Consider the following 72,089-nt stretch of genomic DNA (forward strand, 5'->3'; position numbering starts at 1 on the left):
TTCATCTTTTAATTTTCAGCTGTTCGCCCTTAGTGTTTGTTGAAGTTGCTATCTTATTTTGTCACAGTTGAAATCAGACGAATGTTGCTTTCTTGATTGTTTTTCACTTTTGCTGTAATTTAATGTATGTTTTTGTGCCATTATACGGTAATTATTTATTTAGTAAAGTGTTTACATTAGATAGTTTGTTTTAAATGGTATTTTTCTGTTTAGTTTTTATTTGGTGAACTCTAATTAGTGTTCACCAAATTTGGGATACCTTCCTGCACAAAAACAATCCCAAAAGGCATTTTCTTTTTTCTATGTGTGCTGCAAAATGCAACATACAGGTAAAGAGTAAAAACAGGGAGAAATAAAAATATTTCTCCTCACTGCGCCTCCCTGGGGAGGCGTGAGGGTTTGGTGCTTCCCCAGGTTTACATGGTTAAATGAATCTGGGACAGATTCAAAACCCATGGTTGTTGCATGGGAAAACCCACTGCAATGGCCATGAAACATCTCCTTGGCACAGAGTAAGGCAACACAGCGATGTGCGCTGCTTTGTCTTACTCCATATCTATGAGGCCATTCAAAGCCATTCAAGTGGCTTTGCATGGTCTCCTAGATATGGTTGAGAGGTTTGCACCATTGGAGTGTCAGAAAAATTGACTCTCTGGCAGCGCAAGCCTCTCATAAATAAGCTACACCATTTTTTGTGTTGTGTGTTCATTTTGTATGTATTTTATTGCAGTGTGTTTGATTTTATGTACTTATTACCTTTTGAATCTGTATCTTTGGTAACATTATTTTATTTTGTTTGATTTAAAAAGAAACATTTCATGTTTTAATAATGTGGAAAAGTAATGTATATATTTTTTTAGGGATGTTAGGTTTTCAGGGGATAACTGAGGGAAGATTGTTTTTAAAGTGGGTATTTTAATTTAAATGCAGTTTTAATCTTATAAATGAAATGCACACTAATATTGAAACATTAGAAAATGTGTTGTTTTAAAAAAAAAATCTATTAATCATTTTATCATTTCTACACAAATATTTTAACACATTTATTACTTTTAACGTATTGCTAAATCATATTACATTTTATTTTCAATTGGAAATATTACTTTAATTATAGAAATTGTAGAAAACATTACAAATTATTAAATTTAAATTTATTAATGTACCAGTTTTGCAAATGTAGTTTTATTACATATTTTGAATTAAATAAATTTTCGATTGTTACTTTTTTGGCGACTTTATATCTTTATTCTTTTTAAATGCCAAATTTTATATTTCATTGTTAATACATTCTTGTAAATGTTTTACATTTTCAAAATTACTCAAAAATATTCAAAATTAGGCAAAATTAAATTATGAAAATAGAATACATATTTCATATTTATGTTGTATTAATTAAGATATAGTCATATTTGTGTATGTTTATATGTTATTTATATGGTATTGATTTATTTATTTACATTTTATTTAAAAAATAATTATATCTTATTTTATTATTTATTTGAATATGTTCTGTTCTTGGGAGTATATAGTCTAATAGTGATTAATTTAATTGTAATATAATTTATATTTACTAATAATTAGAAAATCTGTTTTTTTAATATATACTATGATTTTTATATTTGATTACAAATTTGTATGTTACATTTCAAATGTAGGATTAGTAATAAATAATAATAAAAATCAAACAGTGATTAGCATATTATTTTATATGTTAATATTACATTTTAAATATATAAAGGTTTTGAGCTGGGGTTCTTGTGTGTAACAAGCACTTTTTATTTTATTTTCATACATATTTATGTGCAAGTATGAAATATTGATTGTGTATAAAAACCTTTTAGTATCCAATTTCTTCCCTAAAATAGTTTATATTGGAGTGGAATAGTGGGCATAGTAAGTGTCATCCTTTTAGCGTCTAACATCTTCGCCAAAATGGTTTAAAGTGGAGTAGGAATAGATTATGTCATCCCTTTAGTGACCAACACCTCCCCCAAAATGGATTAGACTAGAATGGGGATAGTGAATGTCACCTCTTTAGTGTCCAACACTTTCCCCAAAATGATTTATATTGGAATGGAAATAGTAAATGTTGCCCTTTTAGTGTCCATACCTTTCCCAATGCCCTGGGTACCTAGGTACCGTATACTAGGGACTTATAAGGGGGTGCCAGTATGCCAAATTATAAGTGGAATACGGTGTTAACATTATCCAACAACCACATTTAAGGTGAGAGAGCATAACTACTGGGGTCCTGGTTAGCAGGATCCCAGTAGACAGTAAAACACACTGACAAACAGGCAAAAAATGGGGGCAACCATATTAGAAAGAGGCTACTTTCCTACAGATGCTAGGCTGACAGTTGGAAACCTCGGTTTCTGCCTGTTAGCCTAGCAGGGACCTAATAGGTCCTGCAGGGTGGTCGTCACCACAGCATACGCCACCCTGTCAGGAGTTTGGTAAACGTGTTATCCCCGTTGTGAGGAGACTGCAGACAAGGTGGCTGACTCCCCACCGGCCCAATTATGACTTTCCCAGTGGGCTGATGGGTGGGAGCAAAGGTTCCCGCTCATCAGCCCAGTGGGAAATGTGCAGCAGCATGGTCGTCGGTTCATAATAGAGCCAGCGGTAATGCTGCCACACGTTGGGGGCACCAACACCCTTGAAATGCACACTGTCTGTACTGTGTGTATTCCCCAGGCTGCTGGGCAGGGGGCCCCCTCTACTTTATGGTGGTGGAACCACCATGAAAAGGCTGACAGAGAACAAGGTTGTAATCAGCAGGGTGGCGCTGAGTTCAGCGCCGCCCTTGCTGATTACAACCTACACCGCTGTCATCCTGTTGGGATCAGAGATCCTGGTGGGGACAGCAGTAGGTTGGCAGGTCTGACTGCCAACTTAGTAATGTGGTGGTCAGATCTCCACAACCGCGGCAGTCCAACCCCCCCCTCCGAGTCTGACAGTCTGTTGACCGTCAAACTCGTAATAAGGCCCCCCAGAGAAAGTGGAATGACCTGAGGGGCAAGGTGGGTTCTCTGACCTCCAGACAACAGATGGAGGCCAACAGGACTAGAGGTAGCCCTCCCAGTGCCCCATCAATACTCTTTTCCTGGGAGGAGGTCTTGGCCATCCTGCATCCTGGGTGCTTGACAGGAATACCTGGGGGAGTGAAGTCTGGTAAGTTACCACACAATAAGTGCTGCAAAAGTGCAATGTCCTGCATGCTCACAGCTCAACCTTTACCACTGTGTTATTCAGGTACTTCACCACCATTGAATATCCAGAGTAGCTGAGATGTAACACTGTCAATGTGTATTGTTGGACCCAACAGCACAGCTATCAAGGCCCATCACATGCCATGAGTCACAATGTTGTCAATAACAAAATAAAATATCAGGACTCATGGTATGTCTCAATATGTAAATGTATGTTCAAACCTAAATGCATTCAGACTACAAATATGTAATACCCAATATTTGTCTAGTGTGTGAAGTAAAGGGAGTCACCTGACTGGAACTCCTAGAAGGTCTTGTTTCAGTAACTCCAACCACCAGCCCAGTGGTCACTTGACCATATACCCCTGTTTGTTAACTCTCAATTGAAGTGTACTCACCTGGGAGGATACCATTTTACAGTTTGTCAAGTGTGGGAAGTGGAGAGAGTGACCTGACTGTACTGCCCAGGAGGCCCTGTGTCTGTAATTCTAACCATCAGCCGAGTTGTCACTTGCCCATATGCCCGTGTTTGTTAACTCTCAACTGAAGTCTACTCCCCTGGAGGATACCATTTGTCAAGTGTGGGAAGTAGAGGGAGTGGCCTGAGTGCAACTCCCGGGAGGCCTGTTTCAGTAACTCCAGCCACCAGCCCATTGTGTCCTTGCCCAAATAACTGTGTTTGTTAACTCGCAATTGAAGTGTAATCACCTGGGAGGATACCATTTGTCAAGTGTGGGAAGTAGAGGAAGTGACGTGGCTGCAACTCCCAGGAGGCCCTGTGTCTTTAATTCCAGTCACCAACCCAATGGTCACTTGCCCCCATAACTCTATTTTTTAACTCTTAATTGAATTGTACTCACATGTGAGTGAGCAATATACAGATCATGCTCAACTTAGAGACATGTCTGTCTATCTAGCTCCATCTTGACCTGCTATCCCAAGATTAAACTATTGAGGACAGGAATGACACCTTAACAAGGGCATCATTACGAGTTTGGCAATCTGATGGTAAGACCACGCCGCGGCAGCCCACAAAATACCGCCATGTTTGCATTCATACAGAATGCCGTAGTACAAGTTACACAGGCAGGACTGCCTAAACCCAGCCAAAATTCCAATACCACTAGGACTCTGGAGGGCAGGGAAGAGGAAGTTTCACCACCAGCATGGCCAGCCCATCAAAAATCCTCTGAACCAATTACGACCCACAAATCAAGATAAAGGGTCTTCCATGGCTGAAAACCAATGGCAGCGCGAACCGTGGCGGTCTACACAATAATACACTACACCACATTGGATAGTTTGAATTTCACACACCTGACACACATTCGCACACCCAATACACCTACAAATAGGACTATTAAACCCATCCCTTCATGCCCCACCATCCTTTAGATCAAAAACTCCATACACAGCAAGATGAAGGCCGCACACAGAAATTAGGAACCATAGAATAGGCACCACTCACCACTTCAAATACCACTCATACCACACCAGCACATTTTTTTGCCACACATCAGACACCACCCGTCACCCACTCACAACACAGCACCCACACTTCATCACCCATTTTCTTTATCATGCCACCCACCAGTACCATGTACCCACAAAAGCATCCCTGCTTCACAGACAATGAGGATCATGGTGGACAAAATCATCAGAGTAGAGCCACCCCTATTTGGTGCACAAGTCCAACAAACCTCTATTGCCAGGAAAATGGAGATGTAGCAAAAACGTCTACAGGGTAAATTCTGTAGGCAGCTATCCATGCACAAAGCAGGATCTCAGAAAGAGTTGGAACGACCTGAGGGGGAAGGTAAGTTCCATGATCACCGGGCCCCAACGTCCTCCCCCAACGTTCACATCATGGGAAGAGAAGATCTTGGATATCATGTATACTAAGGGCTTGACAGGAATACCTAGGGGAGTGGAGTCGGGTAAGTCACAACACTGAAAATATCACCCTAAAGTCCTGTCTTGCATGCTCACTGATCACCTTTTGACATCTAAACAGCCAACACACTCACCACACGTGTCCAGCTGTCCAAATACCTCTCTCTGGCATATAACATGTTAACTTAACTCACCTGTAGGTACAGTGTTTGTGTATGATGTGGGTAGTACAGGAACTGATAGCCCTACAACTCCCTGCAGGCACTGTTCACCCATTAAGAAAATCAGAACAGCGTACCATAATTTTTACCATAATGAAAATAGTCTTGCATGTCAACTACACAGTCGACTCAACCCACCTGAATGAACCACAATTTTAAAGTCTAGGGCTGTGACAGCAATGCTATGGGCATATTCTACTACAATACCACCAAAACACAGCTACAGGTGTGTCCTGTCCTAAAATGACCCTTTTACCTTCCATCACCCATTCAAAGATACTCACCTGGGGGGAACACAGATATCTGCAGTGTGCTGTACTCTGTGTAATCTGATACATATGGCCAGGCAGAATGGTTATTCCTAAGCTGATGGACAAGTTAGTTTCCACTTTACATTCTGCAGCGGTCTGGTGACTCAATACTGAACTACTGCTAACAGGGAGGTAACATGAGCAATATAAAGCTACACAACAGACAAGATATGAATCTATCAATAAACACCCAATTGCCAAGCTAATCTGAAATCCTGCAGCAAGGATATAGGAATTACCTGGATCCCACATTGCTGTACCCCAGATTTGAAAGCAGATCTCACTGTCATATCAGGGGATCAAGCAAAGCCTTACTGTACATGACACAAAGCATATCTACCTGTCAAAGTTTGACACCACATGTTGAATTGCAATCTATAACAGTCTGTTCCACTTCTTCAATAGGTCACCTATCCATTGTGACCATGGAGAGGACTCCTTAGAATGCCACTTCCCCCGGATGAAGCCTTCAGTGAGGAGAACATCCCTGGATGTGAGGACATTGAGGACAACCCTGGACAATCTGGGACACCTGATCAGACTACAACTGTCAGTCTCGCCTGCCTACATCAAGCCCTCTCAGCCCTGTTGCTGCTAAATCCCAAGCAACCATTCTCCCCCAAACATGTGTTTCAAGGACAGTTACAACCATCATGTGCCCCCAGCATAGGTACCAGAGTTACCACTAGAAAATGCAGACAATGAAGGACCTGACACCAGTAGGAGTCAGCAAACTGTGCCAACGGCACAGGTACATGGGGTAGGGAGTATGGGAGGGATGGTGTGGGCCAGCAAATTGAGGTTCCTAGGGATTCAACTGGCCAGGACACCACTTCCCAAGTCTTGGGAGCCTGCCAAAAGTCCCAAGGCATGATGGGCCAGGTACTTGCCATGATGGGGGAGATAAAGCAGCTACAGAGGGACAAGCACCAGGAAGTCATGCAAAAGTGGGAGGCCCACAATGACAACAGGGCCTCCCTATCAAGGGTGCTGGGAGACATTAATACCACCCTGAGTAGGTTATGTTCACAACAGCATACCCCATTTATTGGCCATGTAAAACCAGCCCCTTCTACATCTGAGACAGCCAGTGGAAAGGAGGCTTTGTAAGGGCAATGACATGCCTCAGACACATCAGACTCTGTAGCTGAACCCCCCCCAGAAACGTGTACATCCACCAAAGCATCCAGGAGGATCAAATGCCAAGACTTCAACCATTGCCAGGAAGTGATCCTCTACTCATTGGTTCCCCTTATGTTTCACATATACACTCTGTTGACTGTTTTACCAACACTCCTGATTTTCTAATGGCACAAGGACACAGGATTTGAGACTCCAAATGTTGTAGCAGCTACCCTGATGATTACATCCACCATGACTGAACCCTTCACTGTTTGCACTTTATGATTTGATCCCTTTCATTTCATTTTCCTGTGCACTTGTGAATAAACACAACTAAACCACATATTTCATAATTCAGCTATATTGAACAGTCAACAATGAAATCTGTTGCTTGCACATGATATTCGCATATGTACCAATTCTGTTAAGTACCATCTCACATGTACTGTTGAATCTGGGTCAGATATATGTACAATTATACAAACATACACACTCTTATTTCCATTTATTGTACTTACCTGCACATGGTTGACAACATGTCAAATATCACACAGTGCAGTACAGCTTCACAATGTAATTCTTTAGCATAGGTGTGAATAACAAGAACCCTACAGACTAATGAAGTTAGGGACATGTCAGTCTTTGTCTATCCAAATAGGCAAGCAGATTGGTTTAATTTTTCATCAGCTAAAGCTTTGTCACATACCCATACCATTCCTCCCAAATGACCATACCCCATGATAGAGACAGAGGCCAGTGCAACTGTCCCCAGTCATAGAACCTTCCACTTACCATGGTCAGAAATCTGTAGGCATGTTACTCACCTATGTCAATCTTAACACACATGCCCCATGGCCTGCAATGAGGAAACACAGTGACAGCTACATGCAAGTTAAATATTATCATCATCAACCCAATGAGAAGGTTGAGGTTATGGATTTCACAGGATGACATGTGTCAGAGACTCAAGACCACACATATGACTCAATTGAACCCAGAGAACATTACACACAGGTCTATTGTGTGGAACAGTACACTACCATCCCACTGTCATGACAGACTGAGCATAGAACTCAGACACCACCAATATGATGCCACACAGTACCGTGATCTGTCCCTGTTCACTTCACAAGTCAGACCTGCAAATTCCACTTGCATGTGACACAATTCAGAACTGACCACATGAGGATGACCTTGTGAAGAAATAAAAAGTAAAAATATAATACAAAAGGTATAGGCAGGTAATGGTAATGAAGACCTATAAAGATATGCCCTAAATTCAATAGTAATACTGATTGTGCAGTGTGACAAACATTAACAAAGGAGGTCATCACAATAGTCACAACTCCATGTAAAGGTTTGCATGCACAGTTAAGCTATGTACTGCTACGCAACTAATGAGCCGTCTGATGGTCATACAAAGGCCCTTTTCAAACATCTCTAAGCCTCCCAATAACCAACTGAGGCAAATATTTTACAGAACATCACATGCCTACAGTCAGTTGAAGGACTGATTGATGAGATATGCCCAGCTGTCTCCACCTTTAACCTCATCACGGTCATTCTCATCTGGGATCTTATATGGGATCTAACGTCTCAGGATGAGGTTGTGGAGCATGCAACAGGCAACAATGACTTGTTACATGTTGGCAGGTGTGTAGAGGAGGGCTCCACCAGACTTATCAATTCAATGAAATCTAGCCTTAAGAAGTTCAACAGTCCACTCCACAAAACACCTTGTTCTTCCGTGGGCCTCATTGAAGCAAACGTCCCCTGGCGTGTTAGGGTACCTCACTGGTCTCAACAATCAGGGGCGGTCTGGGTAGCCTGGATCCCCTGTAAGGAATTGTTACATGTGTGCAAACATAAATCTTGGACATACTTACATTTGGCAGCAGACATAAGATACTGACACACATCACATATATGACTTACCAACCATCCAGGCCCTCTCTGTGTACTGTTGTGTCATCAGCATAGGGATATTGCATTATGAAGGCATTGTGAACTGAACCGGGTACTTTGCACATACTTGGGAAATGTAGAGGTCCACCACACTACTTGGACATTTATAGAGTGGAAGTTCTTCCTGTTCCAATGCTACATGAGTACCACCAATGGCTTCCTACACATGTGTGATGTGTGCCAAAGCATAAAAATCAGCCTTCACATGGGCCAAATCTTCACGTTGTGGAAATTGGATGTAGCTGTCCAGGTGTTTCAACAGTGATGAGAGGACATCCTTCAAGACCAAACTGAATATAGGCTGTGACATCCCTGTGGTTAGGGCCACGGTATTTTGAAAGGAGTCTGTGGCCAGGAAGTGCAGCACTGACATGACTTGCACAATGGGTGGAATGCACGGGGAGCGCCCACTGTCAGAAGAGGTAGGAGGACCTGAGGCACAGTGCACAGAAGACCACAGAGGCCAAGCTGGGGATGCCCTCCCAACGAGGACAGGGTGCCGTCAGACCATGAGACCCCTAATGGCCCACATTTTGGCAGTGGCATACCCTGAGTTGGATAGGTGTTTGAAGGCAGCACAGCAGGCACAAGGCGGTAAGTACAGACCTAACTCATGTTTGTCCCTTTACCAGGTGACTGAGAGATGGAACAGGATGTTGGCTTTGACAATGTGGTAAATGCAAAGTGTCACAGATCTCCTGTGTACACATTGATGTACCGTAGCATCTATAGCACGCTGGTGTGCACATACAAATGTATTTAGAGGTGTGTTACTCAATTATGTTGTCACCTCAGTACAATAGCATATTATGGTACACATACAACTGTCATATGTGTAAAATTATACAGCATTTTCTAGTCTGGTGTATGTTAATACCCACCAACAGGTCAATGTCATGGTGGTAAGGTATGTAGGTCTTTGATCTCTGTCCTCTGCAATGTCTCAATATTCCTGTCTATGTGCAACATAGAGTGAGACATAATCAAGTCATCTCTAGTTTTCCAATGCTTTCTGATAAGTGACAGCAGCATGTCAAGCTGTGATGTCCATATGACATGTGATATGCCACATGACATACAAGGTTAACATCTTCACACCTGTTACAAGGTAATCCCCCTTGGTAAGTGAGGGATGTACATAGACATTTGTGAAGTCTCATCAGAGTAGACAACAAGCTTGTTGGATACCATTGACGTATTGCAACATTTCAATGGGCACATATATATTTGTATCAGAGGCTCGGAATGTTACCACCTTGCTAATGTTCTGTTACTGGAAAGTGGCCACACAGCATTGTCCTTGGGCATATTGTTCCTGACAAATATGTATCAACATCATGTAACAATTGAAAGGTCCAGTAATAAATCCACATTGGAAATAGTTATGTCTACTTGCCGTTGCCCTGAAGGAGGTGGCAAATGAGTCCTGGCTGTTTGGGAACCTAATGTTGGCAATTACACCAATGTGATGCAAGTGTGGCAGTTCACATACACATGTGTGTAGTATTGTAAATATATCTAGACTTGTGGCTTGCATCATGGTGGGTGTACCTGTCATGTTAGCAACACATGTGCTTTGGCCTGAGAATCCTCCACAGACAGATGTAAGGCTTACCATGTGAGATGTGTGTATAGTGACGTATGCACTCAGTCAGTGGCCCAATTGCATGATTAGGTAGGTCTGATTATCATCTCTGTTCACAGTATAGTAGTCCATATGTAAGATACACTCTTTTTGACATCTTGTGGTTGTGTGTGGGAGATAGGTCTGAGCTTACTTGGCCCTTAGCTGGCTGATAAAGTTTGTTTTAGAAAACTAATGACCCAGATGACTTGGTCCACATTGTATTTTCAGTCCTTTTTACATCACTATTGGTACAGGTGTGTGTGACATGTGTTCTGACTCCTTAACCTTAAATTGAACTACATGACAATTTGAGTTGTTACAGGTTTGCATATGTCCATTGTGTATGGTTGTAAGTATGTGAAATGAAGAAGGCATGGCTTGTCTACACTAGGCTTGATTGCCTTTGCTTTACAACTTGTGTCATAGCCTGGTACATGACATCAGAGTGAATTATTTGCATGTGTTGTGTATGTAATTTTTGATTGGCGATAAGCAATACCACATTCCTAATCTATTGCTTGATTGGTGCTTGACTATGTTGTTGTAGATAGAGAACCTGTATCATGTGGCAAAGTCACCTTGTCATAGTATGGTCAGTGTGATTGGACAACTTCATTCATGGTATTGTAGGTATTAGTTGAGTAGCTTAGATGGTGTTTAACAAAGTTCATATTGAGGGACATACATCATATTTTATTGTGACATGATGTTGCCACTTTACTGGCACTACCGGGGAGTGTTGGTGAACATGATGATGTATGATGGAAGTGTCATCTTGTGAATGTGATTACCATACCTGACTTTCTGTTTTTCAGCATCAGCACCGGCAGGAGAAAGATAGGGGGCACAGCTGAGTGGGGAAGCTTCTGGCAACGGGACCTCCAATCACGAAAACACCCACAGTGAGGGACCCAGTGGGCCAGAGGATGAGGGGAGTGCCACTTGGGAGACCAGATCCACTACATCTTCTTAGGAATCCTCCTCCAGTGGCCCCTACTCAGTAGGGGCAGACCCATCTGGGACCACCCCAGTACCATATGTGTCCGCCACCACCAGTTCTATCACCACCCTCCCTGTAGCTCCCCACCCAGTTCACCATGCCTGCCCAACCAAGAAGGTGGGTGTCTCCTTCGCCACAGGCACCTCTGCCCCAGCCTGTTAGCCCTTGTCTACCATCCCCGCTCCACCTTCCTCTTCCCAGTGTGAATCCCCCCTTCCCCGACCCATCCAAAGCACACAGACAGGCATGCATTCACCTCAACATCCAAGGGTAGCGCTGACAAACATAAGCACCACAAGACACACCAGTGGCATGCACACAGATAACGTCTACCTGCAGACACAACAACAGTCACAACCTGCCCTGACACCCCCACCTCCCTCAGCATCACAGACACAACACCTGACACACCTGCAGACACCAGACCAAAATTCACTAATCCAGCCACCACACCTACTCTACGCACAGACAGCACCCCAGCAGACACTCAGACATCAACCTAGTCACCACAACCGCAGACACAACTACTGACATGCCTATATGCAGCACATCCACCATCCTTGCAGTCACAAACCCAACAGACAGCCACCTTCCCACCACAGCATCACCTAGTACCTCCACCCCCTCAGTCCCGTGACACATAAAAAGCCTTTACTCACCCACCAATCACAAGCGTACCTTCCACAAACATGTACCCATGACATCCACATCTAAACATCAGGCAGCCACTCCCTCACCCTCCACACCCAAGTCCCCTTTGGATGACCATCCCTATGTGTCTAAAAAATGTTTCCTTTCCGAGTATGACCTTTTCCCAACTCCTCCCCCTTGACACGCTTAAGATAATTTTTTCCCTCCCCAAGGACATCCCTTCCACCTCCAAGGTGTCCCGTACCCCCTGCCAGCACCCATGCCCCTCTATGAGAAAGTAGCCTCTTTCTAGCATGGTTAACCCCACTTTTGGCCTGTTTGTGATTGTGTGTCAGTGTGTTTTTACTGTGTCACTGGGATCCTGCTAGCCAGGAGCCCATTGCTCATAGAGGAAAAGCTATATGTCAGTGTGTTTTGCCTGTCTCACTGGGATCCTGCTTGCCAGGACCCCAGTGCTCATACTTTGTGGCCTAATGTGTGTGTTGTCAGTAGTGCTTGACTGTGTCACTGAGGCTCTGCTAACCAGAACCTCAGTGCTTATGCTCTCTCTGCTTTTACATTTGTCACTGTAGGCTATTGACTTCATTAACCAATTTCAATTGGCACACTGGATCCCCCTTATAAGTCCCTAGTATATGGTACCTAGGTATCCAGGGCATTGGGGCTCCAGGAGATCCTTATGGGTTGCAGCATTTCTTTTGCCACCAAGAAGGAGCTCAGACAAATCCTTCCACAGGCCTGCAATTGCAGCCTGTGTGAAATAGTGCACACACTATATCACAGCCATTTTCACTGCACTTAAGTAACTTATAAGTCACCTACATGTCTAACCTTCACTTGCTGAAGGTTAGGTGCAAAGTTACTAAGTGTGAGGGCACCCTTGCACTAGCAAAGGTGCCCCCACATAGTTCAGGGCCATTTCCTGGGATTTTGTGAGTGCGGCGACGCCATTACATGCATGCACTACACATAGATCAATACGTATGTGTAGCTTCACAATGGTAACTCCGAATATGGCCCTGTACGGTGTCTAAGATCATGGAATTGTCCCCTATTCCAAATCTGGTATTGGGGAGCCAATTCCATGCATCTTGGGGGCTCCACTATGTACCCCCAGTACTGCCAAACCAGCTCTCTGAGCCTTGCACTGCAGCTACAGCTGTTGTCACCTCACAGACAGGGTTCTTCCCTCCTGGGGTCTGAGCAGCTCAGTCCCAGGAAGGCAGAACAAAGCATTTCCTCTGAGAGCAGGGTGTAACCACCCTCTCCCTTTGGAAATAGGTGTTACAGGCTGGGGAGGGGTAGCCTCCTCCAGCCTCCGGAAATGCTTTGAAGGGCACAGATGGTGCTCTCCTTGCATACACCATACTACACTGGTTCAGGGACCCCTTGTCCCCTGCTCTGGTCGTGAAACTAGACAAATGAAAGGAGAGTGCCCACTCCCCTGTCGATATCCACCCTACGGTGGTGTCCAGAGCTCCTCCAGTGTGTCCCAGACATCAGACATCTTGCTTTGAAAGTTGTGGGGGCACTCTGGAGGGCTCTGAGTGGCCAGTGCCAGCAGGTGACCTCAGAGACCCCTCCTGATAGGTCCTTACCTGGTAAGGTAGCCAATCTCCCTTTCAGGGCTCTTTAGGGTCTCTCCTGTGGGTTCTCTTCAGATTCTACTTGCAAGTTTCTAGCAGGAATCCTCTGGAACTACTACTTCATCCTCTGACCTCGAATCAACTGCAGCCTGCTCCAGGAACCGAAGGTAGCAGCTACAAAGTATCCACAAGGGATACTCCTCCTGGGTCCAGCCAGTGCCATTTTGATGCAAAACACAACTTTGTTGTAACCAAGGCTTGTTGGGGACTTTCAACATGAAATCACGTCTGCATCCATCTTCACGTCGTGGGACATCCATTGCATCATGCAGGAACCCGCTGGCATCTTCCTAGGGTGTATTTCTGCAGTCTTCGTACAACCAGGGACTCTTCTTTTGCACCCTCTTCTGGGTTGGGAGGGGCTCCTATCCTTCCTGGAACTTCTTTCGACTTCTGGAATTTGTCCCCTTCTTTTGCAGGTCTTCAGGTCCAGGAATCCAGCAGTTGTTGTTTGCACACTTGGTTGGTTACTGCAATAATCCATATCACAAGGTGTAGTGTGTCCTAAGGACACTTGCATGACTTTACTCCTGCTTTTCTGGGTTCTGGGGTGGGTTAATTTACTTACCTTTACTGTATGCTTACTCTCCCAGCGATTCTGCACACACTACACTTACCTAGGAGGGAATTTGTGATTCACATTCCACTTTAGTATATGGTTTGTGTTGCCCCTAGACCTATTTTCTCCCTTTGCATTCTACAGCATTTCCTATTGTTTGCACTATCCTATGTCTAATTACTTACCTTATTTTGGTGTCTAGTGTACTTTATTGTGTATAATACTTACCTCCCGAAGGAGTATTGCCTCTAAGATATTTTTGGTACTATGTCACCCAAATAAACTATCTTTATTTTTAGTAACACTGAGTATTGTCTTTACTTGTGTGTAAGTACTGTGTAACTATAAGTGGTATTGCATGAGCTTTTCATGTCTCCTAGTTCAGCCTAAGCTGCATTGCCATAGCTACCGCTATCAGCATTAGCTGCTAGAACACTACTACTTCACTAATAAGGGATAAATGGACCTGGTATAAGGTGTAAGTACCCAAGGTACCCACTACAAACCAGGCCAGCCTCCTACACCCTCCTCAACCAAAAATAAGTCCACCCCTCCCAAAAAGGACAGGCTCTCTATCAAAGCCAAAGCCTAATCACCCCTACCGAGCATAAATCCAAACCTCCCTCTTCCCCACCACCCTCCAAGGGACCCAGAGGTTCCTGCTTGCCCTCTTGATGCCTCTACCGATGGAGGTTACATGGCAGTCAAGAGTCAAGATGGGGCACCATTTTGTGCCTTTGGTGCATGTATTGTGTATGTACGTCTTGAATTATTGGGCTGGCCAATGGCCTTGAACTTCTAATATTTTTATGTAAAACAATATTATATGTAACCAACAATTTGTTGGTCATCAGGTTACATCTTTGCCCTGCATTTTCTTTCCTAGTTTTGAATTGTTCTTGACTGATATTGGTCATGTAGCAGTATTTGTCTGTATGTGTGCTGCTTCATGCTACCGGTATTGTCTGAGCAGTCTGTGAGATTGTGTGCAGTGTTTTTATACCCCAGGGATGGGGTGTGTTTTGTGTCATGGATATATGTACAGCTGAAGTGTTGTTGTCATGGTGCTGTGTTATGTTAGTGTTGATATGTGTTTGTTGTAGTGCTGTGTGGCTTTTGGTGCATAGACTCTGAGTCAGCATGTATTGTGCATGGCATAATAGGTTTGGTGTACTCTGTGTGTGTGATGTGTTGTATGATGGTGTAATTGTATATGTTTCATCACAGATGATTGTGTATTGTATATTGTGTTCAGTTTGTGTAGAGTCCCTGGACAGTTTTGGCTGTGAGTATTTGACATGTTTTTATATTTGTGCAGTTGTGGTGTTGTTGGTATGAGTTCGTATGTTGTATCTGAATTTGTGAGTGTTAGAAATAGGGTCTATGGTTGGCAGTCAATTTGCACTCTGTCCAAGCAGGGACCCTCACTCTAGTTAGGGCAATGGAGATACGCACTTAGGTAGCCCCTGCTCATCCGCTTGGTCTCTTGGCACAAGCAGTCAGGGTTATCTCAAAGGCAATGTGTAAAGCATTTGTACCAAAACACACAGTAATACAGTGAAAACACTACAAAATGGACACCACACCAGTTTAGAAAAATAGCCAATATTTATCTAAATCAAACACGACCAAAACAACAAAACTCCAACATACATAAGTCAAGTTATGAATTTTTAAAATAAAAAGTCTTACTCCTTAGAAAACAATGGAAACGTTGTTACACAAAGTACATGGTTTGAGGCAAAAATAAAGCTGTCCGGGCTAGTGTGTGTCGAAAAAGTCAGTGATGTATCTTTTTCTCACTCATAAGTGAGGCCATGCATCATTTTCCAGACAGGGCACCTCAGGTTCACGCAGGTTTACATTGATTTTTGATGCCCAGCGATGATGTGTGAGAAATTCGGCCGCACAATGATGGAAAACCGTGCTGTGTGGGGTTTGGGTTGTTTTCAGCTGCTGCAAGTGGGTATTGCATCATTTCTGCAGCTGCGATGCAGGTGGTGTGTTCTTTTCAGCCACAAGGCGGGTGGCGTGTTGTTTTTACAGCCATGTTGCAAGTGGTGCATCGAAATGTTCCCCGTAAGGCGTCCTGTGCATGGATTTCAGCCTTTTTCTACCATCTTCACCTTTCAAGGGCCCTGGAACTGGATAGGGCACCACTTTGCAGGGCAGGAGTCTCAGCAGAGAGTCCAGGTGCTGGCGGAGGAAGTCTTTGATGGCCCTGAGACTTCAACACAGGAGGCAAGCTCAGCTCAAGCTTTTTGAGATTCTTCACAAACAGGAATATACCACAAAGTCCAGTTTTTTCCTCTTTCAGGCAGAAGCAATACCTGCAGGCCAACCCAGCAAAGCACAGTCACAGGCAAATGGGCAGTACTCCTCATACAACTCGTCAGCTCTTCTACTTGGCAGAGGTACTCAAACTTCAAAGGAAATTCTCTGTTGTTCACAAGATCCTTACTTGCCCTGGCCTGGGTCCAGACTCACTCACTGCACTGTGTGAGGGTAGGTACAGCCCATTCAAGTGTAAGTGACCACTCCTCCCTCCACTGTAGCCCAGATGGCCCATCAGGATACGAACGCAAACACCCCAGCTCCCTTTGTGTCACTATCTAGTGAAGATTTACAAACAGCTGTCAGTCTGACCCAGAAAATGAATACACAAGCAGGCAGAGTCACAGAATGGTTTAAGCAAGAAAATGCGCACTTTCTAAAAAACGCATTTCCAAACTAACAATTTAAAAAACATCTTTACCGAAAGATGTATTTTTAAATTTTGAGTTCAGAGACACCAAACTCCATTTCTCTCTCTACTCCCAAAGGGAAATCTCACTTAAAAAATATTTAAAGGCAGTCCCCAAGTTAACCTATGGGAGAGATAGACCTTTGCAACAGTGAAAAATGAATTTGGCAGTATTTCATTGTTAGGACATGTAAAACACATCGGTACATATCCCTCCTTTAACATACACTGCACCCTGCACATGGTGCTACCTGGGGCCTATCTTAGGGGTATAATATCAAAACAGGTGCACTGTTCCACAAAGAAGAGACATAAAGAAAATGATCCAGTTTGGAAATGGCGAAGCTATACTGAGTAATCTCAGGAGGGCCCTCAACCACCCATTTGGGTGACAGGTATCATCATCGGGCTCACTCCTCGCCAGACTGGTGCTGCAATGCCTGGCGGGCCACCCAACATTCTGGGTGGCACTCAACCGTTATAAAATTGCTAACAACAAGGGTCTGGGAAAGAAACTGAATCAGAAACGGAGAGTATAGAAAAAGAGACAAAACTCTAAAATTGGCTCTGAACCTGAGCCACTATTTTAATGTGATAGAAATTGGGTTCAGGCCAAGATTAAAAGCAAAAAATATATATTAGAGTGTCACTGGAAATAATGTACCGTTACACTCTATAGTCTAGGAAGGTAGTTCGCCTAATCCCATATGGTCAACATGTTTCGCGTCTATGTTTGGTCACTAAGTGATCCGGTGACGCTTCTTCAGGACCCACAAAAAAGCCTTTGATTATTAAACTACTTCTCCTATGTGTCAGTAATTTATCAAGTGCACATCAAGTCACTTACAGTGTAGAAGACAGAGTATGTCTGAGTCAGTCGGTCAGTATAGTCGCCCATCCCATATTAGAGATTGAGCTCCATAGGTCTGCGCTAGCATCAACCAAGAAAAGCGAATTTTTTTCGATCCTCAGTCCGTCCGGGAACCTGCCCCCTGCCGCGCGCCTATCTTAGGGGTGCCTTACATGTATAAAAAGGGAAGGTTTGGGCCTGGCAAGTGGGTACACTTGCAAGGCCGAATTGGCAGTTTAAAACTGCACACACAGAGACTGCAGTTGCAGGTCTGAGCCATGTTAACAGGGCTACTCACTCACTGGGTGGCACAACCAGTGCTGCAGGCCCATTAGTAGCATTTGATTTATAGGTGCACTTTAATAGGCACTTACTAGTAAATCAGATACTCCAATCAGGGATAAGCCAATTACACACATAATTTACACAGGGAGCACTTGAACTTTAGCATAGGTCAGCACGAGTAGAGTGCCCAGAGTACCAAAAACAGAAAACACAGAGTCCAGCACACAGACATAACATGGGAAGCAGAGGCAAAAAAGGCAGGGGAGACCACTCCAAGGATGCAAGGTCTAACAGGGAGTCTTGGCCTCTGCTGTGTTTTCATGCTTAATTGTGTGCTATTGACGTCTGCTGTGTGTGTGTGTGTGCTGGCTGCAGTATACATGCTGTGTTTGTGTATTTATTGCTGTATGTGAGTGTGTGTGTCACTCTACTAGTACACCTGAGTATAGCCCTCACACACCTCTCCCAATGGTATGTTATGTAAAAGTTCAAATTCATACATTTTACAACTGTAACAGGTGAGTGTGTTTATTTATGGTTGTTGTCTCCTTGTCGGTGACGATTCTGTTGCCTTTCTGCAAGAAGGAGCAGCGAGGTGAGTGTCTCGTTTTATTCTGGTTGTTTCTGCCTAGTGTTCTATGGTGGTCCATCCGTGGCAGAAATCTTGGCGGTGTGCAACCTCGTAAGGAGTCCGGTGGGAACATGGTCTCCTGCTGACTGGTCCAATCAACAGCAGTGGTCTGGCTGCACTGGCAGTGCCAGCTGTGCTTTGGCAGGCGTCTGTATGCATCATCATCAATGTCATAATTTGGCGACCTTCTCCACCAGCCTGTCAGCGGTCAGACCGCCACCACCATCCTGCTGATCATCGGTCTGCCAAACTCGTAATGAGGCCCCAAGTGTCTACAGCAATAATCCCTAGGGCCTTAAGCTGTATAACCAGATTGTTAGCGGCAGCAGACACATTGACACAGCACTGCACACATGATGACTGCAGTTACATATGCAGCAAAGTTCTGTATTTGCCTGTATCTCACTCAAATTGGTCTCCAAATGGTCAAAGGCATATGTTGCCTCTCCACTGTGTTGGCTTAACCTGCTGGTATGATGTCATTTCATTCCATCGTTCAAAGTGCAACTGATTTTTTCATCTCATGAACTGCTTGAGTCTAATAGTTTAGGAAAGCTCAGTGATGACAACACTCCTGGACTTGTGGAAGTGGAGGATGGTCCTGGCCTATCTGGGCAACCTGATTAAATGTCAACAATGAGTCTTTCTGTGGCCACTACATCACCCCTCAGCCCTGTTGCATCAACATCCCAGCCAACTATGCACGTCATGTCAAATAGCCCAATACCATGGTAACATGGCACTATAGGCTAATCAACAATTTAAGAATGTCCAATGTCTCTGCTTTATGTAACATAAAACCTTTGGAGGTAGATGTCACACTTAAACCAGTAACAATGTATTTCCCTCATCAACAGGTTGCGCTACCACTATGCACATGGAGTCCACTGAGTAGACATCCCTGGATGAAGCCCTCAGTGATGACGATACTCCTAAACTTGTAGATGTGGAGGACGGTCCCGGCCCATCCGCGCAACCTAGTCAGATGGCAACAGTGAGTCTAACTGTGTCCTCAACGTCACCTCGAAGCCCTGTTGCATCAACATCCCAGCCATCGAGGCGCCCACCACCCTATGTACATGGCAGAGTTTCAACCATCTTGGGTCCCCCAGTCCTGGATCCTGAGGTTTACTCCTGACACTAAGGGTTCATGGAACGAAGGGATTTATCAGACATTGTCCTGTAGAATAAGCAAACATTAAAGTGGTTGATCTCATCAGCTGGTGCCATATAGCCTACCACGTAAAAGTAATCCAACATCATATATTGTAAGACTCAGACAGATGGCAGTACAACAGTTTGTGATCATAGGGTCATTACAATTCATTGCTTCTGCATCTGGCTGTATGACACAAACAAATGTGATGTGCCACAGGCACTTTGGCCTACAATGATGAAACACATCAACAACTAAATACAATTCACACAAAAAGAGTGTTCAGCCATTGTGAAGGGAAAATAACATGAATTTTGGCTAGGACTACATATTGTCTGACCAGATGATGACAAGCATGATGCATCAGGGTCACAACACGACAAGGAACAAGTCCAATGGAGTCTTCTGTACTTCCATCCTATCACTGTCCAAGCTGCCTTGGCGCAGGTCATCTACAGCCAAAGTCTGTGACCTACAATCCCTGGAACAATCCATGTCCACTTCGAATGTCTGAACACCATCACACACCTGTCAATGTCAAAACTCTAAAATGCCCACATGAGGATGTCATGGTGAAGGTACCTGAACAAAGAAAAAACAAGCAGTATAGGTCTGAGATATGGATGTGTCAAAAGCTCTCATCAAACACCCTTTGGCAGATTTTGTCTGAGCATCAGCTCCTTAACTGTTACCTAGTATTAACTGCACACATTGTCACAACTACAGTTCATTGTACACCCAAATTCATGACATCTCATGACATACTTACACTCATGAGAAGAAGCTGTCGATGAGATCTTGTCGTAAGTTAGCTCCTTCTTTTTCACCACATCATTTTCATTTGGCGTTTGAGGATTTTCACCAGGTGGCATCGCAGGCTCACCATCCTCTGGGATGTAAGGGATATTCCTTCACAAGGCAATGTTATGGAGAATTCTGCATACCACAGTGATTTGACACACTTTTCGGGTAAGTAGAGGAGGGCTCCCCCAGTCCTGTCCACACAGCAAAATCAGGTCTTCAGGAGCCCAAAAGCCAGCTCCACTACCTGCCTTGTTCTTCCATGGGCCTCATGGAAGTGGAATTCCCCTGGCGTAGTTGGATTCCTCAGCTACATCAAATTTGCACATCTAGGGAACCTAATATAGTTGTCAATGTGTTTCATCATTGCTGTTAACACATCTGTTAACACAACACTGAACGTAGGTTGGGACATACCATCAGGTAGGGCCAGTGTATATTGGAAGGACCCTGTGGCCAGGAAGTGTAATACTGTCATGGTTTGAACAATGAGTGTTATACATGTTGGATTAGTGTTTTCAGGCATTAGATCTCGATCCAACTGACGACATAAATCCACAATTATTTGCCTATTCAGATGGTACTGTTCGATGATGTGACATTCTTCCATGGTTTGAAGGTGTGGCAATGGACAGTACACTAAAGGCTGTTTCTTCCTCCCTCTCCCAGGGTACCTATTTGTGAAAATACATGAGTTGGAGCAGTAGTCACTGTGTCCATACCAACATACATGATATAGAACAACAAAATCATGACACCAAGCATTTCTGACTGGAAATACATTACACCCAGTACACATCACAGCTGTCAACTACACAAGGGTCAAATGTGAGCCCCATGGTTGTCAACATGTCACCACAACACGGACTTGGGCAACACCCAACTATCTGTTGCTCAAATGCCCCTTGAAATTTAACAGTCTGTTCTGACTGCTAAAAATACCATCAGTGGCTGTGGACAGGGCACTGCTGTAATATGCCATCTGTGCCCAGCAAAACACTACACTGGTGATTGTGTAGTATAACCTACACAACAAGACTGCTTTAGGATGTTCATGATGATCCGACACATATATTGGTGTTGTGACACATTTATCATGACCCATTACTGCATTTCCAACCGTCAAAATGGCGGATGCCTGACCTACTTCAATGGATGTTCAGAACCACTCAAGGCCGCCGGTGGACTTTGACCGTACGGTGGGTGGTTCCACAGTCATAGGCTAAAGTTTTTGCCTATGACAGTTGCGGGCCAACAGTTGTGGCCATTGGTGGTGATGACTGTGTTTGTGATGTACATGTACACCGCATTTTGCAAATTCACTCACTTGACTCCTGACACTGCTGCCATGAACACTTCCATCACTTCAGCTGCTGTGTGCCGCCTCTGGGAGAAATAATGCCAGGCCAAGCAGGTAAAAGAACCCCTGCCTTCTCTCCTGAGGAGCTGGAGAGGCTCACTGTGGAGGTTCTTCCCCTGTATGGTCAGTTCTATGACTCACCAGAGGAGCAGTTAAGAACCTCATAGGCATTTGACTCTGTTCAGCACCATCTTTTCCTTCCTCATAGGCTACAATGTGCCTCTGTGTGCCAGTTAGAGACTTTGGGTGCCTGTTTTTCATTTTGTGTGCCACATTGTGTACATTGTGCAGGTAGTGGAAAAAGGTACTCTATGTATTTCAGATTACCATTGTGTTGTGTGATAAGGCCTAGATCCTCCTTGTGTTGCATTCATATATCCAGTAAAGGAGACTTACAGCCATACAATGACATATCTGTGAATATGATGATTGTAAATGTCAAATGACATATATGTGCATCACAGCCTGAGCTGTGTATGCATACTGTTTGAATCATTAGAGAATCTTGTTAGCAATGTGTATAGTGCCACAGAACACTCAGCCCACATCTGGCCTTGGCAAACTGTTGTGTGAGAATCATATAAAAATCACTCTGCCCTTCAGAGTGCCACACAAGCCACAACCCACATAGAGGATGGACACATGATATACTGTCATGCATGGAAGCAATAGAAATATGTCATGGAAGTTCTGTATGCTCGGCCTGCAGAGACCAGGGTCTGGCATAAGTATCTCCCAGTATGGTGTGTAGGCCCAGCTGGGATACAGTTACTGTGGCTATGCTACTGTGGCACCAGGTCCACTCCCTGTAGTCCTGCAGATCCTGGCATGTGGCCAAAATGAGTCTGCACTGGCAAGATTTGGCCTGAAGGCCTTTGTCCATTGACTGCATTAGTCTGAGGTAACTATGTGATCTAGTAAATTTGTGCAATTTGGCTCATTGTCAATGTGTGTCATTGACTTATGACAGGTCCCTTGGTCCCACAGCTCAGTTGTCACCTTTACATAAGTTGTAGTTGTCCAGTACAGGCATACAGTACAAGTATCAAACCAATAGTGCAGAAAGTTGGTTGATTCTGTGGAGGGCATGACATGTTACTCAGATTGGTTACATGCAAGCAATCAGACCAAACATCCCTTAGTATGTTCAATGCCAACTCTGTAGGATTGCCACATATGGTAAAAATTGTGTTCTGTTCAACATGTACATACCATGCAAACCCAACCTGAAGTGGTATGCGTTAATGTTGGATAGCCCACATGTCCACACATGCACAGGGAATACATTTTCCTGTGCCACACATGACAGCCCTTTACTTGTCACTTAAGTTTTAGGGTGACATTTGTAATATGGTGGTTGTATGTAGGGACTATGTGCAGTGAGTTCATGTCGCAGAATGTAAATGTGGCTGTCCAGTCAGGCCAAAGGAGTTTACCCTTTGGAAGGTCACAATGGTGTGTTGTGTTTGATTGTGGCTCACATCAAACTACATGTTGCTTGAGCCTGGGCTACCTGATGTCAGTAGGCTTGCTTAGTCAGTGTAGGTCATGAGCAGGGTAGTGGGTTAGTCTGCAGTTGAAAACAACAGTGTGTAGTCATATCCCTGTATTTATAGCATGTGTGCTTTACACTTGTGGTGTGTTGACAAGTTTAAATTTGTGTGCTTGATGTTTCTGAAATGTGTGTGACACAACCATTTGGGCACAAAATTGTGTTTGTAGTCTTTTGATTTGTCTCTTGCAACCTTACAGGTCAACACCCATCAGAAGAAAGGGATTTGGAGAGCCAACACCTGGAAGGTGCAAATCTTGAGGTCCATAGCTGGCAGAGCACCCACTGTTGGAAGAGGTGGGAGGACCTGGGACGCTGTGCCTGGAAGATCACAGAGGTCTAGCTAGGGCTGTCTTCCCAACGTGGGCAGAGTTCAGGTCTGAGCCCTACCTCCCAATGGCCGACATTCTGGCAGTGGCCTACCCTGAGCTTGATGGGCATTTTAGTACAGTACAGCAGCTACAAAGGGATGAGTCCAGGGCATATTCCTGCTTGTTCCACTTCCAAGTTGATATGTTATGGCCTGCTGTCTCCCCTTGAAGATTGGAGATGGGCCATGTGTGACACACAAGATGAGTAATTGTTTGTATAGGTATGGAAGTTGGTGCATGCTCCTGTACCTTGCCTATCAGCCCAGTGATCTAGGACACAACCAAGTACAGTCCACAACCAATTAACTCTCCAGGGCCAACACATGGCTGAGTACAGTGATCAATCAGGCTATGTTCTTTGTTGTTGTGGGTGTACTTTGTACACAACAATCCTCTACTCTTCTGTGTGACAGCCCAAACAACACAAAATAATAAATCACTGACCTCAGCCATGTATCTGCTCAAGTGAGTATATTGGCATCTGTCCCCCCAGGCCACTTGTCTTCAGTCTGTGACAAGTGCTGGTGCCTCACTACTGTCTGTCATGAGAAGGTGGCCATCATACATGTGACAGAGCATGCATTGCTCTTTGGGTCCAGCCACAGAGCAATACTTTCTCTCGGTAAGAAGTGAATGTCCGTTGATATGATTTTGGTGACATCACTGTTGCCATCTTTCCTTGTGCCTACACATTATCATGTCTACCTTGCACTCTTGCCATATTATTTTCACTGCTGTTTCATGCATGGTTTACTTATCTTCATGGGTTACTGTCTGAATTCTCCCACATATGTGTGTATGTCAAATTAAAATTGGACAATGTTATGGGGCTACAGGTCATGTGGTGCCACAGACTGGAGTGTATCATCATTGCTTGGTAGCTCACACTTACCCTCACCCGTCACTGCATGTAATTTGGTATGTACAACTGCAGTAGCAAAGAAGGACGTGATAGGTAGGACTACAGTTTTTATCCACAGTGTGCATTTCCATGCCATTAATGTAGAATCATGTAGCAAAGTGCTTTGCACATGTTAAATGGGGAAGATTTGTTACCTAGGTGTTGACATTCATCGGGGAGTGACTTGCAGTAATTTGGGAATCATATGTGGTTGTGTACAACCATTCACCCAAGGCAATCTATGTTTGTATGACAAAAAGAGACAGTGATATGGCTTCTCAGTGAGCAACATGGGAAGGGCCTCCTACAAGTACTTGAGAATCCCTGGGCTTATACAACATTCAAAGGACTATTGGCTTCCACTGATACAATCAGAGTATGGTATTGTCTAGAGTACCAATCAAGAGAAGTGTTATCCCTGGGGCTAGCTAGTTCATTGTGGGGTACAGTTTGTAGACAAATCTCCCTGGCATTTTGCTTAATTTGTCTCCAGTATATATTTCCGTGCAAGATGTGTTATCTATCTGAATAACATTAGTGCAACCTCCACAAGTCCATTTAGACAATGTACACATAGTGAAGTGCCCATTGTTGATTTGTTTCCAGTGTGACATGGGTGTTTCTATGTCACCTTCTTCTGTCTACTATAATTCTGCTAACAACATGGCTGGATTATTTGGCCATCATTTCTTCATGATGTGGCACTGGGTATATGAAGCCTAGCTGGATGCACGGCCTTGTGTGGGATTTGCATAAATGAACTTTGCATAGCTCTACTATTGTATGACAGCAGGTAACTGAGGGATGCTACATGAGACAAACCATTGAGGATGATAAGGACTCCTACTTGTTCAATGGGTACTATGATTTCACAACTCCACCCATGCAATTGGAGTTGTCTGTAATTCAGAATTTCTTGTGGGGAACTGTTGACAGTTCATATAGCATACATGCATATGGTTCTGCAAATGTTGGCGCCACTTTGTTGGAGCGTGTGACTGTGGACTACTGTACATCATGGTAATGTTTGCTAATCATAGCTGTTCTTCAAGTGTGATCAGGAACATATAGTGACCCTGATTGTCTTCGTAATTTCAGCATCATCCCAGGCAAGTTTAGGAAACAAGGTGGAACTAAGTGGGGAAGCAGCTGGTCACAGTATCTCCAGTCATGAGACAACCAACACGGAGGGATCCAGTGGCCCAGAAGGTGAGGGAAGTGCCATGGAGAACCAAGGATTAATGTCATCATCTTCATATTCTGCCTCCAGTGGCCACTCCCTAGTGGTGGGGGACGCATCAGGACCTATTCCTGTTCCATCATCCTTGTCCATCACACCCAGTTCCATCCCCATCCTCCCTGCTGCTCCCCACCCATTTTGCCATGCATGCTCACCCAACAAGGGTAAGGCACCTCACCCCCATACCCCCGTTACCCTTGCTCCACTCACTGAGTGAGGAGGCTATTGACCTCCTGAAGTCTATCTCTGAGGGCCAGACTACCATTCTGAATGTCATCCAGGTACAGGGAAGCCAGCTCCAGCAGATGGTTGCATACCTGGAAGGCATTCTTAGTGCCATGTCTGGCCTACAGAGATCTTTTCAGGCTCTGTCCTCCTTACTGGTGGCAGCCATCTACCCCAACAGTCCTCCCCCTACCACCTACCTCTTCCCCAGCAAATTTCCCTATTCCCCTACCTGTCCCAAGCACACAGACACATCCACACTCACCCACCTCAACACACACAAGCAACATACATAAACACAAGCACTACAAGACACACCGCCATGCAAGCACTCAACAGTCAATCACACACACACACCACCAGAGACAGCACCCCCACTGACCCACACACCACAACCACCATACCCACAGATACCATCCCAACACCCGTTGGCACATCCAGTACACCTACCATACCCTCACACACCACCTCAACACCCAAAGACCCACACACCCAGACACCATACCCCCAGACACCACCCCAACACACAGACACAGCCACCACATTTACCATAACCTCCTACACCACCCCAACACACACAAAAACAGCCACTACCTCCAACATCCCCCCACATACCACACCAACACCTAGAAACACTGCTACCACAACCGCCATACCTCCAGAAACCACCCTAACTCTCACACACACAGTTACCACTCCCACATCACTCAGCACCTCCAACTCACAGCGCTCAAGAAACATGAGCGCCCACACTCACAAACGAAACAGACACCACCCAAAACCAAGCATACCACAGACATGCACACAAAAGCAGCATCTACACCCACAGACAAGACAACCACTCCCTCAACCTCCCAAATTCCAATCCCTTCTGCGACTCTCCTTGTTTCCCAAGGAAAGTTTCCTTTTTGACCTTGCCCTTACCCCTGTGATCACCACCCCCTCCCAAAACCAAGAGAACATCACCAACATCCCAACCCATCCCTTCTTCATCCAGGTCCTCCCCTGTCACACCTGTACCCCCTTCAAGCATCCATACCCCTCTCAACATGAAGAAGAAGCCCATCCCTCCAAAGGAGAAGACCACCCTTCCTAAGAAAAAGACCACCCTCCCAAACTCAGACCCACCCATTCTAAATCCAACCCAACCCACCCAAGAATGATCCCTGAGGTGCCTGCATGACCACTTGATGCCTCTTCCTGTGGAGGAGCTCTGGCAATGATTGCAATCAAGCTGGTGCACAGTACTGTACATGGACTTACCAATGGACTGGCTAACGGTCTTTGATCTTTATCAATTGTATCTTAATAAACCCAAGGAATTGTTTTGGGTACACATTTATTCTGCCATTACTTTTCCACATTTTTGTTGCTCCTGAGTAATGTGTGTTTTGTGCCTACAGTTGTGTGTGTTTCACCCTGATTGCTGATCCATTTGCTGTGGTTGGCAGGATCTGACTTTGTGGGCAGTGTTGGTGTCACCCAAGGCAAAGGAAGATGTTCACTGGATGGATATGTGGGTAGTAATCCAGTTGGAGTGTCATTGCATTGTGTTGTGTTTGATATGGTAAGTATTTCATCTTGGCTTGGCAAATGTCAGCATGTATTGTGTTAGATTTGTCCTCCTGATGTACATTGGACATTCGTCTCATGTGTGCAAGCTAGAGTTTTGTTTGCCCACATATGGAGGGTGTACAATTGTGCCACCTTTCTTTACATTTGACTGACCCTGTGTCCATTTTGTTGTGTGTATCTTCCGGCTACTTCATCTATATGTGTGACCCATGCTGTTGTATTTGCATTCTTGACTTGCACTTACACATTTTGCGGATTGACATGTCACTTGTCTCTACTATTGTTTGTCCCTGAGATATATGAAGAGCCAGTTCATGTGTTAATGTTGTTTTAGGGACATGTGCAAAGTGAAATATGTCACAGAGCAGCAACCTTCCTGGAGTGCCCCTGATGCCGCCATCCCTATTGTGGAGGTATTGTTTACATTGTGAGCTTTGGATATTTGTCTTACAAAATATTGTGCATCCCATTGGTCTTCCATTGTGGTGCAATGTGGGTGATATGTGTGGAACCATGGGTTAAATGACACATCCATACATATGTCTTGACATGCTATGGCATGTGAGCAATGTGAGGGTATCTGTTTAATCATGTGTGATGTTGATGTGGTATTGCTGTTGTGTGTGTTGTCTGACACAATGTTCTGTTCACTTCACTGTCCCTGAAACTGGTATGTGCAGACATGTGTGAATTTGTGGAAAGTGGCGGTACAGTGTCAGTAACCTACCCAAAGGAGGTGTCATGTGGCTGTGTATGGTTCATTTGTTGTGAACGACCCTGACCCAGGACAAAAAAAGTATACTTGGTCCATGTAGCATAAGACACACAATAGCTGGGTTGCGGGACGTTGATCGGTTGTTGAGTTTCGGAACACAGTAGGTGTGTGGTCTCACTGTCGGTTGCATCCATGGCAGTGTGGATTTGGAGCTTCATCTATGAGCCATAGCAATCACAGGATGTGTATGATTGGCTTCATGGCAGCACTTGATGGGTGATTTTGCCTGCAGGTGAATTCCTGCCTTTTATGCCTCCGTTTACGCCAGCTGGAACATGGTGGTTGGACCACCACAGTCACATTGGCAGAAGTGAACGTCATAATCTGTCCGGAGGAAACACTGGCTTCGACAGCCTCGTTGGCCTATCTTGCCACCGCAGAGGTCTGCACTGACAGGCGGTGCAGCCGTCAGGACCATGGCGGCTTTTGGCATATGGAACCACATTCATCATAATACGATGGTCTGACCGCCAACCCGATGGCGGTTGGACCACCGTGGACGCCATGGCAGTACACGGACCACTATTAATCAATCAATCAATCAAAGCATTTGTAAAGCACACTACTCACCCATGAGGGTCTCAAGGCGCTGGTGGGGGCTGCTACTGCTCAAAAAGCCAAGTCTTGAGGTGTCTCCTGAAGGTAACTAGGTCCTGTGTCCGTCACCGGTGGATGGGAAGAGTGTTCCACGTCTTGGTGGTGAGGTGGGAGAATGGTCTGCCACCGGTGGTCGTTCTGTGGATGCATGGGATGGTGGCGAGAGCAAGGTCAGCGGAGTGAAGCTTTCGGGTCAGGGTGTGGAAGGAGAGACGTCTGTTGAGGTATTCTGATCTGGTGTTGTGCAGTGCCTTGTGAGCATGGGTGAGGAGTTTGAATGCGATTCTCTTGTGGACGGGGATCCAGTGCAGGTGGCTGTGATGTGGCTGTGGAGGGTGATGTCCCGGATGAGCCGAGCGGAGGCGTTCTGTATGCGTTGCAGTCTTTTCTAGAGCTTGGCCGTGGTTCCTGCGTAGAGGGCGTTGCCGTAGTCCATTCTGCTGCTTACGAGGGCTTGGGTGACCGTCCTTCTGGTTCCAGGGGGGATCCATTTGTAAATCTTCGGAAGCATACAGAAGGTGTTGAAGCAGGAGGAAGAGACAGCATTGACTTGCTGGGTCATTGATAGCGATGAGTCCAGGATAAATCCCAGGTTGCATGAGTGGTCAGTGGGTGTCGGTGCGATTCCCAGTGTGGCAGGCCACTAGGAGTCATCCCAGGCAGAAGGGGTGGAGCAGAGGATGAGGACCTCAGTTTTGTCCCAATTCATTTTCAAGCAGCTGTTCTTCATCTATTTGGCGGTGACCTACATTCCTTCGTGGAGGTTGATTTAGGCGGGGGCTGGGTCCTTGGTGAGGGAGAGGATCAGCTGGGTGTCATCGGAGTATGAGACGATGTTGAGGTTGTGAGAGTGGACGATGTTTGCGAGCCGAGCCATGTAGATGTTAAAGAGGGTCGGGCTGAGGGACGATCCCTAGGGTACGCCGCAGACGATCTTGGTGGCTTCAGAGTGGAATGGAGGGAGGCGGACTCGCTGGGTTCTACCGGTGAGGAAGGAGGTGATCCAGTCCAGGGCTCTGTCACAGATCCCTGAGTCGTTGAGGCGTGTGAGTAGGGTGGTAGACGGTGTTGAACGTGACCGAGAGGTCCAGGAGGATGATGGCAGCAGTTTCGATGTTGTCAAGTATGGTCCTGACGTCGTCTGTGGAGGCGATGAGGGCGGTTTCGGTGCTGTGGTTGCTGCGGAATCTGGATTGGGATGGGTCCAGAGTGTTTTTCTCCTCGAGGAAGCGGGTCCGTTGTTTGTTGACAATTTTCTCAATGACTTTTGCCGGGAATGGGAGCAGGGAGATGGGCCGTAAGTTTTTTAGGTCCTTTGGGTCCGCCTTGGGTTCCTTGAGGAGGGCGTTGATCTTGGTGTGTTTCCAGCTCTCTGGGAAGGTGGCGGTCTCAAAGGAACTGTTGATGATCTTCCAGAGTTGGGTGGGATGACGGAGCTCGCTTTGTTGGAGATGTGGTGAGGGCAGGGGTCAGATGGTGAGCGGGAGTGGATAGTCTTCATGATTTCGATGGTGCCGTACTCGTTGAGTGGGTCCAGGAGAGCAGGAGGCTGGTGTGGTTGGGGGGTGGTGGGTCTGTGGTGCCAGTGGTTGACGGTGGGGTCTGGGTATTGAAGCTCTCATGGATGTCTGTGATATTGCGGTAGAAGAAGGTGGCAAGGGCATTGCAGAGGTCTTGTGATGACGGGATGTCGTTGATGTTGGACCAGGGGTTGGAGAGTTCTTTCACGATGTTGATGAGCTCCTTGTAGCTGAGTGTGTTGTTGTCGATGCGTTCTTTGTAGGTGGTTCTTTTGACAGTTCGGATGAGTTGGTGGTGTCTGCGGGTGGTGTTCTTGAAGGCTGTGTGGTTGCCCAGTGTCTGTTCTTGGTGCCACTTTTTCTTGAGCCTTCAGCATGCCTGCTTGGATTCTTGGAGTCCAGTAGTGAACCAGAAGGCTTTTCTGTCGGTGCATCTGTTAGAAGGTTTCTTGATCGGGGTGAGAGTGTTGGCACAGTCGTCGATCCATTGCCTGAGGTTGCGGGCTGCTGTGTCAGTGTCGGTAGGTGGGTTCTGGGAGAGGGTGGTTATTAGTTGGTCTTCAATGACCTTGTTCCAACTGCGGTGGGGAATCCAATGCAGGGCAATTGAGGGTGTGTTGTGGGGTTCTCGAAGGAGAAGTGGATGCAGCGGTGGTCGGTCGAGTGGAGTTCGCTGGTGTGGCTGAAGAATACATGTTTGCTGGCGGAGTCGAGCGTGTGTCCTGTGGAGTGGATGGGTGTCATGACTAGCTGCTTGAGGCCGATGTTGGCGACGTTGTCAAGCAGGGTGGTGGAGTTGTTGTCGTTGGTGTTCTCAAGGTGGAAGTTCAGGTCCCCGAGGAGTATGTAGTCTATGGATGCAAGGGTGTGCGTGGTGATGATGTCCGAGATGGAGTCGCTGAACTGCTGTCGTGGTCCGGGGGGTCAGTAAACGAGGGTCCCTCTGAGGGTGGTGTTTGAATTGGTGTGGATCTGGAAGTGCGGGAGTTCGGCGTTGCTGAGGGTGCCTTCGTTGCTGGTCGTGATTCTGAGGGTATTCCTATGAACGATGGCGATGCCTCCTTCTGGTATGTTGATGAGGTCCCTACGGGTGATCTTGTAGCTGTCCGGGATGGCTATGGCGATGTCAGGTGCTAGGGAGGGGTTCAACTAGGTCTCGGTCTGGAAGGTGAAGTCTGGGGAGTCGAGTAGGTTCCAGAGCTCGATGGCATGTTTGTGGACAGAGCAGGTGTTGAGCAGGATGCATCTGAGATGGTTGCATCATGCCTTGGTGGGTGGGTCACCGGCGTGGAGGCTGGTGAAGGTGAAGTTCCGGCAGGTGAAGGGTCCGCGGGGTGCATGATGGCAGGTGGATGAGCGGCTGGCGTTGAGCGCATGAAGGGTGGTGGCATTGTAGCGGAGTTGAGTGTTGTGGTGTGGGGGGGTGAGAACCAGGGGTTCCTGGGCTTGGAACGGTCCAGGCACTGACAGGCGGGGCCGCGCAGCAGCTGCCATAAAGTAGGGAGAGTAGGGAGGAGGGGACAGTTAGGAGGCAGGAGCGGGGCAGAAAACAGCGCAAGAAAAGGGTGCAGGGCAGCGGGGCAGAAGCGGCTTGAATGCGGCGCAAGAGAAAGTAGGGGAGCGGGGCCACAGGGGCAGCAGCAGCGGGGGAGAGACTGAGGAGGGAGAGTGAGACCGAGAGAGCGGAGTGAGGGGAGAGAGAAAAGAGGAAAGAGTGCATCGCAGAAGCAAAAGGCAGAAGGAGCACAAAAGGAACTGTCACAGAAGAAAAGCACACAAGAGCAGAAGGACAGAAAAGGTAAGATGAAACAAACTTTGCAAAGGGAGAAAGCAGGAAGCTGCATGAGTAAAAGAAAAAAGGACAGGGCAGCGGCTTGAAAAAAAAAGGTATGAGGCAGATTCAAGACTGCAGCCTCGACATTTCATGTGTTAACATTTAAAAGCACTGGGCGCCAGCTTCTGAGCAAAGTTCTGGGCACTGGTACTCATTCTATTACAAATTAAGCACTAAACAGGCTGCTTAGAGATAAACTACTGAAAAGGCTAGTGAGATGAGTGGTGATTTTTCCCGGTGAGCACACTGTACTATCTTTAGACATGTTTTGTCGGTTGACTAGCCAGCTAAGACTAGTGCAATGACACTTGCAAGCCCTTCATGCTTGTGGGCTTGCATGCTCTTTCAATAAAAGAGGCTTCGAAGGTCCCTTTTGTTCAATAAACTCTGTGACACTATCCCCTCCCTTTGTGTTATTTGTGCTACTTACATATTTTCAAGCTGTAGATCCCATGAAATTGCTATGTATTAATCATTTTGGCAGAAGGGTGTAGTGTTGTTCTGTTTGTTTATTCTGTGTTGTTACGTATTGATCGTCATTGACAACAGCTATTTGCACACCCTCAGCAAAACTCACCAAGTTTTGTGAACATTAGAGCTTGTACATATTCAGGGGCCTAGCTTGGTCAGTATGATTGGGGGTGGTGTGAGCTTCAGATTTCCCAACAATCACTCTGGGAAAGCTTGTTAAAACATATTATATGAGAAGCAGGACACAAGGGGGTTTAAGGGGCAGTAGAAACAGAGGGGTGCAGATTGTTAGGGGTAATTGAAAAGCAATGTTTTTCAAACTAATCAACATTTTTAGGCCTTCAAAACACAGTCAAAAAAGAATGTGCATATTTTTAATCCTAGATTAAATCCGACAGCCATTCTACTTTACCCGACTGAAAGCACTTGTACCCAACTACTTATTACGGAATACGTTTTTTAGGGGGGGTGAAACCACCACTTCCCCTGCCCCAGAGTTACCCCCCTGCACACATTACAGAGTATGTAGAAACAGGCCCTTATTTCATTGCTGCGCCAGCCATAATGTATGCAAAGGGGGTGTTCCCCCGTTAAGGGGGCCCAGAAAATGCCGCAAGAAAATCTAAGTGATTTCCTTGCACCATTTCTTTCTGCACTTTTAGTGCCTGCTCAGAGCAGGCGTTAAAAGGAGGCCTCCAGTGCTTAAAAGGGCCTCTGGGTGCTTTGCAAGATTAGCATCAAAATTTATGACGCTAATCCTGCAAAGAGCCGGACTAGTGTCAAAAATTCAGATGCTAGTCCCCTAACTACCACCATGGTGCATCGTATTTTAAAAACTGCGCACACATTGTGGCGTTAGGGGACGCTAAGGGGCGCAAGAAATGTGGCGCTGCTTAAATATGCCCCTATGTTTTTAATGCTATTGTCTGATTACTGCTTATACTATGAAGATATTTATTTCAATGTGAGATTGTATTAAGTGTTGTGAGACACACAAACTGAGTTGGCCCTTATTACTTTATTGGAACTGTGAGTTGTACTGTACCTAGCGTTGAGTCACAGTCTCCACTATCTGCATGTCCACATCAAACTGGGGAGATAAAGTCTGCCTTCTGCTGCTGAACTAGTTCTTGAAGTACTGGTAGAGTGCTTAGTGGATCTTGCTTCGTGATCTGTGGGACCCTGACATAGGCTTTGCAAATATATTGCTGAGGTGTGAAGAGAATAATAAATAAATGCACATCATTAATAGGATTATACATACTTCTAATACATCTCTTTAGAATTTAGCAGGAACTACCCTATAAATATGCATTTTCTTCCAATAAACAGGTCTTTTCTGAACAATAGGCATTGTGTATATCACGCTATACAATTGTTTTCCTTGATATAGGGAACATTTATAAATGAAGTATGACTCCAGGTGGCCTTGTTGCCATGCACTGTTCCGAACAATTGTAAATATAGTTATTGGGCATGTAAATTCGCTCCAGCCTGACAGTAATACTGTTACTGTGGAAGCTGGCTAACCTTCTCCATAAAAAATGAAATCCCCAGGAAAGAAGAATGGGTATTTATCTAAGTGCTGACATTGAAACATTCTGAATAACTCTTTGTGTTATTATGGATAGAAAATGTAATTATTGTAATCAGCCTCCAGTCTGAGGGCCATGCTAAAAAAAAAACAGATCTGTACAACGAAAATGAACCTTGATAATGGAACAGCCTTGAATTCCACTTCATTTATCACACTAATAGATGTCATGATGACCTCAATCAAACATTTTTGTTTTCCAGTTTCCAGCAAAAGGAAAATGCCTTATTTTTTCAAAACAAAAAATCGTTTTTAAATTGTTTCTTCATAGAAATGATTCCGGTAATTCCATTAAAGCAAAAAAGCAGACAGCGATCATGCACAGTCGTACCTATCACCTGTTTGACAAAGCAGCCAGTGGGTATTGACTGACATACTGTATACTTCCAAAGGGTACTAATGCCAATGACGTCATTTCTGGATAACTTGATACTTTAAGTATTTTAATGTAACATGTGTATATTGTAGTACAGGAATCGTTGCCTGGTCATAAACTACCTTGTACAGTATTATAGTATTTATCTTCACAACTAAAGGATAAACAGTAAACATCTGAATTACACTCTTAATTGCATTTATATAGGGCTGTACTAGTCACTCTGCTAAAGCTTAAAAAGGAATTTACGCATCTGCTTTACTAAACGTGTTTCTCAGTGCTTTTTGAAAAACTGTTATGATTTGATTTCATTGAGACATCCTCTGCAGACTAGACTCAAGTGCAACGAAATCTTCAGAACCATTCAAGTAGCCCCTATCTGTATTGAACTCCTCACTTAGGCCCTCATTTTAACCCTGGCTGTCTTTGGACCTCTAGGGTTAATGTGGTGGCATCACCGCCAACAGACTGGCAGTGTATACTGCCACATTATGAGTGTGGCGGGTTTGCCGCAGCCAACCCCCCACAGCACCACTCATACCGCCATGAAAGTATGAACCGCTGGGCGGGAGATAATTGTTTCATTATTTGATTATTATTATGATTGTATTGGTGTGATTCTTAGATTGCATTTCCCTCTGTTCACTGCTATTCTGCCACAACAGTGAAAGACACAAAAGTAGTGGCTACTTCTACAATTTTAAACTGCACAATAAATGTATATATATATTAACCTTAACCCTAGTTATGTTGGGTGGGTGTTTCTTATTATGGAAGGGTGGGCCTGTTGTTGTAGGTGATGTAGGGGTGTATTAGGTAAAGTAGGTAGCGGGTGTATGGATGTGAGGTGTATGGGTGTGATGTGTGGGGTGTAGGGAATATTTTGGGTTCGAATTTTTGAGTTTAGAGTGAGTGTGGATAAACTGTGTGGTGAGGGTGGGATACGTTGGGTTTATGTAATGATTTGATGTGTTGTTGTTGTTGTATGTATGGGATGTGTTGGAGTAGGCAATTGGTTTCTATTTTTGTCAAGGCTGTGAGTTTTAGGAATGGGGGATTTGGCATGTTGTGAGAGATGTGGGTGATATTTGTTGTTGTTAGTCTTTATTAAAGTAGATACATTCTTTGAAACATTGTAGCTTAAGTATGTTGTGTATGTTGAATTGTATTAGTGGCTTTCTGTAACTCTGAAGGTGAAAAGTACTTTGTGGGAGGAAGAAGAAGATGCTCTTGATTCTGTGTTTTGAATTGGGTTGTATTCAGGCATTTATATAGTACTTCAGACAAAGGCCCTCATTATGACCATGGCGGTAATGACCGCCACGCTGGCAGTCATTACCGTAAACGGCATGGAGGTTCAGACCGTCATATTCAGAACACAACAGCCAGTTCAGTACTACCCACCACCAGGTCAGAATCGACCGCAGGCCCGACGGTAGGCACTTTTGACCCAGCGGTGGAGGCTGGACCGGTGGTGGGATAATGATCTCATTTCCCCTAGGGATTTCCTGGTGGGATTCCCCACCAGGTAATCCTTGGCGGAAAGCATACGGGTGAGAGGAACTCTCATTCCTCTCACCTGTATGTGACACACCAGGCCCCCCCTTGCCACCACCCACACCCCCAAGACCCTAGAACAGCCCCCACCCCCGAACCTTGAAAACCGACCCCCATCCCTCCTCCCTCCAATCTCCCTGTAGGCCTCCCAAAACCCCCCTCAACATCCCCCACCTCCATACAGGTCACCCACAAACCTCAACCCCCCACATCCACCCATATTCCTACATGCACACACGCATTAATACACGCAGACACACATCCCCCTTCACAAACACACATGCACACCCCCATGCACTCACACACTCACACACACACCCCTCCCCACCTTCCTTCTCGGACAGCACTTATCTGTTCTGTGGCATTGCTCTGGAAGGGAACAGGCTCCTTGGATGCTATTTCACCAGCATCGCAGCGCCTCCATACACTGCCACGCCTATGACTACATCATTATAGGCATGGCAGTGTCTGGACTGACATGGCGGTGAGGGTGGAGCAGCATCCAACTCCGCCACCGACCACCAGCATAGTGATGAGGCTCCATGCGTCAGAATATGGCAGCACTGGTCGTCTTCCGTCGACCGTCAGCATGGTCGGCGGTGGGCTATCCTGTTATGTTAATAATGAGGGCCACCGTCTTAGAGCACTCTGACTGTATTGGATTCCACCCTGAGCACTGTATCGGAATTTATGGTTGAAAGGACAATGGTAGTAGTTTGTCCTATATGGGTCATGGTGAGTGATGTGTGTGAGGTTAATGTGAGACTAGACACAGTTACATGCATACCTCTCATTTTCTTAAGAATGACCATTGTTCTGTAATTGAGAATGCCTTAGGGTACATAGGGCATGGATCATTAACATCCACAAGAGTATGGCATAAGGAGTCACCGGAGCAAGTCAGCTAACCAACCTGTTAAGAAAATGTGGTAAACATTAATATAACATTGTGGTCTATCCACAAAACCGTAGGGGACATAGGTGGGCATTACAACCCTGGCGGTCGGTGTTAAAGCGGCGGTAAGACCGCCAACAGGCCGGCGGAAAAAAAAATGGAATCACGACCGTGGCGGAAACCGCCAATATAGACAGCCACTTTAACACTCCGACTGCCACGGCGGTACAAACAAACAGCATGGCGGTCACCGCCAGCAGACAGGCGGAGGACAATGTACCGCCCACAGTATCACAACCTACCAATCCGCCACCTTTTCCGGGGCAGATTCACCGTGAACAAAAACACGGCGGAAACAGGACTTCGAAGGGAAAACGCTCACCCCTACACACCCCACGAGGAATCAGGACACCATGGAACCCGAGCTCCAGATCCTGCCAGCCCTTATCTTCTTGCTCCTCTACCAGGAGCATGAACGCCGGCGGTGAAGACCACGGTGAGTACTGCACCTACGACACAGGGGAGTGGGGAGGGAAAAAACAGGGACACACACACGCAACACCCCCACGCCCACCCTCACCCACTACAACACACACACTAATACAACATGATACATTACAGTTATACCCCCTATATCCCCCAGAAGAATGCAAAGACAAAAGGAAATTAGTGTAACCATTGTAATATATTAAAATCCAGTACGGAAAAAATATATATACACCATAAACAAATATATACACCAAGAATACTAGTCCAGGTAGTGCTCCATTGAAGTCCGTGGAACACTGGGCCCACACGGCATGGGCGAGGCCCACACTTAATCCCCAAACATGATGGAGAGAACACTGCAGGGTCATCAGATAGAAATAAAACTGGCACCTCAAGGGGAAGGGAAAGGGGGGGCACCTCAGCCGGTTGAGTGCACGACACCAAATCCACGAGGGGGCCACATGCCCACTGTTCAATCCTGGGCAGTGCAAAGCCACAGTCTCTCAAGTCTCTACAGTGGGTGGGTTGCCCACTGTTCAATCCTGAGGAGTGCAAAGCCACAGTCTCTCAAGGGGATAACAGTCTCCACTGGTTCTGGAGGGGGCCTGGTGCCCAGAGTGCTTCATCCTGCCAAGGACTGAGGTAGTGAATGTATCTCTCCACTGGTTCAGAGTGCTTCATCCTGCTTGTGACGGACTAAGTAGCGTCAGTGCCCTTGGCGCTCATGGGCCAGCGGTGCTAGTGGCAGCAGTGTCCGGTTCAGCGGTGCTTGTGGCGGCGGTGTCCTTGGCAGCGGTGCTTGTGGCGGCAGTGTCCTGTTCAGCAGTGCTTGTGGCAGCGAGGTCCTTGCCAGTGATTCAGCTGCTGGTGGTCCTGTCTGACCCAGCGGGGCTGGTGCTGGCGGTCCTTTATGGTCCAGCGGGGCTGGTGCTGGCGGTCTTTTATGGCCCAGCGGGGCTGGTGCTGGCGGTCCTGTCCTGGGCAGCTGGGCTGGTGCTGGCGGTCCTGTCCTGGGCAGCTGGGCTGGTGCTGGCGGTCCTGTCCTTGGCAGCTGGGCTGGTGCTGGCGGTGGCCTCCTGGGCAGCGGGGATTATGGCGGTGGCCACTTGGGCAGCGGGGATGATAGCGGTGGCCTCCTGGGCAGCTGGGCTGGTGCTGGCGGTGGCCTCCTGGGCAGCGGGGATGATGGCAGTGGCCTCCTGGGCAGCAGGGATGATGGCGGTGGCCTCCTGGGCAGCTGGGATGATGGCAGTGGCCTCCTGGGCAGCAGGGCTGGTGCTGGCGGTGGCCTCCTGGGCAGCGGTGATCATGGTGGTGGCCTCCTGGGAAGCAGGGATGATGGCGGTCTTCTCCGCCGTGCTGCTCTTCCCAGACTTGCTGAGTTTCTTGTGGTCATTCCCCACCTTGGAAGGTGTCGCAGCTGACTCCACACTCCCACCTGTACCCCTGGGAGCGGCTTTGGTGGCTGGAGTATTCCCCCTCTCCCACCGGGCACTGCCCAACTTTTGATGCTTGACAGGTGGGGGACTGTCCGTGCTATGGCTCTGTGCCACACTGGCTGCCCTGATGCCCGGTGCACTCCAGGTTCCGGTGACTACAGACACCACTGGTCCCGGAGATGTTGTGGCTGAGGTGCTAGGTTGGGACCTGGAGAGTCGGGCCCTAGGAGAATGACGGGGTGGGGGAGGTGAGGGAAAGAGGTCCAGGGTGGACAGGAAAAGTTACTTGGGAACACTGGGACGAGTAGCTGGAGGGGGGTTTGGGAGTGGAGGAAGAGGTTGTGGTTGTAGGAGGTGTTTGTTTGGTGACTTTGGGTGAAGGTACACGTGCTGTAGGCTGTCGTGAGGTGGATGGCTGTTGGGTGGGTGTGTGGCTGCGTTTGTGTATCTTGAGAGGTGGCGTCACAGACACACTGGGAGAGGACACAGGGGACGTGTGAATGGTAGTAGGGGTGGTGACTGCACGTGAGCGGGGTGTGGTGGTGGATGTGCTGGTGATGGAATTAGTGGCTGTAGATGTAGTGCATGCAGGTGTGAGTGTAGACGAGACTGGGAGGGAGGAAGGAGACGAGGAGGAGGGGGACACAGTGGAGGCAGTGGATGTTGGTGTGTCTGCATGTGTGTGATGCTTGCGTGAGTGCCTGTGGGATGTGTGGTGCTTAAGTTTGCCAGAGCTTCCCTTGTGTGTTGACGTGTGTGCATGCTGGTCTGAAGGTGTGCTTGGGATAGGCTGAGGTACAGGGGATTGGGTCTGGGTGGAGGAAGTTGGAGGGGGGAGGCTAGAGACAGGGACAATAGCTGCCATCAGTGCTGAGGCCAGAGTCTTAAAAGCTCGATGAAGGGCAGCAGAATGAATGCCCTACAGGAATGCATTTGTTTGTTGCAGCTGCCTTTCTACCCCCTAGATGGCATTCAAAATGGTAGACTTCCCAACAGTGAGGGACCTGAGGAGGTCAATGGCCTCCTCACTGAGGGCAGCAGGGGTGACTGGGGCAGGGGCTGAGGTGCCTGGGGCGAAGGTGATGCCCACCCTCCTAGGTGAGCGGGCACGGGGCAAAGGCTGAGGGGCTGCTGGGAGGGCGGTGCTGGTAGGGGGGTGGCGGCTGTACCTGTAGTTGAAGGGGCACAGATGTGGCCGCCACCACAAGGGAGCTCCCATCAGAGGACAAGTCCGTATTACTGGTGTCAGCTCCTGTCCCTGCCGTGGAGCACCCCTCACCCTCCATCCCGCTGGTGAATTCCGAGTCCGTAGTCTCGCCCTCCAGGGCCATGTGGGATGCAGCTCCCTCCTGCTCCGATGCCACTGCTCCTCCGCCTGATGATGCTACTTGACCCAAGAACAGGGAGACCACAAAAAGGGGGGGGGGACGACAGAAGAAAGATATATTGAGTGCATGCATTACCGCTACCGTTGGCGGACACGACAGACACAGAAGCCCCCTGCACTACGCCGCGCACTTGGGGTCCACTGTTCAATCCCTGGGACATGGCCTACAAGGCTATGGCCGACATCTGCACACATGGATGTCACAGGAGCCTGACTAGGTGCAGTTGGCACTGTACACAGGTGGGGTGGGGTGCCACAGAGTCTTCCAAAACAAGGGGACCTAACCAGCACACTTGCCCTGGCCTAGGGAAACCCACAGCCCACCTCCCCCACCTCCACTGCGTGCAAAATCAGCAGAATGAGAGTGTATTCACCCCGTTGTGGCTGCTGTGATTCCCTCAAGTGCCCATCCAACTCCGGGTACGCCACCGCCAGGATCCTGAACAACAGGGGGGTCATGGTGCGACAGGCACCCCTCCCACGTTGGGAGGCCATCCCCAGCTGGGCCTCCGCCGTCTTCTTGCTCCAGCGGCGAATGTCCTCCCATCTTTTACGGCAGTGGGTGCTCCATCTGTGGTAGACCCCCAGGGTCCGGATTTCCTTGGCGATGGCATGCCAAATATCCTTCTTCTGGTGGGCGCTGATCTACAGGAATAGTACAGGGGTAAAGGAGAAGATATAACCGTCTGTACCGTCACAGTCATTGGCCCCCTTCCCTACCCTTGCCATGTGGAACATGCATTCACCATCGTTTCATGCACGCCTCAATCTCCCCCCCCCATCTTTCATCCACCCCACTCCACACAGGCATAGCCCATACAGAATGCTCCCAGTGTACTTACCTGTTTGTCTGGAGGACCGTAGAGTAGCGTGTACTGGGGGACGACCCCATCCACGAGTTTCTCCAACTCCTCTGATGTGAAGGCAGGGGCCCTTTCCCCAGACGCACGAGCAATTGTCTCTTCCAGACCGAGGTCACAGCAGCACTTGCAGTGTAGGTCCTCTCCTGTCGAAGATCAGGTATCGAATGATTGAACAGATAGAAAATGTCGGTCATGTCCGCGGCGGTGCGTACCATCACCGCTGGCGTACATCGTCATTGGCTCCTGGGACCCATAGGGTCCAATGTTAACCAATGCAGAATTGCGCCGCGGTCTTCGGCCGCCTACCGCAACAGTGTACAATGCCAGCGCAGTTACCTCACATCCCATTGTCCCACTTTACAGGTCAGGCAGCCGCCATTTCAGTGGCCCACATGGCTTAATTTTTAACTGCGTCACACACACCTAGGCCTTGCCTCAACACTCATACAGGCCAAATTTCGGAATATGATTTGTGTTCTGTGTAAGGTGTGGGTACGTACCTCTGAGTTGGTTGACTCTGTGCTCGCTGTTGTCCTTCATAGGCACCGTCCGCTGGGACATGTGAGGAGATGGCGGCATCCTCCGGTGTACAGACCGCTGGTGGACCTGTCAACATTAAGGAAAGACATGTGATCATCACCTACAGGCTTGATCGTGCCACAATCCTGGAACTGTGTGCCGATCTGGAGCCAGACCTGATGTCAGCTATCCGCCATCCCACAGGAATCTCCCCTCTAGTGCAGTTGCTGTCAGTACTCCATTTCCTTTCAAGTGGGTCATTTCAAACAACAGTGGCCATAGCATCAGGGATGTCCCAGCCTATGTTTTCCAACATGTTGTCGAGAGTGTTGTCTGCCCTGCTGAAACACATGCGGAGCTACATCGTTTTCCCTCAGGTGGAGGATTTGCCTACAGTGAAAGGTGACTTCTATGCCCTGGGATATATCCCCAACATCATAGGTGCCATTGATGGAACACATGTCTTTGGTATGGTATCCCCGCAGGAGTGAACAGGTGTACAGAAACCGGAAGAGTTGAATGTGCAGATGGTGTGTTTGGCAGACCAGTACATCTCCCATGTGAATGCCAAATTCCCTGGCTCAGTGCATGACGCTTACATCCTGTGGAATAGCAGCATCCCTTATGTGATGGGTCAACTCCAGAGGCACCGTGTGTGGCTATTAGGTGAGCACCTGGAAGCAAGTCAGTGGGAATGGTTGTCTGGGTCTCGGGATATCCCTACAGGTTAGTGTGTGTCTAACAGTTGCCCTCGCCATTTGCAGGTGACTCTGATTACCCTAACCTGTCATGGCTACTGACCCCAGTGAGGAATCCCAGGACAAGGGCAGAGGAATGCTACAATGAGGCCCATGGGCGAACTCGGCGGATTATAGAGCGGACCTTCGGCCTCCTGAAGGCCAGGTTCAGGTGCCTCCATATAACAGGTGGATCCCTATTCTACTCACCAAAGAAGGTGTGCCAGATCATCGTGGCCTGCTGTATGCTTCACAACTTAGCTTTGCGACGACAGGTGCCTTTTCTGCAGGAGGATGGTCCAGATGGCGGTGTTGTGGTAGCTGTGGAGCCTGTGGACAGTGAAGACGAGGAAGCAGAAGAAGAAGATATCGACAACAGGAACTCGGTTATCCTGCAATATTTCCAGTGAGACACAGGTAAGAATACAAACCTGCCTACTACATGTATTTTAACACTACTACCTCTCGACTGTCTGTCATTTTCACCCAGTGTATGGTCACTGAGTTTTCACTTTCCCTTACGATTTCACAGATGTGGGTCCCACTGTGTGACATCTGCTTTGTTTCCTCATGGACTAGAGCTGTGTGACATAGGTATGTTGACATTACAATTAAAGGAGCATTTTGTCACTGTAATTGCTAATACACTATTTCGAAATCACAGACAGACTCCAGATTGTTTTGTTCTTGAAGGGTGTTTATTTATGTGCTCAAGATTGGAGGGTGTTGTAAAATGGTGAGGGCTGAGGGTGGAGGAATGTCCATGGTAGAGTCCAGTCTATTAGTCTCACAGGTGCATTGCCCAAATGGGCATAGGAAGTGGAGCTGGGGCAGTTTGAGGAGGGACAGGGTGAGAAAGTGGGACAGAAGAATGACATTCAGGGTGGTCTCATTTCTTGGTGGATGTCTTGGCATCGTTCTCTGTCTTTGTTCTGGATCTCATGGATCGTTTGCGGGGTGGTTCTCCCTCTGCAGGGGGTGGGGTGCTGGTGTGGTGGTCCTGTGGCGGTTCCTCCTGTCCACTTGCGCCGGCAGAGGTCGTGGGCAGTTCATCATCCAGGCTAGTGTCAGGGGCCCCTTGTTGTGCCACAGTGTCCCTCCTAGTGTTGAGGACTTCCTTCAGCACCCCTGCGATGGTGCCCAGGGTGGAATTGATCGATCTGAGTTCCTCACTGAAGCCCACATCCTGTTCCTCCTGCAGGCGCTGGGTCTCCTGAAACTTGGCCAGTACCATTGCCATCATCTCCTGGGAATGGTGGTAGGCTCCCATGATGTTGGAGAGGGCCTCGTGGAGAGTGGGTTCCCTTGGCCTGTCCTCCCCCGTCACACAGCAGCCCTCCTAGTTCCCCTGTGTTCCTGGGCCTCCGTCCCGTGGACCGTGTGCCCACTGCCCCCAGGTCCCTGTTGTTGTTGGGGTGGTGGGTTAGCTTGCGTTCCCTGTAGAGGTGGAAACACTGCTGATTGACGTGTCCTGGGGACAGAGGTATGGGCCCGCTGGGTGGGTGCTGTGCTGGTGTTTCCAGAGGGGGGAAGCTCTGTGGTGGCCTGTGACTGTGTCAGGGGAACCGACTGTCCAGAGGTCCCCAATGGGCCGGGCTGGTCATCTAGATCCAGTTGGACAGAGCTGCTGTCATCACTGTGGGCCTCTTTTTTTGGTGGTGTGGACATGTGTGGACCTTCCTGTCCGGTGACGTTGGGTAGGGGTGCTGCAGGGGTATAAAAGGATGTTTATTACATCTGTGTGTGCCATGGTGTGCACTGGGTGGGTGACCATGTACCCCAGTGCTTGCATTCCTGTGTGGGTCCTTGTGTGATGGTGATTTAAGAGGGTGTATGGGTATGTGCAGTGGCCATGCTTTGGTGATAGGTGTCCATGCTTTGTTGTTGCATGCAGGGCTTGGTGTTAGGATGTGTGGTTTGTGATGTTGGGACATATGTGAGGAGTTGGATTGATGGGGGTGAGGGTGAGGGTAGGGGTATATGATAGCATGCAAGTAGGGTGGGAATATAATAGTTAAGATTTGACTTACCAGAGTCCATTCCTCCATATACTCCTGCGAGGCCCTCAGGATGCAGAATCGCCAAGACTTGCTCCTCCCATGTTGTTAGTTGTGGGGGAAGAAGTGGGGGTCTGCCGCCAGTCCATTGAAACGCAAGGTGGTGTCTTGAAACCACGGAACACACCTTCCCCCGTAGGTCGTTCCGCCTCTTCCTGATGTCATCCCTATTTCTTGGGTGCTGTCCCACTGCGTTAACCCTGTCCACTATTCTGCGCCATAGCTCCATCTTCCTAGCTATGGAGGTGTGCTGCACCTGTGATCCGAATAGCTGTGGCTCTACCCAGACGATTTCCTCCACCATGACCCTGAGCTCCTCCTCAGAGAGCCTGGGGTGTCTTTGCCGTGCCATGGGGTGGTGTGGGTGATGTGTGGGGTGGTGTGTGTAGTGATAAGTGGGGTGGTATTTAGTGGTGTGTTGTGTGAAGTGCGTGTAAGTTATGTGGGTGATGGTATTGTGTGCCTGTGGATGCTTGGTAGTTGTTTGTAGTGTCTCTCTCTGGCCTTCTCTTGGTAATTTTGTCATAGGGGTTTGTGGGTGATGTGGGTGTGTGTTTTATATTGTAATGGGTGTGTGGGAGTGTGTACGTGTATCAGGTGTGTGTATTTTGAATTGTCCAATGTGGTGGTGTTTTGTAAATGTGTGTGTATTTTGAGCGCGGCGGTGTGTACGCCAATGGAATACCGTGGTTGAAAGACCGCTGCGTGGATTAGTGTGTCGAGATAGTGTGGGCATTTTTCTGTTGGCGTGACGGTGGAGGTTTTGTTTTCACCAGTTTATCACTGACCTTTGGTGTAGCGGACTTGTGTGGGTGTCTGAAATTTGGCAGATTCCGAGCAGTGGGTCATAATGACTGTGGTGGAATTCTACTGCCACAGCGGTGTGTTGGCGGTCTTCTGCGCAGTGGTAAGCGGCATTTACCGCCAATGTTGTAATGACCCCCATAGTTTGTCTTTACTTAAAGGTGCTACTTTGTATCTAAAATACACATCACAAAAAAGTTCCATCATCCAGTCCTACTATCTAACCTCTATATGAGTTTACATCCAATGCAGCTCTGCATGAGAGCCTACATACAAATGGTGCAGGAGACCCACCTTTTTTCTTCCTCCTGCCTTATCATGAGTCTGACAATCTTGGTACTCCCTACATTGCTGCCAAAAGTGGTGGGGGAGTTATCAGTAATAGTAGTGTTCTAGCAGCAGATGTACTCTCCCTGCAGTATTACGATTCCATTATAGCCTGTCAAAATCATGATACAGTTGGTGGGATTGGAGTAACTGGTCTGCCAAACTCTAAATCAGGAACTAAGTGGCAACTGGGAGGGAGACCATCAGTACACTGACATTAGACCTGTCACCCTTAGAGTGGTCTTCCCCCAAACATTTTGCCTCCTTGTCTCCATTGTGTCTGGATTTTTGCTCTGTTGGCCATAGGACTCTGTGCACTTTACCACTGCTAACCAGTGCTAAGGTGCATGTGCTCACTGCCCTAAACATGGTTTGATTGGCATATACCTGATTGGCATATTTAATTTTTATGTAAGTCACTTGTAGAGTGGTATACCATATACCCAGTGCATGTACATAAACTGCTACCAGTTTGCCTGCTGCACTTATTGTGCTACCCACTTAAGTGGCACCTTAAATCTTGTCACAGGCCTCTCATTGCAGCCTGACCGCGGTGTCCCACTGCCATGGTGACTTGGCATTTAACACCACTTGCCAAGTTATATGGCTCTAAGGTAGATCCTCAGTAGCCTACAGAACAGGGTGCTGTGTAATTAAAAGGTAGAACATGTACTTTTTAGTTTTACATGTCATAGTAGTGTAAAACTCCCAAATTAATTTTCTTGAGAAGACTACCCTTCCCATAAGGTAACATTAGGGATTCCTTATTAAAGTTAATAAGCTGTAATCCCTAAACCAGAGGTGATAGATATGTCATGTTTGGTTCCTATGAACTTGTAATGATAAACCCTCTTTAATGGGAAAATTGGATATATCATCACAAGTTTGAAAATGTCATTTTTAAAAAGTTGGCACTTTCCTGCCCTTAGCCCTCTGTGCCTGAAACCTGCCTTGTGTCACATGACTGGGTGTAACTGACAGTTAGGTCTTTGAATTCTCCCCAGGCAGTCACACAATAGTGGGATTTGCAGAGTCTGAATAAGCTATTAACTGACTTGATGGGGGTAGAGCTAAGCACAGCCCCTCTTTCAAATGAATAGGCTGAGCTCTGCCACCACACAATGGGTTTAAAGGCCCGGTATTGTCAGTGCAGCCAGCTAGGAGCGAGGGTAGGGAAGAGAGGAAATTCCTGGAACTTTAGAGAACTTTTCTGGAAACTTCTCCCAACTTCTAGGGGCAGTGCACCATGGTATAAAAAGAGCGCTCTCAGACCTGCTCTTCAGTTTAGTACTGGACCTGTGGAAGGACTCTCACAGGACGGCCTGCTACTGTGACCTGCTGTGCACTCTGCCAGACTGCTGCTGTTCCAGGAAGGATTGCTTTGCTGCCTGGAGCCTGCTTGGGCCCTTCAGAGAACAGCCCTGCTGCATAGCCCTGCATCACCACCTACACCCAGGACTCCAGAAGTGACTCCAAGGGTTAGTTCAGCTGGTCCCCTGTTTGAGCCACAGGAACATAACAGACTCACACCATCTTAAACCTGCATCTGTACCCAGCCTAAGTGAGTCTTGCACCCCCAAGCTGTGTCTCTCCAGTCTTGGACCCTTTGTTGTGGTGCTAAAGGTGTCCCAGTGGCCATTTGTTTAAACTGAGGACTTGCTATTTTGAACCTTAAACTTTGCGAAATCGTAACCATCTTTCGACTAATCAGATTTTGATGGTTTTTGTGTCAAATTATTTATTAAAATGTTCTCTATTTTTCTAAATTGGTTTGGGGTTTTTATTGTGCTGTGTTTTCACAGTTGCTTTTTGTGCTGAGCTACCCAGGGTTAAGCACAAGGTAATTTAGTGACTTTTTGTCGTTCACCCTGCAAGGGATTGTGGCTGTTGCTTGACCAGGGTTCACATACCAATCAACCAACAAACCAATTTGTCACAGCCGACCATCCCCTAATGTTTTCAAATAATGGTTTGGGTGGAACATTTCCAAAGTGTTGTTCACTAATAGCCAGTTCACCTGAGGCAGCTTGTCAACCATGCACTTCATTGGAAAAACCTGTTTTCAGGTTCCCACCACCATATGGAGTCTAGAGTCAATAGTGGGTCTCAAAACAAGAAGGGGATAAAATGAAGGGATTATAGAGCCCACCCAGGAGCTGAGATTGAATGAGCCCTAGGAGTGGGTATTGCAAGTGAAACTCTCTATGTTAGATTGGTAATGATGAGTAGTCACCTCCAGCTTTCCTGGAGAAATGTGGGATAGAGAAGTCACCATGGATGTGAGAAACTGGGTTGTTGGTTGTGTAGCGTCTTAACCCTGCTCAAACAACAGCCAAAATCTGTGGATCAGAGTGAACCAAAAATGTTAATAAATTAACCTGTGCTTACCCCTCTGATAGCTTGCCCCACAAGAAGTTAGGCTTAGCTTGGAGATAATGTGTAAAGTATTTATGCAGCACACAGTCATAACTTGGAAAAGCAACACAACAAAAATCACACACCAATTTAGAAAAATAGAGTATATGTTAATGGATTATTTGACACCACAATGACAAACATAGAATCAGTAGTTCTAGAGTTATGGATTTGCAAAGTTTAAGGTAAAAAATGAACTCTGAGAAGATCAAAGCACCAGCAAGGATATCTTGTTGCATGAGATGGACTAAAGTCGAATGGAGCTCTGGCCAGACACAAGAAGCGGATTGGGCCTGGTCAGTGCTTTCTCATCAGGGACCAGCTGGAGGAAATGGTGGTGAATATTTTTATGTCTGGGTTAGTCTTTTTTTGAAAGTCGGAAATCTCCAGTGAGACAAAGCTTGGGGCTGAAGCTGACAAGAGTTCAAGGAAGCCAAATACTCCTTTATTGAGAGACCGCTGAACAGGATTTGCTGCTTCTGAGAAGAACGTAGTGGGTCCTGCCTCAAAGTCAGGCTAATCAGTGATTCAGTATGGATAGTTCTATGAGCAAGTTGGTCCAGGTTTTCTCTTGGTTCTCAGAGATATGATTATCTAGGTTTTAGACTTTAGCTACCTGGGCACCTAATGCACCACCACCAAGGGTCCAGGTGTTGAGGGTCACCAGTTTGGGGGGGTGGACTCACTCGGGCTGAGTCCAGGTGGAGGGTCAAGATGGTTGGAGCCTTTCTGTCCCTGAGGATTGATCAGGAGGCCAGCTAACTAGGTCTCGGAGTCACTCTGGCCAGGGTTCAACTAACTAGCCCTTGAAGTCACTCTGGTCAGGAGGCAGCCAACTAGCCCTTGGAGTTACTGTGGTAGTCCTGGTTCAAGTGCTGAAATGGGGCTTTAGCAGCAGAGTAGACCTCTGAGGGTTCAAGGCAGACTTCAGGCAGCAAAGCAGCCCTTCCAGGTGTGGCAAGGCAGTCTTCTGAAGTACACAGTAGGCCACAGTAGTGGACAGTCCTTTGAGAGTTCTTCCACAGTTGCAGAAAGTGACCTGAAGAGTGGGTCTGAGGGTCTCATTTTTATACATGGTACCTCCTATAAAGTAGAAGAAAGTTATTGAGAATTCCCGGAAATGCTTGAAGTTGCCTGCTTTCCCTGCTCTCACTAAAGCTGGCTGCATGAACAATGCAGGGGTGAGAAGACCTTTGTGTGAAGAGAGAGCACAGCCTATACATTTGCCAGTGGGGCTGTTCCTGGCTCTGCCCCCTTCCTACCAGTTGATGGCTGTAGGAAACTGGCACTTGTTGCAGTTACCCCCCCCACACACTTTTTGCCAGATTTTGATGCTGACTTGAAAGAGTGTGCTGGGATCCTGATAACCAGGCCCCAGCACCAGTCTACTTTCTCAAAAAATGTACCATTGTTTCCACAATTGGCACTCCTCTGGCACACAGATAAGTCCCAGGTAAAAGGTACCAGTGGTACCAAGGGCCCTGTGATCAGGGAGGGGCCCTAAGGTCTGAAGCATGTGTTGTGCCACCCTAAGGGACCCCTCACCTAACACATGCACACTACCATTGCAGATTGTGTGTGTTGGTGGGGAGAAAAAAGCAATGTCGACATTGCATCCTCCTCAGGGTGCCATGCCTACAAAACACTGCCTGTGGCATAGGTAAGTCACCCCTCTAGCAGGCCTGACAGCCCTCAGGCAAGGTGCACTATACCACAGGTGAGGGCATAGCTGCATGAGCAATATGCCCCTACAGTGTCTAAGTCCATTCTTAGACATTGTAAGTGCTGTGTGGCCATATTAAATATATGGTCTGGGAGTTTGTCAAAACCAACTCCACAGTTCCATAATGGCTACACTGAATACTGGGAGTTTGGTATCAAACCTCTCAGCACAATAAACCCCCACTGATGCCAGTGTGGCATTTATTACAAAATGCACACAGAGGGCATCTTGGAGATGCCCCCTGTATTTTACCCAATCCTCTAGTGTAGGACTAACTGGTCTGTGCCAGACTGCCACTAGCAGATGAGTTTCTGATCTCTGGGGTGAGGGCCTTTGTTCCCTCGAAGGACAGAAACAAAGCCTGCTCTGGGTGGAGGTGCTTCACACCTCCCCCCTGCAGGAACTGTAACACCTGGTGGTGAGCCTCAAAGGCTCATGTCTCATGTTACAGTGGCCCAGGACACTCCAGCTAGTGTAGATGCCCGTCCCCCGGACAAAGCCCCCACTTTGGGCTGCCAGTTCGGTGGAATACTTAAGAATAACAAGGAGGAGTGACCACTTCAGTTGGGACCACCCCTAAGGTGTCCAGAGCTGAAATGACCCCCTCTGCAGAATCCTCCATCTTGGTTTGGAGGACAGGGACCAATAGGATAAGAATGTGCCCCCCTCCCCAAAGGGAGTGGACACAAGGAGGGTGCAGCCCCCTCAGGGACAGTAGCCATTGGCTACTGCCCTCTGACCCCTGAAACACCCCTAAATCTTGTACTTAAGGGCTTCCCTAAACCCAGCTCACCAGATTCCTGGTGACCTACAAAGAGAAGAAGGACTGCTAAGCTGAAAACCCCAGCAGAGAAGAAGGAAGACGACAACTGCTTTGGCCCCAGCCCTACCGGCCTGTCTCCTTCTTCAAAGCACCCGCAAGAAGAACAGCGATGCACCCAGCAGGCCCAGTGACCTCTGACAACTCCAGAGGACTTCTCTGCACCCCAAGGACCAAGAACTCTCATGAACAGTGGCTCTGTCCAAAAGAAACTTTCAACGAAGGACGCCCGCCTCACTCCGGATGCGTGAGTCCTGACCCCTGTGCACCCGACGCCCACGGCCCGTGACCAGGTGGTCCACCCAGCAAGAAAGGGTCCCCAGGCAATTGGGAGCAAGAGCCCACACTGGGTTGACCCCTCCAAACCTCCACAATGACGCATGCAGAGAGAATCCAGAGGACCCACCTGAACGCGAGCTCCAGACGAAGCTATCCGACACCTAAAGGACCCACTGCACCCATAGCCCGTAGGCCTTGGAGAACCTGACTCCCGGTGCAGCATCGACCAGCAGACGGTCCTCTTACCTGTCTGACTGATGGTGTGCCCAAGACACCCCACCAGAACCTCGCCTGCAGCTTCACAGTGACCACCGGGGTCCCACCATTGAGTTCCATTAAAAACCCGACGCCCTGGTTGCACCCTGCACCAGGCCGCCCTAGTGACGCTAAGGATGTGTGTTCAGTGACTACTTGGGGCCCCTCCAGTGGTCTCTTGAACCCCCCTGGTTCGCCCTCCGAGTCGCAGGTGCTGGCTGACTAGATTCTGAGTACCCCCGTCTCCATAGGAGCCCACGTTCATTTGGTATCTCTTTGACCTCTGCACCCGACTGGCCCCGTGTTGCTGGGGGTGGGTGTTTGGGGTTAACTTGAACCCCCAACGACAGACTACCTAAATCCTGGAGATAAGAACTGTAAGTCGAATACTTACCTGTAAAACTGTACAGTCTTTTCTTCCCCCAGGAACTGTTGAAAATTGCAGTGTCCAATTTAAAATATCTTTTTGTCATTTTAAAGAAAACTGTATACATTGTTGATTTCATTCAAAGTTCTGATTATAACTCTGAAAAGTACCTTACATTTTATGTAGTTACCTGCAAACTGAATCTTGTGGTTTTAGAAATAAATAAACAAAATATATTTTTCTATATAAAAACCCATTGGTCTGGAGTTAAGTCATTGAATATGTGTTTCTTCTACTGCTTGTGTGTGTACAACAAATGTTTAACACTACACTCTGATGAGCCTAACTGCTCGACCACACTACCACAAATAGAGCATTAGTATTATCTATTATTGCCTCTGTCAAGCCTCTGGGGAACCTGAATCCGCCAGCCGGCATGGCGGGCCAACCCACCGCATAATGGACATGGTGAGGTCCGCCATCTGTAACCCTCACTCACTGCCAGGCTTCCGCCATCAGGCAGCCTGGCGGTGAGTGGAAACACCATCCATCAGGGTAGCTGCGCTACCCTTGGGATAATGTTTCCTGATCCTCCAGCCTATCCGTGGTGGGTTATCTGGCAGGAAAGGCTGGTGGAGGGGGTGCCCCGGGAACTTTGCATGGGCAGTGCAGGGGCCCCAGTGCAGTCCCCCGTCACGCAGGACACTGCACCCGCCGCACAGAGGCATTGGTGGTGGCTCCATGTGGAGCCGCTGTCAATGTCCTGGCCAGGCCTTTCTGTGGTCCGGCGGGCAGAAACAATGTTTCCACCCTCTGGCCCACAGAAAGGATCATTATTTGGCCGACGGGGGTCCGGGGTCGCTGGCGGTCAGTGTTTTGACCCCCAGCATGAACACGGCGTGTTACCGCTGTGTTCATAATGACCGCCTATATCTCACTTTGATACAATATATACAAAGCCAGCTTCCTACAATGGCTCATAAAGGCACACCTAATCCATCTACTGTGTGGCTCTCTGGGAGGAATAAACAAAGTCCAACTGTCAGCTACACCCAGTTGTGTGACCCAGAAGCAGGCTGTACGCACCAAATAGTTAGGGCAGGAAAATGTCAACTTTGTAGAAATACATTTTCATAATTGTAACTGAACAACCAACTTTACCATTAAAGAGGATTTTTAATTACAATTTCTCAAACACCCCATATGAGAAATCTAACTGTTTCCAATCAAACGTTTGCAATTAACAAATGTAATAAGGCAACCCAACCCAATGTTATCCTATCAGGGAGGTAGTCCTTGCACTAGTGAACAATGAATTTAGGAGGTTTTCACTACCAGGATATGTAAGTATTAAAAGTACATGTCCAACCTTTTAATTACAGTGCACCCTGCCCTATGGGATACCCAGGGCCTACCCAAGAGGTGACTTATAGGCAATAAAAGTGGAGTTCAAAGCTTGGCAAGGGGGTTATATTGCCAAGTCGAAATTAGTAGTTTAAAACTAAATTCAGGAAGGGCTGATCCAAAATGGCACATGAGTAGGAGTGCTTTCCGGGAGCTCTGTCACCGCTAGCCGGTCATGAGTTGGTTGCTGTATCCCCCGGAGACACTTCAAGCACTGTGCCAGCTCCAGCGGGCCACCTGGATTGGGGGGGGGGGGTAAAAATTTGGCATGGAACAACCTGCTACTGTTAGCTTGAGGCATGCAATGCTGCAGCAGTGTAGACTGAGGCATGAACAAGATAGTGCCGCCATAGGCTCCGAGGCCGAACAGTGACTCCAGTCACCCTGAGCTGCTGTTTTGACCACCCACTACGTGCCTGCAGAGAGAGACGACATCATGCTCGGGCAGGCCGGGTGGCCTCCTGAGCCCCCACACTGACGTCGTACCAGCATGATAAGAGAAGCACCACAGCATGGAGGACTGATGCGGTTGGCCGATCCAGGCCTATGCGGATGCCCACTGTGGCCACTGGGAGACATATCATATCTGGTGGCACGGGTCATCCCATGCCCAAACGTTCTCCACAAGTTACTCACAACTAATGGGCAGTGACTCCGGTTTCACATAGGGAGGTTCCTGACAGCGGCGAGATTACCGTGGCAAACCGCTAAATTCAATGCTTACCCTCACAAACTAGGCCTCCATGGGCACTGGTGCACGTCCCTGCACCTCTACCCCAGGATCGTCCCTTCAGACAGATAAGCACTGGTAAGCTTCGCTGGAGACTAGGCCATAGGCACAGAGGACATAGCTGAGACCGAGATGAGCTACTACTGTCTTGCAAACAGACTGGATCTCACTGGCCTCACCCTCCTGTCCCTTGGTCTCCTGGACTGAGCTGCACCTGTGTCTTACTGTTTGGGTCTGGGGCAGCGGAGTGCCCACTGTTGCCAATGAGGGCCTTACTCCCCTGCCTGTCTCATCCCATCACATGACCACCCTTTTGGCCAACATATAGACTGCCAAGGCTGCAGTAATTGAGCGACAGGGACCATGTGTTTTTGAGGGAAGCTCACAGCAGAGTCTTGCCCTTTGTCCCTTGGGACTAATTAGGCCTGGCTTTTACCCTTGGGCATCCTTCTGAACATCCATCTTTAGCAATCACACCGCGAGCTATGGGGGCAACAGTCTTCACATTGCTCGCACCTTGGAAGCCACTTACCTCAAAACTCTAATACTCCATCATCGCTACCCATAAACACTAAAAAATGATGCCTCATTGAAGACCTGATCACTAAACCACAATTGAAGAAGCCAAACCCAGACACAGCTTGGCAACAATCCCATCATATTAGATGGAGGGGACAGTGGAAGACGTTGGAGATGGAGATACTCCGTTCACAAAGGTGTTTCTGGAGGGTCTATTTGGGGCTGAACTCAAAGTGACATAGCAGCTGATGTCAAAGACAAGCAAATGGACATTGATGACCTGGGAGAGAGGTTGGACACCATGGCTTCAATGACACCCGAGAAGAGGAACTCGAGGTCCATAATAAAGAACTACTGGAGCTCAGAGACACCAATATGGAATTACATTATCAACTTTAAGATCTGGAAAATTGCTCTAAGATAACCAGCATTTGCATCGAAGGAGTCCCCCTAGGGCAGTGTCCGGATCGCTGGAAGAATATGTGACACGTCTGTTCTGTCATGTCACTCCAGAGCTTGTAGACCAGGATATTGGGCCCGATGTAGCAAAGGTTTTTACCCATTCTGAGTCTATGGGAAAAAGTGTTCATACATATGGCCCATTGTCCTTGACCATACTCACAAAGTGGGCCAGCCAGCCCGTTATCACGACAAACTCAAGACATACTCACCTGTGTCCAATATTACAAACAAAAGGAGGCCATTATGTCTACGATGCATGAACAGAATACTATGGACTTTGAAGGCACAAAGATAGGGCTATTTAAGGACTTATCCCTGATAACACTGCAATGCCACAAAGCTCTTTGGCCACTGACTGAATTCCTGCAAGATAAGGGCATTCCATATAAGTGGGGCCACCCATTCCACATCCAATTTATTTGGGACAATCAAACTCAAATCATTTGTACAATGGCTGAGGTACATTCCCTGCTGAAAATAGATACGCCCCCAGGAGAAACCACCGTTGGATTACCATCAAAGGGTTCTGCTTCCGATTCTCCAAGACTACAGCGAACAACTCACTCCTCCAAGAAGAAATTTCAATAACCATGAGAATCTGTAAGTTGTGAGGGCCAGGAGGCCCTGCTCCACCACCTTCATCAATGGGACAGTGCGTCCAAGCCAGATAGTGAACATTGAAAGCCTCATTCCCGATGTGCAACAGACCCTACTGCCCGGCAGATGCTGGGTCTTTAGGACTCATTAATGCACTTCACAATGCGCAGACACTGTCACGGGGACCGGCATACCTGAATACTAATACTGTCAAGTTGTCTGGGCAGCGGAGCTCCTTGGCCTGACACAGTAGTAGATTGCTGCAGTTGCTGCTGCCGACATGGACCTCACAGTTTGGATGCTATGTTCCCAGACGGGGAACATTCTTGTTGAATAAAGTTATGTTTGCTTCCTTTCCCTCTTTTTATGATCTATATCCTCTGCACATACAAGATGAGCAGTGCACGTTAGTATACTTCACTAGGGATAATTTATGACATGCACCACTCTCTGCCTCTCATACCCTTTTTTATTACATTGTACAATGCCTAACATTCTTAGACAGAATGTCAAAGGTCTGAATTCACCAGTGAAGCGTCTTGCATTGTTAACACTTCTCAAAGATGCCAAGTGCGATATCTGTCTAATACAAGAACCCGCCTAAAAATCGATTGGAAGAGTTTAGGCTCCAGCTGGTTCGACCCCCAATATTTTTCATCTGGACCAAAGAAAAAGACAGGGGTAGTGATCCTGTTGGCCTCTCACTTACCAGGGCAGGTAATACAAACACAGACTCAAATAGCTGGATGTCTATTATCTTTGAGGATGGACATGCAGGGACACCCATACACTTTTTTATCTTAATAATGCCCCTGATGCCACTATGGATAGATCCATTCAACATATGGGACAGACTGGGGCTCTCACACCGGCTTGAAAACAATGGCTGGTTGAGATGGGTTTGGTGGATGTGTTGTGCTTACAACACCCAGCTTCTAAAGTGTATACCTTTTTTTCTGCCGCTCACCAAACATATGGTAGGATTGATCTTTGTCTTATGTCTCCATGCACCACAAAGGGCATGAAGTCTGTAGAGATAGGGGCTGCTGTCCTCACTGACCACTTTCTTGTTATATTAAGGTGTGCCCTCCCCAGCCACAACCATCCTCCCACACAGGGTGGCTAAACTTCAAACTCTTAACATATGAGAATAATTTTACCGAAATGTCTGCTGCTGCTGTCACTTCCTTTTTTAGACATGAACGACACACCAACCACCCCCACTGCGCTTCTATGAGACACATTAAGGGCTGTCTTGAGGGGTCATTTTATAGCCCTAGTGGCACACCTTCACTAAGATAGACACAATACATGCACCCAACTAGAATTGAAAGAGACACACATATATATATATATATATATATATATATATATATATATATATATATATATATATACAGGCTCTAATCCAACAAAAAGTCATCTTACGGACAGCACGAAAACAGCTGAAAGCATTAGATATTGATAGAGTGGAGTATGCAACACAGCGTACTAAGCAGAAGTATTACACGGGAAGGAATAAGATGGGACACCTGCTGGCTCACAGATTACGTTCCCTGGCAGCCAGGAATAGAGTGGAAGAGATTATAGGCTCTGACAATACCACTCGTTTGTGTGATGACCAAATAGTGCTGGACTTTGAGCAGTTCTATGCTGAACTATAATCAGCAGAGGAGCTCAAGGATGTGGGCGCTGCAGCGTATCTGGCCCACACCCTGCAATTGCTAGCCCTCAGGAAGAAGCATCCCTTTTATACCAGAATATCACAGAAAATTAGGTCTTGATGGCCATCTTCCTCCTTCCGACAGGTAAAGCTCCTGGCCTAGATGGCTATGGCTCTGACTTTTACAAGACATTTGGGACGCTACTAGCTCCCATTTAGCCGGTATCTACAATTCCTTAAGCAGGACTAGCACACTAACGGATACTATGACAGTGCTTCCCAAGCCGGGCAAAGACCCTAAGTATTAATCCACCTTCCACCCCATCCCACTGTTGAACGTGGATCTTAAGCTCTTCACCTGGATCTTAGTGCACCTGCTTGACCCTCACATGCAGGGTTTGGTAGACCACTATTAAACGGGGTCTTATACCTGAAAGGGGTTGCAGTAACAACACCAAGCGTATCTGCCATCTGGCAGACAAAACACAATGCGCTAACATCCCGGCCCTTCTTCTATCAATTGATGCAGAGAAGGCCTTCAACTGGGTGCATTGGCCCTATCTGCAGTTGGTGCTGAAGTGCCTCGGTCTTGGTCCACGATTTCAGCAGTGGATTCACTGTAACTATGGCCCTCATTATGAACATGGCGGCAATCACCGCTCCGCCGGTAGTGGCGGTACCTACCGCCAATAGGCTGCCAGTCCGGACCAGCAAATAATGAAGCACATGAGAAACAAGTAGTGGTCCATCCACACACCGCCATCATTGGAGTGCCGACGACGATGGAAGAGGCCACCCACAGGCCGACGGAAAGGCCCCACCCACCCAACAAATAATGAAACACAAGACCGCTGTCAGTTCCGAGGGTGGAACGACTGCCACGCAAAGCGTGGCAGAAACAAACCAAATAAAAGGAAACACTCACCCTAGGCACACACACCACGCCGAAGCAGACATGGAGAGAGAGTTGCAAATAATGCCAGTCCTGCTCTTTGCAATATACCTAGACGACTGTGACCGCCGACGAAGACAACGGTAAGTACCGCAACCTAGTAAACAAGGAAAGAAAGGGCACAGTTACACACCCACATGCAACGCACTCCCAACCTTGCCCACCATTTCAAGCCATACACATCAAAATAAGAGGTACTTACCCGACACAAGGCAAAGACCTGCCAAAAGTACACACATGTGCACACCACACCCACATGATGAAACACTGAACTACGTCTCCATATTGTGCCAACAGCACCACTGGGCATACAAACTTTAATACAACATTAAAATAGTAATATCCAAATAAGGCCTTTGGCCAGTCCATGGAGAATACCCTGAAGGGCCCAATTGGGCCAGACTTGACTCCCACATGTGCACAGGGTACTCCACCATAAAGGGACAGCCAGGCACCTCAGGGAACAGGGGCCAGGGGTGGTGGGGACTTACATCTGGAATGGGGGTGCTTGGGCTTACGTTTGGGAGGTGGAGGGGGTTTGGGTTTGCCCTTGGAAGGCAGGGGAGTGGGCTTGCACTGGGGGGTGGCAGAGGGACCTGGGGCAACATGGGGCTTCTTCCTCTCTGGGGAAGGGGCACAGGAATGGGAAGGTAGGACTGGGGCGGACTTGGATGAAGAAGGACTGGACAAGGCAAGGAGATGGGCACGTTTAGGGACAAGACGGGGTGGGACAATGGGTTCAAACAGGTTAACACGGGAGAGGAAAAGTTTCTTAGGGGCAGTTGAGGTGGATATGGAGGAAGGTGTGTGAGTAGAGGGAGTGCTTGTACCGGGTGTAGGTGTGCTGGACGTGGAGGCAGGTGCCTGTACAGTATGCTGATGTGTGGTGGATGTGTGTTGAGTGGGTGTCAGGGAATGTTTGAGTGTCTTCGGAGGAGGGGAGTGGACACAGTGGGACAAGACAGGCTGTCAGTGTAAAGGGATGTTGTCTGGGTGTCTGCAGGTCTGATGAGTGTGCTGCATGTGTCAGTCAATGTAGTTGTTGTGAGTGCAGATGTGGTGTCTGGGGTGGATGACTGGATGCCAGATGTTGTGGTGACTGCAAGAATGGGGCCAGCAGCAGGACTGAGGGTGCAGTGCTTGTGGGTGTGCATGTTGAGGTGACAGACAGGGAGACGGGAGAGGTGGACACATTGGGGGAAGTAGATGTTGTTGTGTGTGCCTTTGTATGTTGGCTGTGTGTATGCCTGTGGTGGGAAGTGTGGTGCCTGTGTTTCTCTGTGTGCTTCTTGTGTGCTGAGGTGTGTGCATGGCTGTCTGAACGTGTGCTTGGGATGGGTGAAGGGAGTGGGGTGCTGGAAGGGCTAGAGGTGGGTGGAGGGGGGACGGAAAGACCAGGGACACTGGCTGCTGTCAAAGAGGAGGCCAGAGCCTGAAAAGATCTCTGTAGGCAAAACTTGGCACCGTGAATGCCTCCCAGGTATGTATTGCATTCCTGCATCTGGGATGATAGCCACTGGATGGCATTCACAATGCTTGTCTGCCCTACATAGATGGTCCTCAGGAGGTCAATAGCCTCCTCCGTGAGGGCAGCAGGACTGACTGGGGCAGAGAATGAGGTGCCTGGGGTGAAGGAGACGCCTACCCTTCTGGGTGAGCGGACACAGGCAACTGGGTGGGGAGCAACTGAGAGGGCGGTGATGATATCGGGGGTGGCGGAAGATGACAAAGAATGGGTGGGCCCACTAGGGTCCACCACCACCAGGGAGCTGCCATCAGAGGAGGTATCAGAGTCACTACCGTCAGTGGTAGTTGCCTCCCCGTGGTACTCCCTTCGCCCTCCAACCCACTGGTCCTCTTGGGCTCCACCGACCCTGCCTCCATGGAACCGTGGGCCGCTGCATCCCCACTCGCCAATGCCACTGCTCCCTCACCAGATGATGTTGATGTACACAAAGAACACAAAAGCACAAGGGAGGGGAGACAAAACATGAGAGAAATCTGTAAATACCTGAATGAATGTACATACTTGGTGCACACACAACCACATCCAGCTTACACACCTACACGCAGCACCTACAACAATAGTCATGAACATGCCCCTGACTAGTGGCCACTACCCCAGAATACAACTAATTTCCCTAATGAAACACGGACCTGATGAACTGTGTGGACTACACACATGGGGGACCATGGTTAGCTAATGTACCCACTTATCCATGTGCCCACAAAGAATCCTACAATACAGGTAGATCAATCCCCAAGGGCCTATTGTGACCGTTGACACCTGCCCCACACCATTTCCGTGTCTATGCTGGAACACACCTGTCAGAGTGCCTGCGCTAGACAGCATACATACCACAGCACCCAAACACATCCATCAAAGTGGAATTAAACAGTGTTGGTACTCACCCCCTTGTGACTGCTGTGCTGCCTTCAAGTGCCCATCCAAATCCGGACATGCCACTGCCAGAATGCAGGCCATTGGTGCGGTCAGGTCCAACGGGCACCCCTTCCTTGTTGGGAGGCCTTTCCCAGCTGGGCCTTGCAGGTCTTCCTGGCCCAGCGCTGCAGGTCGAGCCACCGCTTCCTGCAGTGGGTGCTCTGCTGGCTGTAGACCCCCAGGGTCCGCAACTCCTTGGCAATGGCTTGCCAGAGTCCCCTCTTCTGATGGGCGCTGACCTGTATGGGACAGACAGAGAAGAAAAACAGACGTCAGGATGTGGCCATCTGATACAGCTGACATGTCATCCCCTATGGGACGGAAACTTCACAGGATCATTTTACCAACTCACTAACAGTACATGCCACACAGTCTACGCCTGTGCAGTAACGAATCGAGCACACATGCATACCGGCATCCACCACCATCACACACATCCATGCAAGACAACCGCCAACTCACCTGCTCCTCTGGTCGCCCATATAACTTGGCATACAGGGGTAGTGTTGAAGTAAGCCTCAGCAAGGCCTACTAATGCAAGGGGTTCGCCCTTCTCTGCACCAAGTCCTCAGACCATATAGGAAGAAGTTGGCACAGAAACTGAGATAAAAGACAACGTTTATTAAACCTCATGAGGTGGTACTACAGTTCAAACAGCACCCTTCGGTAATGTTTGAAGTAGCACACTGAACTAAGAGAGCAATGTCCTTTTATACCCACGCAGGGGCTAAAAAAAGGTGGTACAATTATAGAAGCAAGACTTACATACATGTAAGGTCATATGGAAATGCACAGTCGACAGGTAGGAGGGGCTAACAGTTTCAAGGACTAGTTGACACATTACTGTCTGTTACTGATTACTAACAGCTGCAGATCTTACTGGGCATGTGTGAAAGTGGGAGATGCTAAATATAACTTGTCACTAGACAGATTTTCAAGAGTAGTTAACAGAAAGGTAGGACAGAGCACATGGTGAGCACATGGCAGAGAAAATGGCTGCCATGAATACAAAATGGATTCCGCCAAATGTTCACAATAGTTGCTAAATACAAGATGTCTTCTGCTAATGCTTAATCTAATCGCTATTAAATTACAACAGTAGGACCCCGTCCACCAGCTTCTCCAGCTCCTCTATGGTAAGGCCTGGACCCCTTCCCCTGTGACTCGTGCCATTGGAGTAACCAGAGTCAGGACACAGCAGCACACTCAGTGGAGTACTTGCATGCATGTGAATCGGGAGTCAAGTGAAATTGGGGTGACGACATGGTGTACGCTCCACGGCGGTGTGCACCGTCACCAACAGCGGCGATCATGATAGGCCCAGTTTCCCCATTGACAACCATGTAAACCAATGAATGGGTGCACAACGGTGAACGCCGCCTTCCGCTATGACAACTACCGCCAGCGAAATGATGCCACTTCCACTCCTTTGTGTCTGGATGGCAGGAGGCTGCCATTTTGCTAGTGCCATGTACATATTTCCTGGTCAAGGGCCTCATTCAGGGCCTACACATCCCAACCCTTAGTCGACTGCCCACATGAGTGTCTGTTCCTCACATTAGACCAGAGGTATCACTGCATGCATGTGCCTAACGTTGTACATCATACATCGCTTGTGTGTGTAACCTACGTATTGTACACCAGTTATTTATTCACAACATGTTTTGCATGTGTATGTGTGTCCCTTATATGTGTTCTTTCCTCCCCATAGGTACAGACCCATGTGGCGAGGGAGGGCCCCATCTGTGTACAGACCTCTCGTTGATTTGGATACCATGGAGGAACGTAACATCATTGTCACCTACAGAATCAATCGTTCAACAATGTAGGACCTATGTTCTTTACTGGATTCGGTACTGAGACCGGCTAATCGGAATCAGCATGCCATCTCTACTGAAGTGCAAGTGCTATCTCTTCTCCATTTTTTGGCTTTGGGCTCATTTCAGGTGACACTGGTCATGGGTTCAGGGTTATCACAGCCAGTGTTTAGCCTCATCCTGTCCAAATTCCTAGATGCATTTGTACAACACATGCAGACATATGTCCAGCTTCCCCAAAAGGCTAAACTCCCTACCATCAAGTCTGGATTTTATGCCTTTGCTAACATACCCCATGTGATAGGTGCCATTGATGGAACCCACAGAGCTCTCATCCCCCCAAGAGTGAATGACCAGGTGTACAGGAACAGAAATAACTTCCACTCAATGAACATACAATTGGTCTGTACTGCTGACCAGTAGATATCACATGTAAATGCCAGGATTCCAGGATCAGTTCATGATTCATTTGTCCTGAGGGACAGAAGTGTGCCACACATGATGGAACAACTATAAGGGGTCAGAGGTTGGCTCATAGGTGAGTGTATATAACACTGGATCAGTACATAGCTGACAGCCAGGCTGTATGCAAGTCATGGCAGTTTGTTAAAGTGCTCTTTTGCCCACTTTTGCAGGTGATTCTGGCTACCCCAACTTGCAATGGCTCCTGACACCTGTGAGGAATCCCAGGACAGATGCAGAGAGGAATTATAATGAGGCCCATGGACGTACTAGGAGGGTGATTGAGCGCTTTATGGGTCTCCTGAAGGCTAGATTTCATTGCCTCCATCTCTCTGGGGGATCCCTGTGCTATGGTTCTGAAAAGGTGTGTGGAATAGTAGTGGCCTGCTGCATGCTGCACAACCTGGCTGTGAGGAGAGCTATCCCCCTACTAGAGGAGGAGGGTGCTGTACATCCAGACCTGCAACCTCTGAAAGGGGATGTGAGTGATGGTGAGGATGAAGAGGGGAAAGATGTCCACTCCAGGAACCAGCTGATCCACCTATACTTCCAGTGACTGTGAGGTACTGTTCACTGATGCTGTTGTCTGCACTGCATAATATTTGTCTGACTCATTTGTTTGGGGATTTGGTGTCTGTAGTCATTGACACTGTTACCTGAAGACTGAGGTGGCATGTGCCATGGAAACAAACATGGTGTACATTTTGACTTACTCCAGACACTGTTGTTGGTGAGGTACAATTCCTGCAATAAAGGTGTGATAATGGAATTGACTGGCTAATGCATTCACACTAACAATTTAATTATTATTATGACAGGGGACATACAAATTGGTGTAAATGTGTTTTATCATGTGTCATAATTTCATAGGTGCGTTGTACAGTGTTAGGGAGTGGGCTCATGGTGCATGTCCATACCAGGTACATGGGCTCAGCAATTGGTGGCAGTGGGCATTGGTCCATATGTCCCTTGCAAGTTGGTATGTTGGTATTGGTGGGTCAAGATGGTAACACTGTGGCACACTTGGGAGACAGTTCAGGTCAGAGTCACTTCTTAGTGGGGGCCTTGGTCTTGGCAGGTGTTCCAGAGCCATATCTGGGTCTGAGGGCATGTTTGAGTGACTGGTGCTGGGCTGCAGAGGTAGGGGTGCTGGTCTCCAGTGTGTCCTCTGCCAGTGCCACCAGTCCAGTTGCTGCTGCAGATGTGGATGGCAGGTCTGTGTCCTGGGCAGTGGTAGGGGCTTCCAGGTATGTGGGGGTCTCAGGCTGGCTTGGGTAGTGGTGCTGCAGCACCCCTGCAATGGTGGCCATGGTGACAATGAGTTGTTTCCATTGCTCCACGGCCTCTTGGTGTTGTGCTATCTGCAGCCTTTCATTCTGCTCCAGGGTGGCCAGGATCTGGCTCATCCTGTTTTGGGTATTGTGGTATGCTCCCAGGACCTCAGAGATCACCTCCTGGGCTGCAGCATCCATCCTTTGGCCTCCACCTGGGCCACTGGTGCCCTCCCACTGGGCCTAGTCCCCTGTGCCTATGTCCCCTGCACAGGTCTGACAGTCCCATTTCCACTGGGGCCATCATCATCCTGCTTGTTGGTTGGTGGAGACTCTGGCCTTTGTGCCGGCGGCCTGCCAGTCTGAAGCCTGGAGACACTGATGTGGGGTCGTTTGGCCAGAGCTGATGTTGGTGGCTGGGTGGTAGGGGTATCAGTGGTATCCTGGGTGGGGCTGCTGGAGGGTGACAGTCCAGGACTGTATGGCAGGCCAGGGTGTTCCTCACTGTCCATACATCCCTCTCCAGTCTCCTGAGTGGGGCCTCTGTCTTTAAGTGGGGTGCTGGCACTTCTTGGCCTTTCTGTCCAGATTGCATGGGTGGTGGTGCCTGTGGGGGCGGAGTGGACATGTATGTTACATGAACAAAAACAGATAAGGATGCACAGCCCTGCCCTATGTATTGCTGTTTATTCCCCTGTCGGGCCATGTAGGGACCATTTGTGGGATTATCCTTTCATTTTGCATGGGATGTGGAGGTGAATTGTGGGTGCAGTAGTGCCATTGTAAATCCTTGCAGGGGTAGGTGACTGTGCACAGGGTGAGGGATGTGGGCCTGTTAGTGGGTTTCAGGGCATGCAGGGTGATTGGGTGTAGTTATTGTGGCCTGGGTGGGATAGTGGTCCTGGTGTTAGTTGGAGGGGTGGGGTGGTGCATGCATTACAGGTTTGGTGGATATGAAGTAATTGTAGATGATTTACCTGAGTCCAGTCCTCCAGTGATTCCAGTGAGGCCCTCTGGGTGCAGGACAGCCGGTACCTTCTCCTCCCAGTCGGTGTAGTCAGGGTGTAGGTGGGGGTCCTCCCCTCGTCTTCTGTACCGCAATGTTGTGCCTGGATGCCATAGACCTCACCTTCGAGCGCAGGTCATTTCATCTCTTGCGGATATTGACCCTTGTGGATGGATGGTTTCCCACTACGCTGACCTTGTTTACAATCGTCTGCCATAACTCCATCTTCCTGGTGATGGGTATGTGCTGGACCTGTGCTCTGTGAAGCGTGGGTGCTTAGAGGGTACCATGGTGTGTGTTATGGGTGTGGTGTTCTGGGTGTATTGGCGAGGGTACTTTTGTGTATATGTGTGTATGCCTTTTGTTATGTTGTGTACAGTGTATGCGTGTAGTGTTGTCAGTCTGATTCGTGCAATTGGCATTGCAAAGGATAGTCGGGGTGTGTATGTGAGTGTTTTATAGTGTTGTGGATATATGTCAGGTATGTGGGTCTCAAACTTGCCAATGTGTGCATTTCTTGCTGTTGGGTCCCATTTCAGGCCGTGGCGGTCCATACTGCCAATGTTCGTTCGACATCCATTATCCGCCACAAAGATTTGTGCATCATTATTTGGTGGGTGGAGGACTTGTCTGCTTGGCGGTGGTCGGGTGGGGTGTACAGCCTTTCTGCCTTCATGGGCCCTGGCAGTGGCTGGAGGTTGCAGAATTTTTGGTGGTTTCTGTTTTTGGCATCATTATATGTGCTGTTCATCACCACTGGCGGACTTCTGTTCACTGTCGCCACGTGGTCGGGGGTGTTTCCCGCCATGTTTATAATGACCACCTATACCTCACTGAAAGCAGAGGTGACAGTAAATGGACTTACATTCCAACCTTTCAGTGGTTAAAGGAGCACTCACCAGGGTTGCCCACTATCCCCTACTCTTTGCACGCTACACAGAGCCTTTTGCTGAACAGATACATGGAAACCCACTCATATCTGTAACCCTGTCCAACCCGGGAGTTTCCTTGCCTGCAGTGTTACACGAGCTCAGTAGATTAAGCCGTGCCTCTGAATTTAAAACTAATTTGCCGAAGTCTTTGGCTTTTAATATATCTATTCCGAAGCAGGAATAGGCACTACTTGAAAGTCATTTTCCATTTTCTTGGTCCCCTCAAGGGATAACCTATCTGGGCCTGCAGATTCACCCTACTGTTGGATGCACGGTCAATTACTCTTATGCAGTGATTTTGACAACCACTCATGCCAACCTCTCTTGGTGGTGGCATTCGGTCTCTCATTTGAGGTGGCTGGCAGCGGTTAAAATGACGTCATTGCCAAAAATCTTATCCGTGATGCAGACATTACCACTTCCATTCCCCCACCACCAGATATCTAATAAATGACAACACTTAATTTAGGACTTCATATAGGACGGGAAAGGAATGAGAATGATGAGAAGCCAAACCTACCTTTCTCAGGCGGAGGGCGGACTGGGCGTTCCTCATTTGTTATGTTATTATCAAGCAGCTCAATTGCAGTATATAGTGGAGTGGTAAAGGCCATATACCAAAAAACACAGGTGCTTTATTGATTAGGCAGTGACAGGCATAGATATGTGGAAGGTGCTATGGCTCCTGAAACAACACCAGCCAGTAGGAGTATACATTTCTCCGATCCTCCAAGCTACAATGGGGACTTGGGACAAAGTACAAATGGTGCAGAAGTTATCACCCCTGTATCTCCACAAACCCCGATTATAGGGAACTCAGATTCCCCCCGCACTACATGGCTCAACCTTTGCCGGATGGCAAGACTCCTACTGTAAATGTGTTGGAGACTTCTTTGACGAAGAAAGCATTATGGACTTCCCTCAAATCCAACCTGCTTTTGGTATTCCATACTCTGCTCTTTGGCAATAGATAGTCATTCACCACTGGGTCAACCAACCGCATATTCGCGCCCATGCTAGTCGCCCTCTTACACTGTTTGAGAAATGGTTGCTCACTCACTTGTCTGATAAGTGCCTCTTGTCCGATATTTATACAGTCCTGAATACTCCCATGTCACTACAGAAATTTACTAAGCTACGCCACTGGGAGGAGGAATGTGAACACCCATTCATGGTTGAGGAATGGAATGATAACCTCTACCGAGCCCAAGCCTCTACTTTCAGCACCTCCATTAAGGAGATGTTCTTCAAAATAGTGCACTACTGGTAATATACCCCGGCACAGGTGGCTAAATAGAAAATGGGAGGCAAGAGCACCTACTGGACAAAGGTGTTATCAGCAGTAGATGCCATGTTTGACACTGGCACCCCCAGATTCCCTAGCTATATTCTGCTAGATCTGCCTAACCCATTAACATACCTCCTCAAATCAGTTAGGGGGTGAGCCATTACACTGACATTGGGGGCCCACCAAGCAAGCACTAGTAGCCCAATTGGGCTCTGAAGCGGCCCCTTCTAAGATGGCTGTGCAAGCTGTGGGACCTCTGAGGGATGAAGAAACTGATTACTGCGGTATCCAACAGCTTACTGCAATAGGGACCCTGCATGCAACACCTGTCTGACTAATTCTGCAAGCTGATCTGCCCGAGGTATCTGCAGGTCCTCTGTTTTACACACCAGGAGCACACCCCTTAGTGACTCATTAACAGGTGAATCCTTTGGCAAGATACACTACACATTCTTTGAATTACCCTGCTCCTTTTACTGTCTACCTATGTTGTTTCTGACTTTTTCATGTGACATATTGGTCATCATCTGTTGTGTTCTTTCTACTTTCTCCCTCATAGGTCTTCTCCCCTCTCCCTAGTTATTTTATAGTTGGTATCATTCTGTTTCTTCACAGGCCATTGGATGTTGGTGGATAATGTTTGTATTGTGTAAAACAATAAAAAGATTTAAGCCATAAAACAAAATTCAGGCTGGAATCACAGGCCTGGGACATGTTTTAAGGGGCTACGTAAGTGGTGGCTCAGTGAGTGCAGCAGACCCACTAGTAGCATTTAATTTAACTCCCTGAGTATATGGTTTATCACTTTACTAGGGACTTACTAATAAATTAAATATGCCAATTAGTCATAAGACAATTTTACCATATTTAAGGGAGAAAGCACAAGCATGTTAGCACTGGTTAGCAGTGGTTAACTGCACAGAACCCGAAAGCCAACACAAACAAATGCAGCAAAATAGAAGGAGTGAAGGCAAAAGGTTTGGGGGAATATCACCCTAAAGCTGAAAGATCTCATAATGAGGGATTGCAGAAAAGACGTACATTACTTCCTGAAATCAATAAGCTTTCCTAAACACTTTTTTCTCTGAAGATGCTCCTCATAAAAGTTTAGCTTTTTAGGGGTAAACATAGCATGGATTTTTTTCAATGCCAGCTTCCTAGAGACACAACACAGATTGAGCATGTACAACAGAGAATTAATTGGTGTACAATTAAAACACTCCCAGAAAAGCAACATGTTCCCTCATCTTGAACCTACTAAGAATACTGAGCAAAGGATGTTTAGCTGAGCCTCTCATGCCACTTTAGTCATTTGTGATTGCCACTCAAGCCTCTTATCATTATCACCTCTTTCTTTCAAGAATGGCGTGCCTCTCCTTTTTCACTGTAGCTCACAAGCAGTGCAGTCCTTTTTTATTCAGTGATGGAATCTGAAGATGGTATAGTGCCACATATGGGTTCTAGTTCTCAGATATGGTAGCAAAAACTACAGAGGTAATTGTTCATGTGAAAGTCTGTTATTGCCCTGATGGTCAATTAGTTGCACCACTTATTTGTTACCAGGGCAACATGACTGCATTCGTAATTGTTTGTCTATAAATCTTGAACACTGAGCACATTAGTCCATGTTCTCTTTTTACAAGTGGAAAATATTTGCATTTCTTATAATATGAGTTCATTCTATTTGATGTAGCCACATTTTTTACTTTTGTTAAATTTTTTACAATACCCTTTATTTTGTATGATGTAGGTTTCATCTTTATTAGAGGCTGCTGCTGTGTAGGGACAGGTAATTTAGGACCACCAGGAAACCATTTGGGAGCAGTTTAAGATAGCTATTTTCCCAGTGTTATCTTAATGTTAATGCAAGTGAGGACCACAAGAATGGTAGACATTGTGTATTCTTAAATGGAGAAAAGCTGAACTGTAGAGAGCTGACCAGTGATATGACCTCTTAGTGAGCTCAGATAAAATGTTTAAGGGAGGATGTGAAAGTACACTGATATTTCATAAAAATATATTTTCATGTGCTTCACTAACAATGAAATCTTCAGAGAACTTTAGGCAAAAATATGTTAATTCACACATTGTTTGTTGCCTAGTAGAGGAGCATCTCACAATCCAAATAGCATCTCCTGCTCAATCATAGAAACCACCTCCAAGTGTTGTGTAAACTAAAACTTTGGTTTATCTCTTGAAAGTTTGACTTTCCCACCAACAGATGCCTGAACTTATTTTAGTGCATCAACGCTTAAGTATGAAAGTACAGGCCCCACACAGCCCCATTCAATACATGGTTGAAGTGGTGTCGATGCTTTCTAAGTTACTAACAGTCCCTTAAAAAGGGGTCATGGACATAACTCCAAACCCAATTTCTTTCTTTAGTATATCAAACGTATATACTGCACTAGGAGAAAAGGGACTTTATACGCGAAAGTGTTTTTTTTCAACAGTCTCATTCTGTCACTTCGCAACCTAACACCCTAAGGACGTCTTGTATATGCTATACTATGAGAGCAAGGAGAAGATTAACTTGCTTCTGGAGTTTTTTTTGGATTCAGAGCACTGTCTACCTATTTACAGCAAGAAGCTCCATTTATCAGTAGCTAGCAAAGAGAGGTTTTTCAAAAAGAAAACAAACACCACCTCGGCTCAACTCCCCTTCTGTTAAACTTGTCTCGATATCAGCTCTCAGCATAAGACAGGATGCCGCAGCATAAATCTGTCAGTCCCTGTTAGGATCTCTGGCAACATCTTGTGCGATAACTTGGATGAAGGTCTTCTCTCACAAAGTGGTCATTTGATGAGCCTTTTATAATTTGGCCACCTATCTTATCTTGCATTGGGAAGTTTTGAGGAATTTCTGACCTAAGTTGTATGTATCAATATACTAGTCTTAAGACACACTAGTGTAAATCAGCAGCATAAAAGAATGTCAATTTAGATTACATTGTTTGTGTTTCAATATGCAATCTTGGAATATAGATAACAAGGCTTTTGCCTCAGACCTATGTTGCATTGGGTGTCTTATTATGGTCATTGTGGGAATGATTTCACAAGTTCTTCTAAAGATAAAGACAGCATCTACATCAAAGGTAGAGGTAGACATGCCAATGATAAGGCAGAAAATAGAGTCACAAGACTATTTTCAGGAAGTGTGACCAATGTTGAGTGTTCTCAAACATGTCAACATACGTTTTCAGATATTAAAATCTTAATTCTTTGGCATTTGGTTGCATTCAATACAAGAATTTACGCAGGCATTGCTTGCATTCCGGCTTGAAAGTCTACCAGCATTTCCACAGTCCTCTCCTTGGGGTAATGCTATTAAACACTATTGTGGACCCTCACAATGAATTAGGTATTGTTCTCTCACTAGAACTGGCAGAATCATTTTTCGACTTTGAAAGAGCTATGGTGGAGCAGTAGGGCTTGTCGCCTTCAGCAGGTCGGCCTTCCGCAGCTCAATTAACATAGTGAGTGTACTGGTAGAGGTACAGAGAGGAAATCCAATGTATAATTGATGGAGTTTCTGTTTTAGCAACCTCCCAATAAATAATCTTGTATGCTTGGCCAGGCAATTGTTTCTTCACAATATGCACTATGACTCCTTAAAGGGAAACAACATTTACGTTGCAGTTTTAGCCACGTAATACTTTTACAGTTCAGTCTTTACCAAACAACTTTACAACAAGCATATTTACCACTCACGCCTTTTACACTCATGCCTTTACCACGCATAATGCTAAGAATAGGTAAGTAAAACCTTTTTTTAAAGGGATTTGGGGGTGTTAATTCCACCACAATAAAAGGTAATAAATGTTAATTAATCTAGCTGTGATTTAATAGTAGCTTTAAAGCAGTTTGATATGTTTTAAATTTAAAAAAAGTAAAATAACTTGTAAAAATTGTACATGATTCACACACCACATGTCAGTTTATTGGGACTTTGGTACATTAAACTAAAAGGCATGCTTACTAAGACATTACAATACCATAAATTAGTTAAAAAGTCTACAAAACCATCTCTCTAACATCTCATTGCATTCACAGCTCAAATATTATACAAGAACTTAAAATGTCATATATTCATAACTCTACCTCAATTAAAATTGTAGATACATAACACGAACAATTACATAACTATCTCAAGGGCATCAGATTCCTTAGTATGGAATGAAAAAACATTCTAATAACAACACATGACAAATACAAAACTCATTGCTTTTTTGGCAGGAGGTTATGTCATACTTATTAAGGATTGGTTTTATAATCCTATATCTCTCTACTGAATAACATTGACAATCCAATAAAGTATGTACATTAGAACATTTCATATATAAAGCACATTTACGGTTACCACCTAAATCTCCTTCTCACCTTCGATAACTCAGGCCATGCAACATAGAATTAACACCAGTTCTATGGCTTAAAATTGTATGACGCATAGCTTGGTCGGGAATGTAATTTATTTGCCCCATGAGTCTATGAAATGCAAAACAGAAATAGTAGATAGTTCAAACCCTTATTACACAATGCAATTCAA

This window comes from Pleurodeles waltl, chromosome 3_1, assembly GCF_031143425.1.
Source record: "Pleurodeles waltl isolate 20211129_DDA chromosome 3_1, aPleWal1.hap1.20221129, whole genome shotgun sequence".
Classification (NCBI taxonomy): Eukaryota; Metazoa; Chordata; class Amphibia; order Caudata; family Salamandridae; genus Pleurodeles; species Pleurodeles waltl.